Source organism: Lissotriton helveticus, chromosome 4_1 (assembly GCF_964261635.1).
Source record: "Lissotriton helveticus chromosome 4_1, aLisHel1.1, whole genome shotgun sequence".
In the NCBI taxonomy this organism is placed as follows: domain Eukaryota; kingdom Metazoa; phylum Chordata; class Amphibia; order Caudata; family Salamandridae; genus Lissotriton; species Lissotriton helveticus.
The window spans coordinates 1,494,044,257-1,494,116,345 of NC_136063.1; positions in this window are offsets into that span (position 1 = coordinate 1,494,044,257).

Sequence of the window (72,089 nt, forward strand, 5' to 3'; positions counted from 1 at the left end):
TATTATTGATGCTTATGTTGTTCTTAGGGGAAGTAGTACCAGCTGCATTATTTCTACCACTGTTATCACAAAGCACTGTTGTGCTGTTGCAACACACTCAGAGTGGGAATGGTTGCTCAGTGAGTAGAACACTTGATTATGAAAGGGATTGACATTCTAAATTTTTCATTACATTATAATAATACAGATTGCATTATAATTATAGTATACAAACCACCACATAAATTAATGCTTTCGCTATTACAATCTATCACAAACATAACTAATTTTTACCTTAACTACAAATATATCATTATGGGAGATTGTAATATTAATTTAGCACAAACAAATTCAAACACTACAGAACTTATTAGTTTTTTTGAAACAGAATTACATTGCAAACAAATCATAAACAGTTACACAACTAACTACCAATCGATTTTAGATCATATATACACAAATGAAGTATTGCAAAACTATGGTACATTAGAATGCTATTATAGCGATCATAAAGCTTTATGGGTTTCTATTTAGCATCGCATTAACTGTTCTTTCATTTCAGAGGCTGACTATTAAATAAATCATTAACAATACCGCATATGAAAACAAACCTAATCAAAAACCAATAAGATTCAACGTCTTCAAGTGTTCCGGTAAAACAAACTACAAAAATGCTAAACAAGAAAACAAAGTAGTATTTCATTTAGCTTTAGCAGATGCAACTGGGACAAATAAAGCTACTTGCTATCAAGAAGAATTATACCATCAAACCAAAGACAACTGTGGACTACTCATTCGCAATTTCCTTATCAAAAACAAATCAATACTCATAACAAAACAAACAAAAGTCACTACATGTCCAGCTATGCCATTGTTAGATTTGTTAGTCAAAGAAGCTGAAAATAGGGGGGAAGAGCTATGCGCGCATCCAAGATGGTCGCGTGAGCACAGAGCTCCCGAGACCCTCGCCGCATCCCGCATATATCCTGCCTCTAATCCGGCCACAGATGACGGGTTATTGAAGATATGGCCCTGCTGACCTAAATGTTCTTTTCCGTATTTGATTTGGACGCCGGGAACCGGACTTACTCCGTTTGAAAGTTGACGGCCTACACCGTGGAGCAGCCTGGACCTCTGGTTTCTGAAGTACCCGGGTGGTAATTGAACAACAACGGCCAGTGGAGCTTGTCTTGTGCCCTTGAGGTACTTTCGGTTTCGTTTTTGGACTCTCTGGGCTGAACCCAGTCTCTGTCTCGCTTCAGTCGCCCAAGGTCTGCGCTTGGCTTGTACGCCGACCCGCCCTTCTTCGTGTTGTAGACTTTTCTGTGATTGACCTGAAAAGACGCCATTCATACCAGGTCTCAAAGAGCCCTCAGGGGCGGGTTGCACACTATGGCGGGCAGGCCTGACAGCAATAAGCGGACGACCAAGGTCACACACCGAGGGGGTGCCACTCAATCGAACAACATGGACCGCTACCCCCGACCTAAAGGTTCCCCCGGTGGTGCGGACAAAGCGCCGGATGAGACCGGAGATGGTTCTGCGTCGACGGAGGAGCTGACCTTGCGAGACATCATGGGCGCCATTCCAGGGATTAAGACTTCCATGGGCCAGCAGTATGAGACTCTAGCCTTGAAGTTGGACACAGTGGCGATCGACGTTAACTTGATCAGGACCGACCTGGCGAAGACCAATGAATGGGTCAAATCTTTGGACAATAAGACCGCCAGTCATACAACCGACGTGTCTGATCTTCAGGCCGAGGTCCGTCATCTACACTCCACCAACGACTTGTTCGCCCGCCGGCTGGAGGACTCCGAGAGTCGTTCACGGGGCAACAATGTCCGCATTATCGGGGTTCCAGAGACGTCCTCTGAGATGACCACAGACCTCCTCGTGGAAGACTTGATGCTGAACCATCTGACTCCCAAAGGCCTCAGTAACTTTTTTGCAGTTGAGCGCGCCCATCGTGTTCCAGGTGGTGCTGATAAGCCAGGCACTCCGCCGAGACCCATAATAGCCAGGATTTTCAACTTCAGGGACAGGGACGCCATTTTACAGGCATCGCGGACTGGAGGTCCCACGAAATTTGAAAATGTCACCATCAGCTTTTACCCAGACTTTACCCAAGCTGTTCAGAAGCAGAGAATGGGATGTATGGGGGTCAAGCGGAGGATGCGTGACATGGGAGTGAAGTATTCTTTGCTCTTTCCTGCCCGACTTCGTGTCGAACACAATGAACAAACGTTTTTCTTTGATCGACCTGAGGTTATCAGTGACTGGCTAGACGCTTTACCAACGCGTCGGGACCATTCGGAGGGCGCAGAAAGTGGCCTGCAGGAACAGGAGTGAGAGGTGACGACCGGTGCACAAAATGAATGGACTTCACAGCAGTGGTTTGATGACTTTATATGTTCATACATATATATCTTAGCCCGGAGGTGGCGGGGGGTACGGAACTCTTCCTCCTTCTGGGTTTTTTTTCTTCTTGTAGACTAGTTTCTTGTACGGGCAACAGGCACACTGCAAGTTAGGGGGTTCTTTGAACTAGCGCAGGGGTGCAGGGTGGGGGGGTATGTTGTGGGGTTTTCTGGGGGGTGGGATGGGGAACTTTGTTGGTTTTGTTGGGTTTAGAGGCAATGTTTTCCGATTTACTCTGATTCTGATGTCCGCTTCGATGGAGGGGGGAGTCGATCCTTACTGTTGGGATGGGGGGTAGGGGGCTGAGGGTTATCAGTTGGAATGTCAATGGCCTTGGGGATAGGATCAAGCGGGGTATAGTGTCGCAGTTCCTGAAACGTCAGGAACTCCCTCCCCCTGGCAATAGACAGGACCACTCTAGATGATAGAGGTAGATATGCGGTAGTCACAGGCAGATGGGAGGGGAAGACTATCTCTATACTCTCTGTCTATGTCCCACCTGGCTTACAAACGACGACATTTGCGGACCTGGGGGAGATTGTACTGGGACTCCCGGAGGGTATTCTAATTGTGGGCGGGGACTTTAACTCGGTGGTCTGTGGTGAAGTGGATCATAGCCCCCCTAGAACCCTCGCGAGATCGCAGTCTTGGTTGTGTGACTTCCTGGAAACACTGGGTCTTGTGGATTGCTGGAGGTTGATGCACCCTGGACAGGCACAGTACACCTTTCATTCTGGAGCACACGGGATTCTTGCCAGACTTGACTACATACTTGTGCCGGCGGCGCAGGCCGTCTTGGTGAGGGAGGTTAGACACTTGGCCAGGGGCATATCTGATCACTCTCCAGTATGGCTCTCCCTTGATGCTCAGTTTGGGGTGGAGGGTCGAGTGGCCCGATTAATCCCTGGCACTTTCGTAATCCTAAAACCAGGGCGGGTATAGTCAAGTCCATTGATCAGTATTTCACTGAGAATGTGGGGTCAGTATCCTCCTCCGTTTCATTGTGGGAGGCCTTCAAGACTGTGGTCCGTGGTCAAGTTCTCTCTCTGATTGCTGACGCTAAGAAAAGAAAGAATGAGGAGGTGGTAAGACTGAAAGCTGAGCTCAGTGACTTGGAGAGAGAGTTGGAGTCTGGTGCTACACAAGGGAAACGGCATGCTCTGCACCTTAAACAATCGGATTACCGCGCTCTGGTGACAGACGCTGCCGAGGCTATGAGCCAGGAGCAGCGGGGACGGCTGTATGATGTGGGGGACAAAGTGGGGAAGTTGATTGCTTGGCTGGATAAGAATGAGAGGGCGAGTCGTGTTGTGCCTGTGGTAGAAAATGCTGATGGAGTGCGAGTGGTTGACCCAGTGGAAATTGTGGAGAGTTTTGCGTGTCACTTTCGGGAGGTGTATGCACCGGTCTCAGACAGGTCGGAGGAGGACTCGCATTTGTTGCTTAGGGATATCGCCTTGCCCTGTCTGTCCGATTCGGACAAAGAGCTCATGGAGTCGGAATTTTCCAATGATGAAGTGGCGCTCGCTATCCGTTCCATTCGCTCGGGTAAGGCCATGGGCCCGAATGGTATCCCCATCGAGCTTTACAAGTTACGTCCGGACAAAATGGCGCCTTATCTCCGCGAGATGTTCCTGGAGTCGCGTGATGTTGGATCACTCCCCCGAGATCAGCGACTCGCGTCCATTGTTGTGATCCACAAGGAGGGTAAACCCCGAGATTCATGTGCCTCATATAGACCGATCTCCCTTTTAAACGCCGAACCCAAAATCTTGGCAAAGCTACAGGCCAATCGACTGATAAAGGTGATCGGCGACCTGATACACCCGGATCAGTCTGGATTCATTCCGCACCGCAACACCGCGCTCAACTTGCGTCGTCTTCATGGCGTCCTGGCGAGGGCGGGGTCCTTACGTGAACCCGCCACCTTGGTGTCCCTAGATGCCACGATGGCCTTTGACACCGTGGAGTGGCCGTATCTGTGGGACGCCCTCGCGAAGTTTGGGTTCGGCCCCGGATTTATCGGTTGGGTTAGACTTCTGTATGAGGAGCCGCTTGCCCAGGTCGTGGTTAATGGTAGGGTCTCGAGGTCCTTTGTTCTTGGGAGGGGTACACGGCAGGGATGCCCACTATCTCCTTTGCTGTTCGCGCTTGCCCTGGAACCCCTGGCTGCTTGGCTACGGTGGGAACCGTCACTTAAGGGAATCAGGTGGACCCCTGACTTTGAAGATCGCATATCGCTATATGCGGACGATATTTTGCTGTACCTCACTTCCCCACGGAAATCGCTGGGAGTGCTGTTTGATGTCCTCAGCTCATTTGGCAAAAACTCCGGCCTGGTGATTAATTGGGCTAAATCTAGCGTCTACGCACTTACCGGTGATGTGCCCCTTCTGCCGCGCACGTGCCCGATACAAATAACGCAGATCGGGTTTAAGTACTTAGGGATTTTTATATCATTGGACCCCGCGGTACGTTATGAACGCAACCTGCTTCCCCCGTTGCTCCGGCTTAAATCTGATGTGGCGGCCTGGAGGGGCCTGCCATTGTCCCCGCTCGGAAGGGTTGCTCTTTTTAAGATGATGTCCTTGCCCCGCTTCCTATACACCCTTCAGAACACACTCGATCTCGTACCAGCCCGATACTTTCGCGAAATAGAGAGTCTGCAGAGGCAATTAGTTTGGGGCGGGCGTCCTCGTATCGCCTTAGCAAAATTGACTCTGCCTTGGTACGACGGGGGCATTGCATTGCCGGACATCAGGCGCTACTACTGGGCGTCCCAATTGAGTGCCATCAACCATGCCATGTATGGCCCTACGCCGAATTCAGCATTTGACATGGATAAATGGCAGTTACCAGGAGGGAATTATACCAGGGCACTTTATTCTAAATCGGCCTGCAAGGTACTGTCAGGGCCCACCGGGGTGGCCGTGCGGGTGTGGAGAAGTGCAAACACGGCCATGGGATGGTCAGACAGATTGACCAGGGCGACCCCGCTCTATGCGGCGAAAAGACTGGGGAGCCTATGGACGACGAAGGGTTTTGAGAGGTGGGACCTTATCGGTATCAGTACGGTTGGAGATCTGTGGGTCAAAGATAGGGTTAAGACCTTCGAGGAGTTGCAGTCGGAATATGCGCTCAGTAATAGGGAGCATTTTCGCTATATACAGATCCGACACGCGCTCCACTCGGTCTTCCCGGCCGGAACTGTCATTACGGAATTCTCCCCCCTTGAGGATAGGGTGCTTGATGGCCATGTTCCTGATAGCACCATATCTCTAATATACGAAAAGCTGATTAACGACCGAACGGATCTGCTCCTGCCGCTCCATGAGGCGTGGACCGGCGATGGGTTGGAATTGGACAATGAAGATTGGCAGGCAGCGGTATCCTCTCCGAAACAGGTCGCGATCCCGGCTCGTCTCCTGCTGGTGCAACTTAAGATCCTTCACCGTATCTATGTAACTGGTCCCCGTCTGATTCATATGGGTCTCTCGGTTGATGGAGTGTGTAGGCGTGGATGTGGTGCGCTGGGTACCTTCCTACATATCATATGGGAATGCCCGGCTGTAGCCAAGTTCTGGAACCGTGTGCATGTGATTATGGAAGAAGTCACGGGAGTTGCTTTACGGCCTGAGGCCCGCCGTTGTCTGTTGAATGTATGGGAGCCAAATGACTACACTGTGGCACAGACACAATGGGCTACTCTTGGGAACATGGTGGCTAAGAGAGACATAGCACAGCTATGGGGGTCTCAGAGGGCACCTACGACTTCAGCATGGGAAGACAATATGGACTGGTGCATGTTCAGGGAAAAAAACTGTATATGTTGCACGTGGCAAACCCAAGAAGTGGGGTAGGGTCTGGAACCAGTGGAATTCGTATCGCGGGGAGATTTGTGCTCCCCCGTTCGTGGGGGGTCCCGGTGACACCACAATCCCCGTGACCCGACGTTCCTACATTATCCAGATTTTCGTGCTACATGCTTGGTTGCCCTGGGGGCCCCCCCCACTCCCACTTTTCGTTTCATCCTTATTACTATATATCGGTTTACTAGGACTCCCCCCCCATGAGACGGACGTATGCCGCATTGCCTCTTGTTTAGTTCGTTATTGTTGTCGTTTTTATGTTTATATACATAATTAAAATAGTAAAACCTTCATCTTCTCCTACACCACTATTCTGCTCTGTCGCTACGATATGCTGAACCGCTGCCGGGCCCCCGGGCTGTCGGCTGAAAGCTATGTAAATATGCATTGTCAACTGTTTTCCATTGTTTTAGCGATGGCCGGCCCCTGTGGTTGTAGGCCCGCAACTGTAACACTGCAATTAAAATAAAGGTTTAAAAAAAAAAAAAAAAAGAAGAAGAAGCTGAAAATATATTACAACCGCCAGCACCACCAGCTTCACCAATCAAGGAGATTAAGCATGCAACATTGAAAACTCTTATGACAGTGTGCGGGACCATTTCTGAAGTAAGTTACAACTAACCACTCACTCTCTATCTATCCCTCTATCACTACACACATCTCTTTCTCTTTCATTAAATAAATCTCTATATCTCTCAACACAGCTCTCTCTCTTTCTCTATACACACCTCTACCTCTCTCTATCTCTCTCATCTCGTTCAATCGCTCACCACACAACTCTCGCAATCTATCTATATACGCACCTCACTCTCTTGCTATATCTACACTCATCACTCTCACTCTGTACACACCTCTCTCTCTCTCTCTATACATGTGTATATATATGCAGATACGAGGATGGACATCTATAGATTCACCGGCAAGTTAAAATTAAGCAACTTCTTCCAAGGACAACCGAAAAAGAAAAATCAATTTGAAGTCATATAATGCAGCAATGCCCTCGCACACAACAAACACGGAACGTTAATAGTCGTTATAGCATAAACAACAATCAATGTATAGAGATAATCGTTAAGACAGTTGCAATATCATCTGTGAAGATGGAGTATAGGTTTATTAAATCCACAACCAGCCGACACGTGTTTCGTCGTGTGACAACAACTCACTACGACTCCTCAGGGCTGGGAAAGAAAACATAAAAGGATAGGTATGGTACATTTGGTCATATTTAGTGCATATATATACATTATCGACACTTGCATGCACTGACGAACTGGAATGAGTATATCTAGTGATCCAGAAGTTTTGCTGGATAACACAGAGACCAGAAACCCACTAGCCATGAATAAAAACATCTAAAGTACATGTGATCAAGTTGGCATTGTGGAGAAAAGATATAGGTGGTGAAAGCAGAGGCTTGTGTCAAGACGTTATTTTCTCCAATAGAGACACAGTGATCATCATAAATAGTGTGGGATGCTGGAAAGATATCTATTGTTGTTGATAACAACATCTACTACAACAGCGAGAGCGAAACACCACAAGAAGGCCTCGTCATATGGCGTGACATGCACCTAATCCACAACTTCATATTTGTATTGTAGAGAGCATGCGTGCAAACCCCATGTGCATAAACCATGGTGTATGTATAGTTATCACATACGAGAAGGCTCGCATACCTTTGGACAAAACCTACAGTCGTGTAGATCTGGAGTAATATTGGTGCTAAGACTGATCGCTGTAGTAGGGAAGAAGGGATGATGATCAGTTGACAATAAAAAATGTGCAATCCACACATTTGCTTCTTTCCTTGGCAGATCGGGAAGAGAGTCCGTATGACATGGAGAGGCTCCTTGAGGAGCTTGATGTTGAGACTGATTATGGGTTGGCCAGTGGTTTGAAATCTAAATCCAAATGGACCCCCACGCTATCCGGGGGTAATGTTATTGAAAACTTCTATAGACACATCCTTGAGGATCTCAACAAAATCAATACGAAAAATCTAGATGCAACTTTCAAACATAAAGATAACCTCACCAAGGGTGAGCATGTAGCACTTTCAGTTCTGAGCAACAACACCAATATTATCATTAGAGAAGCAGACAAGGGGGGCAACATCGTGGTGATGAATCTCATAGACTACAATAATGAGATTCTGAATCAGTTGAGCAATGATTCTTGTTACAAACAATTATCTCAGAACCCCATGGGTCCTTTGAAACTTTTAATCAAAGAGTCAATATTAAATTGGAAACAATCTGACCTTTTGAATAATGAAGAATACCTTTACCTCAAAGTATAGAGACCAACTTTTCCCTGGTTATACACACTACCCAAGATACATAAAGATCTCCCCTTCCCTCCTGGTAGACCCAGTCTCAGGAATAGGGGGACCCACAGAAAGGTTAGCAGAATATGTGGACCTTTTCTTGGGTCCACTTGTGAAGAATTTGCCCTCTTACATACAAGACTCCAAACATATACTAAACATAATGACAGACAGAGTGGCAACAGGGAACCACATTAGTAACAATGGATGTGGTGTCCTCATACACTAGTTTCAACCCCAAGTTGGGTATGGAAGCTATGAACAAAATACTATCTAACAGACCAGCCTCTCTGTGGGCGCATACGACTATGCTGCTATTCATGATGGACCTCATCCTCACCAATAACTTTTTCTTATTTGACCGCAAATGGTACCAGCAGAAAAGAGGGGTGGCCATGGGTTCGAAATTCTCCCCCTCTTTTGCTAACCTCTTCATGGGAGCACTGGAGGCTGACCTTATCTGGGGTACTAAGGGATCACAATTTATCGACTCCATCATCTTTTGGGGACGATATATTGACGATTGTATACTACTGTGGTCTGGTTCTGAAGAATTATTACAACACTTTTTCAACTACCTCAATAGCAATACTTGGGAGATTAGATTTACGATGCAACATAGCAAGAGCAATTTCTAGACTTAGAATTTTATGTGAAAGATGACACACTGCACAGCAAACTCTACAGAAAACCGACTGCGTGCAATGCCATTCTACACGCGACTAGCTCGCATCCACTACACCAAATACAAACTATACCTTATGGTGAATTTCTTAGAGCTAGACGCAATTGTAGCGAACAAACTGAGTTCAACAACTGCATCGGGAACATGAATGACAGGTTCTCTAAAAGAGGATATTCTGAGGTAACCATAAAAAGAGCTGAAAAGAGAATAAGAAAAACAAAGAGACCAGATAGTCTCAAGATACGCACAGAGCCTAAGTCCTCCAGGAATTCAGTGAGACTCATTACAGGATATAACGCATTACATCACACTGTGAGAAAGAGTTTTAATAAACACTGGAACCTTTTGAAAACAGATTCCACAATAAAAGAATGTATTCCATACATTCCAGCAATAACAAACAAAATAGGACAAACTATAAGGAGTAGACTTAGTCCTACTGTCCCCGCAACACCACTGTCCAAAATTAGATGACGAAACATAGCACAGGTTTTTTCAAATGTGTTTTTTGCTCAATGTGCAGATGGGGTAAACATGGGACGAAAACCTTTACAGGATTTGACAAAGTGTCATATAACATAAAACAGAATATCACATGTACGACAAAATTTGTTGTCTACATTATAGAATGCCGTTGCGGCAAATATTATGTGGGCAGTACTATTAGGGCGCTCAAAGATAGAATGGCAGAACACATGAGAGCCATACAAAAAAGAGACCCGAAATATCCAGTGGCACTACACATGGTGGAATGCCAACCGTTGGAGGATGATGTCAAAGTGTGTTTCTGTGGTATTGATGTGATTCCACTGAATATCAGAGGTGGTAATCGTGAACTCACACTAAGGCGGAAGGAAGCAATGTAGATTATGCGCCTTCATTGCATAGAACACAGGCTCAATTTTGACCCTGAACTACAAGTTTTTTCTGGGTGACTGAAGGACCTTGTAACGTATGATTAAGGGTATCCATGGTTTTCAGTGATGATTATGTCTGACAATAATTATGCTCCGTACAGGACCGTACTGTTGACTTAAGATAAAATATCCATTAAAGGAAACCGGTTCTCCAAATAGGTCTCATTTTAAAATTACGATACTGAATTTGTTTCACACTGTTCCAAATTGTACAGTATGATCTTTGCCTTGTATAAGCATTTACCACCATATTCTGTACTGTTGCACGCTAAAAACTGTTCTTTTTGCATATCATGAAGCTTCATAAGAATTGCATATTATTTGAATGTAATTTTGTCACAAAATTACTTGGAGGTGGGGGCTTCCGCTTTTTCGATTACACACTTGGTGCATTACAATAGTACTTATTCACTAGCAATTCTGTCACAAGACATGCGCAAGCCCAATTGGGTAGACCTGCGCTGAGGTTATGCTAACTTTCTTTATCACCACATACTCATTAGATTTACTACTCAGAGAGAATTTTAGTATCTTTTTCATGATTATATATAAAAAAAAAATCTTGACGGTCAGGGGATTCGATACGATGCAACTTGGCTTCCAAGACATGGCGGTTTGTGGCCATAGGAATGTACGGTCTAGTCTTTTCTGTCACAAACGTACTTATTCCCCGCCTCCTTCCGGTCACGTGTCCGTATTCTGGAAAACGGCGACCGGGAACATTACAGGAGGAGGGATGCTACGATTTTGGTGAGTGCCTCAATAGAGTTAGGGTAATGATAACCCGACATTATGATCGCATTAGTATTAATTCATAAGATTGTTACTGATGTGACTTTTTCGTCGGCCCCCTTTTCCGGCAGATACTTTCCTGACTCGAGGTGTACCCACGCGAGTCGGAACCTGTCGATGGATCCCCTCCCGGTTTGGGCTTAATCCACACACGCATTAAGGTACCAGAGTATTTTTCTTTCTGTTTGGGACACAGATACGGTTGCACTATCTGTTATATCTCATAACATTATGAATATCTTAACACACGGTTACTTATGTACAATTGCAATCCTTTCCTCGTAGCACGGCTGATACAGTACCCTGATTCCCTGTGCTGTGGATCGCGTATCACGCGAAAATACCACTACGTGAAGACTGTAACTATCCGTCTTCAAGTACTACTCTTATTGACGGTGAGTGGCGTCTTGCAGGCATGTCATTGCCTATAAAAGAATAGGGTGTACCACACAATAATAGATCTTTCTGAAACATTTATGCCCTATTTTCGTATCTTACATAGGAAGTTGCCACTACACCTGGAACCTCCTTAGAACCTTTCAGGAGCATTGGTTCTTCTCCTTTCCTCTATATACACGCTCAGCATTAACGGACAAGAATATTAATCTCTTACGGTGAGATTACATTGGTTTATTACATGTTTACATGAACCTGTTATACATCTAAAGCGTTTTCAAAACGGTCGATGATTCAACAGATAGATGTGAACCAGAGAATACATGTTTTTTCTCAGTGACTGGGGAAATGTGTTTTTCCCCGTCTTTTGTGCCTCCCCTCTTTTTGACCTTTGCCCTCCCCTTTTTCTTCCCTTCTTCCCTACTACAGCGATCAGTCTTAGCACCAATATTACTCCAGATCTACACGACTGTAGGTTTTGTCCAAAGGTATGCGAGCCTTCTCGTATGTGATAACTATACATACACCATGGTTTATGCACATGGGGTTTGCACGCATGCTCTCTACAATACAAATATGAAGTTGTGGATTAGGTGCATGTCACGCCATCTGACGAGGCCTTCTTGTGGTGTTTCTCTCTCGCTGTTGTATTAGATGTTGTTATCAACAACAATAGATATCTTTCCAGCATCCCACACTATTTATGATGATCACTGTGTCTCTATTGGAGAAAATAACGTCTTGACACAAGCCTCTGCTTTCACCACCTATATCTTTTCTCCACAATGCCAACTTGATCACATGTACTTTAGATGTTTTTATTCATGGCTAGTGGGTTTCTGGTCTCTCTGTTATCCAGCAAAACTTCTGGATCACTAGATATACTCATTCCAGTTCGTCAGTGCATGCAAGTGTCGATAATGTATATATATGCACTAAATATGACCAAATGTACCATGCCTATCCTTTTATGTTTTCTTTCCCAGCCCTGAGGAGTCGTAGTGAGTTGTTGTCACACGACGAAACACGTGTCGGCTGGTTGTGGATTTAATAAACCTATACTCCATCTTCACAGATGATATTGCAACTGTCTTAACGATTATCTCTATACATTGATTGTTGTTTATGCTATAACGACTATTAACATACCGTGTTTGTTGTGTGCGTTGGCATTGCTGCATTATATTGTTTCGTAGGTTTGTTTCAGACCTATTTTTGAACGGTTAAGGGGTCTTATCCGCTCGCCCTTCCGCACCACGTCATATACATAGCCATTGAGACACACTAGACGTCAACACTAGGCAGAGCGCCTGCTCTTTTTTGAAACTTTAAAAAACCCGACTGCTATTTTGACAAATTTATTCAGTTGGGGCGCCTCCACGTCTGTTCTATTCTTGAAACTAAATTACCCAACAATTAGAACTTTATACAAATTACCCATGGATAGAGTTAAGGCAGCTGCAGAACTTTTTGAGAATTTGGCCAAAGGCAAGCCCACTCAGAAAGCATCGGCGAGTACGGGTCCGCCACGTAAAGAAGGCCTTAAAGACAAGTTTATTAAGCTTGATAAACTGAAAAAACAAGAAAATTCCCGTTGGTGGGATGGAACCACCTTAAAACAATATATACGGTTAAAACAAATACCTAGGGGACTACGTTCCCAAGTCTTCCCGACTTATGACGACTTAGATACAGACCTCATGATTAAATGGGAAGACTCTCTGAATAACAACTCCATGGTACTGATGGACATTTTAATTGAAAGTGTGGAACGGAAAACTACCAAACTACAGACTGAAATTTCCACTTTGGAACAAGAAATTAAAGACCTCAATCTACCTGAGGTTACAGTCAAAAATGACACCCTATTAGATGAGATCCTTATGAAACATGAAGCAGAGATTAAAAATAGAAAGGCACGCCAACTAAAAAGAGATGAGGCGGACTACAGGGACGGCAGAGTCTTTACTTACGCCCGCAAATATGACTCCATGATCCCTGGTAATAAACAAGGAGCGCAAGCGGGCAGATCCACTACCAATAGTTCGACCACATCCAGTACCATATCCTTAAGTACAGCAGGACTTAGTGAACCAGAAACAGAACTAACAGACAATCCAGGCACTACTAGTTCTGCTTTTTTAGTAGAAATGCAACGCATCAGGAAAGGCAACAGGATACCACCATTAAGAAACACACAAGACCCAAAACCCACAGGGGCAAGCGGAGGAGGCAACGAAGACTACCGGAAAATATTGAGGTCAGGGGCAATGAGGAATTGAGTATAGCCAACCAAGAAGTACAAGTTATAAACCTTTCCTCTTTTCCATTAACTACAGACATGATCTCCCTGCTTAGCAAGGGTCTTGGTTTCAATCCTTACTCTACTGGTGATGTGTGTCAAACTAAAATTGATGTGTTTAAATTTGTTCGCAATCTGAAATTAAAAAAACATTTTGCGGGACACAAAGAAATCAGTAGACAATCTAAGAATATTCCCACTGTTTTTGATGATGATCAGTTGACAATAAAAGATGTGGAATCAACACATTTGCTTGTTTTCTTGGTAGATCGGGAAGAGAGTCCGTATGACATGGAGAGGCTCCTTGAGGAGCTTGATGTTGAGACTGATTATGGGTTGGCCAGTGGTCTGAAATCTAAATCCAAATGGACCCCCACGCTATCCGGGTGTAATGTTATTGACAACTTCTATAGACACATCCTTGAGGATCTCAACAAAATCAATACGAAAAATCTAGATGTAACTTTCAAACACAAAGATAACCTCACCAAGGGTGAGCGCGTAACACTTGCAGTTCTGAGCAACAACCCCAATATTATCATTAGAGAAGCAGACAAGGGGGGCAACATCGTTGTGATGAATCTCATAGACTACAATAATGAGATTCTGAATCAGTTGAGCGATGATTCTTGTTACAAACAATTATCTCAGAACCCCATGGGTCATTTGACACTTTTAATCAACGAGAAATTATTAAATTGGAAACAATCTGGCCTTTTGAATAATGAAGAATACCTTTACCTCAAAGTATCCAGACCAACTTTTCCCTGGTTATACACACTACCCAAGATACATAAAGATCTCTCCTTCCCTCCTGGTAGACCCATAGTCTCAGGAATAGGGGGACCCACAGAAAGGTTAGCAGAATATGTGGACCTTTTCTTGGGTCCACTTGTGAAGAATTTTCCCTCGTACATACAAGACTCCAAACATATACTAAACATAATGACAGACAGAGTGGCAACAGGGCACCACATTAGTAACAATGGATGTGGTGTCCTTATACACTAGTATCAAAACAAGTTGGACATGGAAGCTATGAACAAAATACTATCTAACAGACCAGCCTCTCTGTGGGCACATACGACTATGCTGCTATCGATGATGGACCTCATCCTCACCAATAACTTTTTCTTATTTGACCGCAAATGGTACCAGCAGAAAAGAGGGGTGGCCATGGGTTCGAAATTCTCCCCTTATTTTTTGCTAACCTCTTCATGGGAGCACTGGAGGCTGACCTTATCTGGGGTACTAAGGGATCACAATTTATCGACTCCATCATCTTTTGGGGACGATATATTGACGATTGTATACTACTGTGGTCTGGTTCTGAAGAATTATTACAACACTTTTTCAACTACCTCAATAGCAATACTTGGGAGATTAGATTTAGGATGCAACATAGCAAGAGCAACATAGAATTTCTAGACTTAGAATTTTATGTGAAAGATGACACACTGCACAGCAAACTCTACAGAAAACCGACTGCGTGCAATGCCATTCTACACGCGACTAGCTCGCATCCACTACACCAAATACAATCTATACCTTATGGTGAATTTCTTAGAGCTAGACGCAATTGTAGCGAACAAACTGCATCGGGAACATGAATGACAGGTTCTCTAAAAGAGGATATTCTGAGGTAACCATAAAAAGAGCTGAAAAGAGAATAAGAAAAACAAAGAGACCAGATAGTCTCAAGATACGCACAGAGCCTAAGTCCTCCAGCAATTCAGTGAGACTCATTACAGAATATAACGCATTACATCACACTGTGAGAAAGAGTTTTAATAAACACTGGAACCTTTTGAAAACAGATTCCACAATAAAAGAATTTATTCCAGACATACCAGCAATAACATACAAAAAAGGACAAACTTTAAGGAGTAGACCTAGTCCTACTGTTCCCCGCAACACCACTGTCCAAAATTGGATGACGAAACATAGCACAGGTTTTTTCAAATGTGGTTTTTGCTCAATGTGCAGATGGGGTAAACATGGGACGAAAACCTTTACAGGATTTGACAAAGTGTCATATAACATAAAACAGAATATCACCTGTACGACAAAATTTGTTGTCTACATTATAGAATGCCGTTGCGGCAAATATTATGTGGGAAGTACTATTAGGGCGCTCAAAGATAGAATGGCAGAACACATGAGAGCCATACAAAAAAGAGACCCGAAATATCCAGTGGCACTACACATGGCGGAATGCCAACCGTTGGAGTATGATGCCAAAGTGCGTTTCTATGGTATTGATGTGATTCCACTGAATATCAGAGGTGGTAATCGTAAACTCACACTAAGGCGGAAGGAAGCAATGTGGATTATGCGCCTTCGTTGCATAGAACACGGGCTCAATTTTGACCCTGAACTACAATTTTTTCTGGGTGACTGAAGGACCTTGTAACGTATGATTAAGGGTATCCATGGTTTTCAGTGATGATTATGTCTGACAATAATTATGCACCGTACGGGACCGTACTGTTGACTTTTTAAGATAAAATATCCATTAAAGGAAACCGGTTCTCCAAATAGGTCTCATTTTAAAATTACGATACTGAATTTGTTTCACACTGTTCCAAATTGTACAGTATGATCTTTGCCTTGTATAAGCATTTACCACCATATACTGTACTGTTGCACGCTAAAAACTGTTCTTTTTGCATATCATGAAGCTTCATAAGAATTGCATATTATTTGAATGTAATTTTGTCACAAAATTACTTGGAGGTGGGGGCTTCCGCTTTTTCGATTACACACTTGGTGCATTAACAATAGTACTTATTCACTAGCAATTCTGTCACAAGACATGCGCAAGCCCAATTGGGTAGACCTGCGCTGAGGTTATGCTAACTTTCTTTATCACCACATACTCATTAGATTTACTACTCAGAGAGAATTTTAGTATCTTTTTCATGATTATATATAAAAAAATGAAAACTTGACGGTCAGGGGATTCGATACGATGCAACTTGGCTTCCAAGACATGGCGGTTTGTGGCCATAGGAATGTACGGTCTAGTCTTTTCTGTCACAAACGTACTTATTTCCCGCCTCCTTCCGGTCACGTGTCCGTATTCTGGAAAACGGCGACCGGGAACATTACAGGAGGAGGGATGCTACGATTTTGGTGAGTGCCTCAATAGAGTTAGGGTAATGATAACCCGACATTATGATCGCATTAGTATTAATTAATAAGATTGTTACTGATGTGACTTTTTCGTCGGCCCCCTTTTCCGGCAGATACTTTCCTGACTCGAGGTGTACCCACGCGAGTCGGAACCTGTCGATGGATCCCCTCCCGGTTTGGGCTTAATCCACACACGCATTAAGGTACCAGAGTATTTTTCTTCCTGTTTGGGACACAGATACGGTTGCACTATCTGTTATATCTCATAACATTATGAATATCTTAACACACGGTTACTTATGTACAATTGCAATCCTTTCCTCGTAGCACGGCTGATACAGTACCCTGATTCCCTGTGCTGTGGATCGCGTATCACGCGAAAATACCACTACGTGAAGACTGTAACTATCCGTCTTCAAGTACTACTCTTATTGACAGTGAGTGGCGTCTTGCAGGCATGTCATTGCCTATAAAAGAATAGGGTGTACCACACAATAATAGATCTTTCTGAAACATTTATGCCCTATTTTCGTATCTTACATAGGAAGTTGCCACTACACCTGGAACCTCCTTAGAACCTTTCAGGAGCATTGGTTCTTCTCCTTTCCTCTATATACACGCTCAGCATTAACGGACAAGAATATTAATCTCTTACGGTGAGATTACATTGGTTTATTACATGTTTACATGAACCTGTTATACATCTAATGCGTTTTCAAAACGGTCGATGATTCAACAGATAGATGTGAACCAGAGAATATATGTTTTTTCTCAGTGACTGGGGAAATGTGTTTTTCCCCGTCTTTTGCGCCTCCCCTCTTTTTGACCTTTTCCCTCCTCCTTTTTCTTCCCTTCTTCCCTACTACAGCGATCAGTCTTAGCACCAATATTACTCCAGATCTACACGACTGTAGGTTTTATCCAAAGGTATGCGAGCCTTCTCGTATGTGATAACTATACATACACCATGGTTTATGCACATGGGGTTTGCACGCATGCTCTCTACAATACAAATATGAAGTTGTGGATTAGGTGCATGTCACGCCATCTGACGAGGCCTTCTTGTGGTGTTTCTCTCTCGCTGTTGTATTAGATGTTGTTATCAACAACAATAGATATCTTTCCAGCATCCCACACTATTTATGATGATCACTGTGTCTCTATTGGAGAAAATAACGTCTTGACACAAGCCTCTGCTTTCACCACCTATATCTTTTCTCCACAATGCCAACTTGATCACATGTACTTTAGATGTTTTTATTCATGGCTAGTGGGTTTCTGGTCTCTCTGTTATCCAGCAAAACTTCTGGATCACTAGATATACTCATTCCAGTTCGTCAGTGCACGCAAGTGTCGATAATGTATATATATGCACTAAATATGACCAAATGTACCATACCTATCCTTTTATGTTTTCTTTCCCAGCCCTGAGGAGTCGTAGTGAGTTGTTGTCACACGACGAAACACGTGTCGGCTGGTTGTGGATTTAATAAACCTATACTCCATCTTCACAGATGATATTGCAACTGTCTTAACGATTATCTCTATACATTGATTGTTGTTTATGCTATAACGACTATTAACATACCGTGTTTGTTGTGTGCGTTGGCATTGCTGCATTATATTGTTTCGTAGGTTTGTTTCAGACCTATTTTTGAACGGTTAAGGGGTCTTATCCGCTCGCCCTTCCGCACCACGTCATATACATAGCCATTGAGACACACTAGACGTCAACACTAGGCAGAGCGCCTGCCCTTTTTTGAAACTTTAAAAAACCCGACTGCTATTTTGACAAATTTATTCAGTTGGGGCGCCTCCACGTCTGTTCTATTCTTGAAACTAAATTACCCAACAATTAGAACTTTATACAAATTACCCATGGATAGAGTTAAGGCAGCTGCAGAACTTTTTGAGAATTTGGCCAAAGGCAAGCCCACTCAGAAAGCATCGGCGAGTACGGGTCCGCCACGTAAATAAGGCCTTAAAGGCAAGTTTATTAAGCTTGATAAACTGAAAAAACAAGAACATTCCCGTTGGTGGGATGGAACCACCTTAAAACAATATATACGGTTAAAACAAATACCTAGGGGACTACGTTCCCAAGTCTTCCCGACTTATGACGACTTAGATACAGACCTCATGATTAAATGGGAAGACTCTCTGAATAACAACTCCATGGTACTGATGGACATTTTAATTGAAAGTGTGGAACGGAAAACTACCAAACTACAGACTGAAATTTCCACTTTGGAACAAGAAATTAAAGACCTCAATCTACCTGAGGTTACAGTCAAAAATTACACCCTATTAGATGAGATCCTTATGAAACATGAAGCAGAGATTAAAAATAGAAAGGCACGCCAACTAAAAAGAGATGAGGCGGACTACAGGGACGGCAGAGTCTTTACTTACGCCCGCAAATATGACTCCATGATCCCTGGTAATAAACAAGAAGCGCAAGCGGGCAGATCCACTACCAATAGTTCGACCACATCCAGTACCATATCCTTAAGTACAGCAGGACTTAGTGAACCAGAAACAGAACTAACAGACAATCCAGGCACTACTAGTTCGGCTTTTTTAGTAGAAATGCAACGCATCAGGAAAGGCAACAGGATACCACCATTAAGAAACACACAAGACCCAAAACCCACAGGTTACAGTCAAAAATGACACCCTATTAGATGAGATCCTTATGAAACATGAAGCAGAGATTAAAAATAGAAAGGCACGCCAACTAAAAAGAGATGAGGCGGACTACAGGGACGGCAGAGTCTTTACTTACGCCCGCAAATATGACTCCATGATCCCTGGTAATAAACAAGGAGCGCAAGCGGGCAGATCCACTACCAATAGTTCGACCACATCCAGTACCATATCCTTAAGTACAGCAGGACTTAGTGAACCAGAAACAGAACTAACAGACAATCCAGGCACTACTAGTTCTGCTTTTTTAGTAGAAATGCAACGCATCAGGAAAGGCAACAGGATACCACCATTAAGAAACACACAAGACCCAAAACCCACAGGGGCAAGCGGAGGAGGCAACGAAGACTACCGGAAAATATTGAGGTCAGGGGCAATGAGGAATTGAGTATAGCCAACCAAGAAGTACAAGTTATAAACCTTTCCTCTTTTCCATTAACTACAGACATGATCTCCCTGCTTAGCAAGGGTCTTGGTTTCAATCCTTACTCTACTGGTGATGTGTGTCAAACTAAAATTGATGTGTTTAAATTTGTTCGCAATCTGAAATTAAAAAAACATTTTGCGGGACACAAAGAAATCAGTAGACAATCTAAGAATATTCCCACTGTTTTCGATGATGATCAGTTGACAATAAAAGATGTGGAATCAACACATTTGCTTCTTTCCTTGGTAGATCGGGAAGAGAGTCCGTATGACATGGAGAGGCTCCTTGAGGAGCTTGATGTTGAGACTGATTATGGGTTGGCCAGTGGTCTGAAATCTAAATCCAAATGGACCCCCATGCTATCCGGGTGTAATGTTATTGACAACTTCTATAGACACATCCTTGAGGATCTCAACAAAATCAATACGAAAAATCTAGATGTAACTTTCAAACACAAAGATAACCTCACCAAGGGTGAGCGCGTAACACTTTCAGTTCTGAGCAACAACCCCAATATTATCATTAGAGAAGCAGACAAGGGGGGCAACATCGTGGTGATGAATCTCATAGACTACAATAATGAGATTCTGAATCAGTTGAGCGATGATTCTTGTTACAAGCAATTATCTCAGAACCCCATGGGTCATTTGACACTTTTAATCAACGAGAAAATATTAAATTGGAAACAATCTGGCCTTTTGAATAATGAAGAATACCTTTACCTCAAAGTATCCAGACCAACTTTTCCCTGGTTATACACACTACCCAAGATACATAAAGATCTCTCCTTCCCTCCTGGTAGACCCATAGTCTCAGGAATAGGGGGACCCACAGAAAGGTTAGCAGAATATGTGGACCTTTTCTTGGGTCCACTTGTGAAGAATTTGCCCTCTTACATACAAGACTCCAAACATATACTAAACATAATGACAGACAGAGTGGCAACAGGGCACCACATTAGTAACAATGGATGTGGTGTCCTTATACACTAGTATCAAAACAAGTTGGACATGGAAGCTATGAACAAAATACTATCTAACAGACCAGCCTCTCTGTGGGCACATACGACTATGCTGCTATCGATGATGGACCTCATCCTCACCAATAACTTTTTCTTATTTGACCGCAAATGGTACCAGCAGAAAAGAGGGGTGGCCATGGGTTCGAAATTCTCCCCCTCTTTTGCTAACCTCTTCATGGGAGCACTGGAGGCTGACCTTATCTGGGGTACTAAGGGATCACAATTTATCGACTCCATCATCTTTTGGGGACGATATATTGACGATTGTATACTACTGTGGTCTGGTTCTGAAGAATTATTACAACACTTTTTCAACTACCTCAATAGCAATACTTGGGAGATTAGATTTACGATGCAACATAGCAAGAGCAACATAGAATTTCTAGACTTAGAATTTTATGTGAAAGATGACACACTGCACAGCAAACTCTACAGAAAACCGACTGTGTGCAGTGCCATTCTACACACGACTAGCTCGCATCCACTACACCAAATACAATCTATACCTTATGGTGAATTTCTTAGAGCTAGACGCAATTGTAGCGAACAAACTGAGTTCAACAACTGCATCGGGAACATGAATGACAGGTTCTCTAAAAGAGGATATTCTGAGGTAACCTTAAAAAGAGCTGAAAAGAGAATAAGAAAAACAAAGAGACCAGATAGTCTCAAGATACGCACAGAGCCTAAGTCCTCCAGCAATTCAGTGAGACTCATTACAGAATATAACGCATTACATCACACTGTGAGAAAGAGTTTTAATAAACACTGGAACCTTTTGAAAACAGATTCCACAATAAAAGAATTTATTCCAGACATACCAGCAATAACATACAAAAAAGGACAAACTTTAAGGAGTACACCTAGTCCTACTGTTCCCCGCAACACCACTGTCCAAAATTGGATGACGAAACATAGCACAGGTTTTTTCAAATGTGGTTTTTGCTCAATGTGCAGATGGGGTAAACATGGGATGAAAACCTTTACAGGATTTGACAAAGTGTCATATAACATAAAACAGAATATCACCTGTACGACAAAATTTGTTGTCTACATTATAGAATGTCGTTGCGGAAATATTATGTGGGAAGTACTATTAGGGCGCTCAAAGATAGAATGGCAGAACACATGAGAGCCATACAAAAAAGAGACCCGAAATATCCAGTGGCACTACACATGGCGGAATGCCAACCGTTGGAGGATGATGCCAAAGTGCGTTTCTATGGTATTGATGTGATTCCACTGAATATCAGAGGTCGTAATCGTAAACTCACACTAAGGCGGAAGGAAGCAATGTGGATTATGCGCCTTCGTTGCATAGAACACGGGCTCAATTTTGACCCTGAACTACAAAAAATTTTTCTGGGTGACTGAAGGACCTTGTAACGTATGATTAAGGGTATCCATGGTTTTCAGTGATGATTATGTCTGACAATAATTATGCACCGTACGGGACCGTACTGTTGACTTTTTAAGATAAAATATCCATTAAAGGAAACCGGTTCTCCAAATAGGTCTCATTTTAAAATTACGTTACTGAATTTGTTTCACACTGTTCCAAATTGTACAGTATGATCTTTGCCTTGTATAAGCATTTACCACCATATACTGTACTGTTGCACGCTGAAAACTGTTCTTTTTGCATATCATGAAGCTTCATAAGAATTGCATATTATTTGAATGTAATTTTGTCACAAAATTACTTGGAGGTGGGGGCTTCCGCTTTTTCGATTACACACTTGGTGCATTACAATAGTACTTATTCACTAGCAATTCTGTCACAAGACATGCGCAAGCCCAATTGGGTAGACCTGCGCTGAGGTTATGCTAACTTTCTTTATCACCACATACTCATTAGATTTACTACTCAGAGAGAATTTTAGTATCTTTTTCATGATTATATATAAAAAAAAAAAATCTTGACGGTCAGGGGATTCGATACGATGCAACTTGGCTTCCAAGACATGGCGGTTTGTGGCCATAGGAATGTACGGTCTAGTCTTTTCTGTCACAAATGTACTTATTCCCCGCCTCCTTCCGGTCACGTGTCCGTATTCTGGAAAACGGCGACCGGGAACATTACAGGAGGAGGGATGCTACGATTTTGGTGAGTGCCTCAATAGAGTTAGGGTAATGATAACCCGACATTATGATCGCATTAGTATTAATTCATGAGATTGTTACTGATGTGACTTTTTCGTCGGCCCCCTTTTCCGGCAGATACTTTCCTGACTCGAGGTGTACCCACGCGAGTCGGAACCTGTCGATGGATCCCCTCCCGGTTTGGGCTTAATCCACACACGCATTAAGGTACCAGAGTATTTTTCTTTCTGTTTGGGACACAGATACGGTTGCACTATCTGTTATATCTCATAACATTATGAATATCTTAACACACGGTTAGTTATGTACAATTGCAATCCTTTCCTCGTAGCACGGCTGATACAGTACCCTGATTCCCTGTGCTGTGGATCGCGTATCACGCGAAAATACCACTACGTGAAGACTGTAACTATCCGTCTTCAAGTACTACTCTTATTGACGGTGAGTGGCGTCTTGCAGGCATGTCATTGCCTATAAAAGAATAGGGTGTACCACACAATAATAGATCTTTCTGAAACATTTATGCCCTATTTTCGTATCTTACATAGGAAGTTGCCACTACACCTGGAACCTCCTTAGAACCTTTCAGGAGCATTGGTTCTTCTCCTTTCCTCTATATACACGCTCAGCATTAACGGACAAGAATATTAATCTCTTACGGTGAGATTACATTGGTTTATTACATGTTTACATGAACCTGTTATACATCTAATGCGTTTTCAAAACGGTCGATGATTCAACAGATAGATGTGAACCAGAGAATACATGTTTTTTCTCAGTGACTGGGGAAATGTGTTTTTCCCCGTCTTTTGTGCCTCCCCTCTTTTTGACCTTTGCTCTCCCCCTTTTTCTTCCCTTCTTCCCTACTACAGCGATCAGTGTCAGCACCAATATTACTCCAGATCTACACGACTGTAGGTTTTGTCCAAAGGTATGCGAGCCTTTTCGTATGTGATAACTATACATACACCATGGTTTATGCACATGGGGTTTGCACGCATGCTCTCTACAATACAAATATGAAGTTGTAGATTAGGTGCATGTCACGCCATCTGACGAGGCCTTCTTGTGGTGTTTCTCTCTCGCTGTTGTATTAGATGTTGTTATCAACAACAATAGATATCTTTCCAGCATCCCACACTATTTATGATGATCACTGTGTCTCTATTGGAGAAAATAACGTCTTGACACAAGCCTCTGCTTTCAACACCTATATCTTTTCTCCACAATGCCAACTTGATCACATGTACTTTAGATGTTTTTATTCATGGCTAGTGGGTTTCTGGTCTCTCTGTTATCCAGCAAAACTTCTGGATCACTAGATATACTCATTCCAGTTCGTCAGTGCATGCAAGTGTCGATAATGTATATATATGCACTAAATATGACCAAATGTACCATACCTATCCTTTTATGTTTTCTTTCCCAGCCCTGAGGAGTCGTAGTGAGTTGTTGTCACACGACGAAACACGTGTCGGCTGGTTGTAGATTTAATAAACCTATACTCCATCTTCACAGATGATATTGCAACTGTCTTAACGATTATCTCTATACATTGATTGTTGTTTATGCTATAACGACTATTAACATACCGTGTTTGTTGTGTGCGAGGGCATTGATGCATTATATTGTTTCGTAGGTTTGTTTCAGACCTATTTTTGAATGGTTAAGGGGTCTTATCCGCTCGCCCTACCGCACCACGTCATATACATAGCCATTGAGACACACTAGACGTCAATACTAGGCAGAGCGCCTGCTCTTTTCTGAAACTTTAAAAACCCCGCCTGCTATTTTGTCAATTTGAAGTCATGCATAGTCCAGTGATGGCTAACAGTGAAGACCAGAATACCTTTGATGAAATCTGGGCACTACAAAATGAGCAAGTGTCCTGGCAAAGTGGGAGTAGTACGATCCATGTCCCAAGTAGTCAATGCAATACACCCTTTAAGCCCAAGTCCAAATTTCAGCCAGTTATGGTACATGACAACCTGGACACTTACCAGGAGATAGTAGTACAAGACTTAAAGAAATTATACACCACCACCAACAAAAAGAAATTTCACATCAGCAAACAAAACAGGTGCTACAAACAACTTATCAGCAAACTAGAAACAAATCATGATTTAATCGTGAAGCAGGCTGATAAAGGCGGCAACGTGGTCTTGTGGCCTCGTCAAATGTACCTGAATGAGGCAGAAGTTCATCTGGGTGATTCTACATGTTATCGTAGAAGTAACATTCAAAATGTCAAGATGGCATGGGTGGCTCAATATCAGAAACTACAAGCATGGAGAAGTGCGGGCCTGTTATCGGAGGACGAGTTTCGCTACTTGAAAAAGGAACATTCTGTGATCCCGTCCTTCTACTTAATCCCCAAGATACACAAGGGGGCCGACATACCACCTGGTCGGCCCATCATCTCTGCCATTGACAGTTTGATGGAAAATGTATCTAAGTACATTGACTTTTTTCTTCAGGATTCGGTCAAGTCTTTGAACTCTTATGTTAAGGATTCTTTTGATTTTTTGTGCAAAGTGGAGCGGTTCTCTTGGGGTCCAAATATGTTATTAATGACTCTCGATGTCTCGGCCCTCTATACCTCCATAAGACACTGCGACGGACTGAGATCCATGGTATTCTACCTCAATAAATGCCCCACCAGTTTAGTGGCTCATAACAAGATGCTACTGAATATGACACAGATGTGTCTGAAACAAAACTTTTTTATCTTCAACAATGCCATTTACCAGCAGGTCAGAGGTGTGGCGATGGGGGCCTGCTTCTCCCCCAGTTACTTGTGCTTGCACGTTGGGCTGTGGGAGGAGCAGGTCCTTTTTGGCCAACACCAGGAAATTGCTACTAACAATATTTTATTGTACCTGCGGTATATTGACGATTTGTTCCTTATTTGGAGGGGCTCTAAGGATAGTGCCATGGCTTTTGTAGAGGTACTTAACCAAAATAGCTTTAATCTGAATTTTACTTCTAATATCCGTCCCAGAGCATTTTGTTTTTTAGATGTAGAGGTATATGTAGAATATGATAATCTGGCAACCAGGTTATACAGGAAACCCAGTGCTGGCAATACAGTTTTGCATGCCACAAGCCACCACCCGGCACATCTGATCTGGAGCATCCCCTTTGGGGAGATGCTTCGGATCAGAAGAATCTGTAGCACTGAGGCAGAATGCGCAGTCGTGCAGGAGGCCAGTAGGCTGCGGTTTTTAGCCAGGGGGTATTCCAATGCTAGCCTATTGAAGACAATCCAACATACCCAGTCTATCACAAGAGAGGAGGCCATGATTCCCAAGGAAAGGACTGAGGTAGGGACTGATCTAACTGAAGACAAGGTTCCCGAAGTACCCTCGCGTTTTATATTGACTTATAATCGCCAATATGGGAAATTGAGAAAGATCTTATACAAAAATTGGAACCTTGTCCAGAGTGATCCAATTATTGGACATAAAGTGACAAGTAAACCACTACTCACTTTTCTCAGATCTCCCTCTATGGCAAAGGCTCTGGTTAGGAACACTCTGGAACCTCAAATGTCCACTACTTGGTTATCTTTGACCAAGGGTTTCAAAACATGCCCACAATGCAAGGCCTGCCGCTATCTGAGCAATAGGACACATTACAGCAGTCCCTTTCGTCAGAATCCCATTGCCATAAACAAGAGATTAACATGCAGGACAGAATATGCCGTGTATGTGTTGGAGTGTCCGTTTGGGTTGAGGTATGTTGGCAGTACCCCGACTGCCCACCCACAAACGGATACTCTAGCACATACGGGCAATTGTGGGACACGACCAGACCTATCCGGTTGCCAGGCATTTTGAAATCAAGCATTCAGGCAATCCTGGCCAGCTCCAGTATTATGTAATTGACACAGTAGTAGCTTCCAGGAGAGAATGGGATAGAGAGGCTAGGCTTCGTCTCCTAGAGACTACATATATACTGGAGCTGAACACAAAGAATCCTAATGGATTGAATGACAGGGAAGATCTCTATACCTGCATTTAGGATTCCCCAGGATTACACAGCCTGTCCGTTTAGTGATACACAACTGTATGCTTTTAGTTAGTTTTAATACAAATTTGTGGCTGATTGGCATGAAGTAACATTTGTAGAAAAAATGGTTTTAAAGATCTGTTTGTCTTCTACATTTTTCATGTATATTTATTTGCACTTTGCACATCACTATTGGCACTTTAACCTTTTGGGCAGACAATTTCTATGGGATGGCCCACTTGGGCATTATACACCTGTCGGAGTTATTTTATATGACAGTTGCATTTTCATAATGATACCATGGAGTTTTTATTCAATACTGAGTATTGCACTGAGCAGCAGTCCCTTTGTTTATTATAGAACAACACAGAGGGATTATGTCGTGGTAGTTTAGCCCTACATCAAATAGAGTAAGGGCAGGCTTGAAAATTCCTATTTGTGATGTCAGCCACTATGGCTTTTATGAATTTCTTACACACGCTGCTATCTTGAGTTTAATACAATTACATTTCTTGATTGTTCTATGTAAATGCTGCTATGTAAATATAGGCTATTTTTAGTACAATATTTATTCATTTATTTATTTGTTCCATTGCTGCAAGTTGCACAGTATTTCTTCCTTGTTTTTATGCACTGTCACTTTAAAAGTCTGCCTATCAGTTTGTAGTACGTCATGTGATCAAGCCTCATCCAGAAGCGAAACGCGTTATGGCGGACGCGCTGGCACGACTATATTAAAAAAGCACTTTGGCACCAGCAATTATTGGGTCTACTCTTCGTCATTTCAACTAATCGGCAGCTTGCAGTGTGGCGATTATATATATATATATATATATATATATATATTCACTGAAAAAACCATAGGTTATAGACCATATATAGTTAGGAATTTGCATTTAAAAAACCTTATTTTACTCACACAAAACCATTGAAATTCCATATATAGTTAGTTGCACTAACTATATATCGCGCACCCGCAATCCACTGCTGATGATGTCACATATTACATCATTCATGACATGGTCAGTGACATCACTGATGACATCACTGATGACAACATCCAGTGATTATGTGTTTCTGTAAAGTTTAAATATGTTTTACATATTGAAGAATGAGTGGATGTATAAGTGTCTGAATGAAGGTTTTAGTAGGTGCGTGATTGACTGTATGAGTGAGTGATTAAATGCGTCTTACTGAATGCACGGGTTAGTGACTAAACTGTCTGAAAGTGTGCATCAGTATGTCTGTTGTTGTGCAAGCTGCTGCATGTGTTGATCAGTAGCTATATAAGTAGCTATATGGGTTATTGATTGGTTGCACAAGTATTTGTATGGGAGACTGAGTGTGTGTATGGCTGGCTGGGAGGTGTGTGACTCTGTGCAGATCAATGTGTACTTGTATCAGTGATTCTATAAGAGAGTAACTATGTGTTAGTATATGTTTCAAAAATGTAAGGTGTTCTGTGTTTAACTGTATAGATGAGAAAATGGAAGTGTGATTGATTCTTTTCAGGACTGACTAGGTGTGTGAGTAACTCCATGGATGAGTGGCAGAGTGTGAGTGTCTGTATAGGTGTATGAGTGCATATGATAGTGTTGTAAAGATGAGTGATTGTATGTATGAATGATTGTATGAGTGAATGTGTGTGTAGACATAGGAATCAGTGAGTGCGTATGTAGTAACTAGTATTGGTGTGTCAATGGTTTCAAAAATGATACTCTCTAAACACTGGGTGTAACGGAGGTTATATTACAGTGTGAGGAGATGCATTGTATTATCACATGAATGATATCATCAGTGATGTGATCATTGATGTCAAGTGAGATGTCATCAGTGATGTCATTTGAGATGTCATCAGTGATGTCATCAGTGATGTCACTGACCATGTCATGAATGATGTAATATGTGACATCATCAGCAGTGGATTGCGGGTGCGCGATATATAGTTAGTGCAACTAACTATATATGGAATTTCAATGGTTTTGTGTGAGTAAAATAAGGTTTTTTAAATGCTAATTCCTAACTATATATGGTCTATAACCTATGGTTTTTTCAGTGAATTTTCAAGGTTTTGTAAATGCTAATTCCTAACTATATATGGTCTATAACCTATGGTTTTTTCAGTGAATTTCAATGGTTTTTTAATAGCAAATATCATAAGCTGTCGAATGTCAAGTACGTGGTAAGTAAAAACATTTTCGTGTTTATGCACACTGATCTGCTTTGAATGCTGCCCCCCACCCCTCATTTCTATTAGGAGTACTCTCTCTTTGCAGATAGTGAAGGGTAGTTAACGCAGCCCTTTGCCCCCTTTGTAATCCGTCGTGCCTGCTTCTCTCTCCATTTGATTGATTGTTCTCTTTGGTTCATTCTCTATTTACAAACAAGCACAGAGTCAAAATACTCTGTTTAGTCTTTGCAGATAGCGAAAAACCGTGTAAAAAAACCAAAAGGAATCGAGCAAAATCAGTAGGCCACTAATGGGATCTCTTTTTGACCTCGCTAAAATAGAAACATTAGGAACAACCTGTTGAAAATAGCAATGCGTATGTACATAAGCGGCGTTCATTTGTGTTCACAGTACCCCTTGTTGATTGTTTGAATCGAGCATTGAATTGTTCGAAGTTGGTTCTCTTAAGGATCTTCTCTGCCTGCAAACGAGGAAGAATAGGAATATTCTCTCTCCCTTTGCAGATAGTGAAGGGTAGGTAACGCAAGCCTTTAACACGTCGTACCTATTTCATTCCTCATTGATTGATTGATTGTCCGAACATTGACTGTTTGGGAATTAGTTCTTTTTGGAGGTATTCCCTGTTTGCAAATAAACGTAGGAAAATCTTTGCAAGTAGTGAAAGGGTACGTAATGCGGACCTTTCTCCCCCGTTGTAATCTGTCATGCCTATCTACTCCCCACTGATTGATGCACCTGTTTCACCCGGACCATTTACTAGACATACGTCATCTGGCCCGACCAGAGAGCACCCCTAGTGAAAAGGACATATGCAATAATAACGAAGTGATCACTGTATCCTGTTAACAGAAACTTTAGCATGAAACAACCTGGAAAGAAAAGAATAGGAAATCGAAAATCAGTAGGCCACTGATGAACATGAACTTTTATTAAACAACGAACAAAGAAACGATAACATAACGTAATGATAAAACCTATTAATGTCCTAGAAACAAGAAAACGTTAGAAATATGCCAGTGGTGAGAGACCAGAAAAACAGTAAGAGAAACCAAATCACCCCTCGCTGTCCCACCGCCTGCCACGCCAAAAAAATCGATAGACTAGGGAAAATGCAAGTCAGTAGAACATCCGCCCCCACTCTGGAAACTTCCAAGGTGGGGCAGGGTTCCGGCTACGCCCAGCCGGGAGCAGCCCATATAAGGCAGGTCCTGCTGCCACGCCTCGGCCAGGAGATCCTAACGTAGGGTGTAGCCGGAGGAGAGGCCGAGACCAGCGGGACCCGGCCAGGGGATTGCCTTTACAACGCTGAACAGTTGCAGGGGGGGGGAATGTCTCCTCGACCCTCCCCTCTCTCTCCCAGTCCGGCCGCGGTGGCCCTTGAGAGTTGCAGGTAGTCCCGCCACATGCTCTTCCGGTCCGGCCACCAACGGTCGGGGGGCCGAGGCCGACGGGATCCGGCTGCAGCCAATAAACCAAGAAACCCGTTCATGGGGCCAGAGCCAGGGGCGTCCGGCCGACATCTACCGGAAGCCCGGCCCGAAGACGGACGGGACACTTCTTCTTTCTTGTATAATTGCTGCAACAACCCTGGGGGGGGATGTCTTGCACATGCCTCCGACCCCCCCCCCCCTCGTCCTCATCGCCTGGTCCGGCCATAACAAATCTCAAGCGAGACGCCGTGGGGTGCACTGGGAGGGAGAGACGGTGCGAACAGGCCTCTCCCGCCTCCCCAGGTGGAGGCTTCCCAGCTGCACCCTCAGCGCTCCAGGCGCCCGGAAAAGGGTTCTTCCACTGTGGCCATGCTGCAACGTCTCGCCCGGCAGGGTGGAGCCCGTCCGCTCATTTGACCCCGCGATCGCCAGTAGCTACCGAACTCTCAAAATGGCGGTCGACCTGGCAAGAGCGGGCCCAGCATAAAGAAATGGCCCGGTCACTGGTTGACTCCACCACCGTAGTCCTCCACGACCTTGAAGATTCTAGAGGAGCCGCGGGAGTCTCCGACCCCCGATGGGGAATGACTGCCATGATCACCCGTGGAGTGACGAAACTGTATCCGCGGGACGTCGGCGCCAGCCTCACTTTGAATTACTAGAATCCTGCAGACCTCACTTCCGGTGAAAGCACAGTGTGACCCGGTAGGAAAAATTGTTGCACCCCCTCCCCTTTTTGACTGATAGTTCAAACCACCGATCCTTTCCTTTGCCCTTTTAACGGAACTTTGGACTGCCTCCCCCTCTTTTACATTTTCTAGAGAAAACAAAACATTAACCACTACAATAACATAGCAGTTGACACCAGAACTGTTTTCAAATTGAAAACCAACAACATCTTCAACAGAATCCTTTTTGTTTCTGCTGTGACCCTGCTACAGCACAGGCATTGTCCCCAGCAGTAATTCTGCAATGCCGGTAAGAATAGCTGTGGTGCCTACTGGACTCACTCACCCCCGCGGCGCCCCACGCCGTTATTTGCTGGGCGGCAACTTGCTAGACATCACTTTCGTGCCATCTAGATTTCAGCGCGTTCTGCTGCCTTGGAACTATTCGCACAACAGACCGCTACTGACAAGAATATTTCATTATTGGTGCTGTCAATTTCAATAAATCTATTGGATAATTCAAAAGAAATTGCCACGGTCTCTTCGTTGTTTAAATGTTTTTACTGTTTTTGTTTTGTTGTATATATTTATATGTTATTAAAGTTTTATATTCCTACTACTTTGTTGGAGTGCTATATATTTTTAATGTGACACATAATTGTAAAAACTTTGATGTACAAAGAGTGATTCCTGGAATCTTCCGCTTCAGGCTCGGTCCCCTCCCCAATCACAATACAGGATAGTTTTCAGATAGTAGGAACACGTGTGGTGTGACGGATCTCATCGGGTGTGGGCCTTGATCTACTATAACTCCTTTGAAGAGGGGTGATTCTTTACAGCTGGGGCCATAAACTACATCTGCAGGGCTAGCTGATAGCCTGGACAATCGGACACAGAGGAAGAGGAGTGTCAGAGGGTGCGGTAGTGAATAGGGCGAAAGGGAGGTGTCGGGCGGGCACAGTGTGATTCTCAGGGAAGAGCAGCGCAGATGGGGGGAGGTTTATTGCCCATGCATAAGACAGAGAGCGGGGGTGACCAGTGCCTGGGGAAGATGCTTGCGAGGGTGAGGAGCCATGCTACGAATCGACAGCGTGCAGAGAGTGGGTCTGGTCAAGACATCTAAAATGGCTGCCGTGCACGACAAAAGTGTGGCATTTCAAAAAAGGCAAGATGGCGCAGACAATGTTTTTCAACACTTCCTCATTTCCTTCGAATCGAACGTTAACAGACGTTGGGGCATATTACCAAAGTTAAGCGATATTTATCGCTAACGATGCTTACCAACGAATTTTTTACTGCTAAGCATCATCAGAAATTATCGAAGATAAACCTTGCTATTATCAAGGTTTATCACAAATGCGATAATAAACGGCCGCAATGCATGAATATCGCTAAAAACTCAGCGATATTCATACATTACCGAGCTAATGCTCTTAGCCATGTTATCCACCTCCCATTGGATAACATGGCTAAGAACTGCTCAGGGCAGGTGTTACTTTTTGGAGATATTCGCGCTTAGCGCGAATATCTCCAAAAGTTGGTAATAGGAGATAGATATCTTGCATGTTGTAATGCAAGTTATTGTGGTATATGGAACTCATACCATAATCTCTCAGGAAAGCAGAAACTGATCCTTTTGGGACCGCCTAAAAAGGCCTAGGGGGTGAGGAGTACTCTACTTTGCCCCCTTTTCACGTTCCGAACTATTTTATTTTACTCTCTTCTGTAATTACACAAAATAGCAGCGATAAGATGCATCGGAGACACACAGTGAGAGAAAGGAGGCCGGAGATGAAGAAGAGATGTCAAATACACATTGGAGATAATATAGTGGCAGAAGGGAAGTAAATATGAGTAAACTTACCATGTAACATAAAAATGTTGCACTCTATACTATAAGTCTCATTTTATACTACAATCACTTCGCTACAACCTCATAAATTAAAAATAAAAATGAATAATGTCTCAAACAATTTTTGATTTCTAAATATAAATTTATTCTTCAGAATTTTCTAAATTTGAAAGAACTAGTAACATGTCCTCATCAGCAATGTCCTCATGAAAAGTCTCCAATAATGATTCTTGTAACTCTATGGTCTCCAAACACTCGATAAATTCGCCATCAAGAGATTGATCAAAAAAATCATTCAAGTCATCTCCTCCTTCTGACAATATTTCATTATTGGTGCTGTCAATTTCAATCAATGTAGTGGAATCATTCAAGTCATCTCCTCGTGACAATATTTCATTATTGGTGCTCTCAATTTCAATCAATGTAGTGGAATCATTCAAGTCATCTCCTCCTTGTGACAATATTTCATTATTGGTGCTGTCCATTTCAATCAATCTAATGGAATCATACAAGTCATCTCCTCCTTGTGACAATATTTCATTATTGCTGCTCTCAATTTCAATCAACGTAGTGGAATCATTCAAGTCATCTCCTTGTGACAATATTTCATTCTTGGTGCTGTCCATTTCAATCAATCTAATGGAATCATACAAGTCATGTCCTCCTTGTGACAATATTTCATTATTGGTGCTCTCAATTTCAATCAATGTAGTGGACAATTCAAAAGAAATTGCCACGGTCTCTTCATTGTGAGCCATTTTATTTTGAAATTGCTTGCTGTAAATTGCAGAAAAAAAATAATCACTTTCATTTATCGTTTTTAGTAATACATAATATAAAACTAACTTTATCAAGTATTTAGTATAACAGAAGGACTGCAAATAAATAACAGAAAACATTTTTCAAATTATCTTCAAGTGTACAACATAGTTCCCCTTACAAATTAACAACTCACCTTTTTAAAAGTAGGAAAAGTGTTAGTACTGTGTAAATCAAACACCAGAAATTCACCACCAAAAATTCCTCACAAATGTACCTCAGACAGTAGTATCACAAAATGGCTGTGGTTTCCTCTCATTTGACATATATACATAACCAATTAACTTTCATCACACACAAATACAAAACCAAAGTAACATTTTAATTGGTTCTAAATTTCAACACTTTCAAATGTGTTTTCCCCATGCAATTTTCCATAGGACATTTACATACGTCTACAGCCTGAATGGCTGAACGGAATTACACCAAACTTGGCAAAATGGTACATCAAACCTAAGAGGTCAGGAAGGATCTACTATGCCCCCTTATGGTCATTTCCCCCTTCGCTTTGACCTCCTCTTGTCTCTCAATCCTACCGAGAGACAAGATAGTCCGCTACGGACTGTTTGGAATGTTGACAGACGCCGGAGAACCAATCAGCTTCGCAAAGCTCCGTAACGCGAAAAGTACGCGAAGCGGAGCGCTGTTACAGATATATATCTTTTTTTGAACGTTAATTTCTCAAAATCCACTGGAGCACATATATTGAGACCTAGCAAAGGCACATCGGGCTACCAGTCCCTAATATTTTACCAAGTTTCGTGCAAATCCATTCAGCCGTTCGATTATTATTATTATTTTTTTTTTTTGCCCCGCGGGGCCCTTTTAAAACCTCCACATCAAACCTAGGGGGTCAGCGAGGATCTACTATTCCCCCTTATGGTCATTTGCCCCTTCGCTTTGGCCTCCTCTTGTCTCTCGATCCTACCGAGAGACAAGATGGCGGCCGCTACGGACTGTTTGGAATGTTGACAGACGCCGGAGAACCAATCAGCTTCGCTTCACAAAGCTCCGTTGCGCGAAAAGTACGCGTCCTGGGCCGCTGCCCGGTCCGCTGTTACAGATATATATCTTTTTAAACGTTAATTTCTCAAAATCCACTGGAGCACATATATTGAGACCTACAAAAGGCACATCGGGCTACCAGTCCCTACAATTTTGCCAAGTTTCGTGCAAATCCATTCAGCCGTTCGGGCTAAAAGTGAGGCCAACCGCCCTATGGAAAACTCAATGTTAAAAACACGTTTTGGGACCCCCCTTTTTTCTCGGCCCCCACTGGACGAACCCCCCCCAAATTTTCAAGGGCTGCTCAGAAACAAAATGTGCCATTTTCCTGAAAATTTCAGCCAATTCCGTCCACAAACGCCAAAGTTATTAGACATAGAATTTTCAAAAAACCCATAGAGAAAAAATCCTAACTATATATACCTACTGGCGACCGCCAGTAGGTAATATTATATATATATATATATATATATATATATATATATATATATATATATATATATATATATATATATATATATATATATATATATATATATATATTTCACTGAAAAAACCATAGGTTTCACACCAGTTATAGTTAGGAATTAGCATAAAAAAACCTATTAAATTCACTGAAAAAAACATAGGTTTCACACCAGTTATAGTTTGCTGGAAGTTTTACTCGCATAAAACCATTGAAATTCCCACGTTATAGTTGGTTGGACTCACTATAACTTGCGCGTGCAATGCACTGCTGATGACGTCACATATTACATCACTCATGACATGGTCAGTGACATCACTCATGACATCACTGATGACACCATCGAGTGAATGTCTGTTTCTGAAAAATAAATATGTGTTATATATGTATATGTAAAAGTTGATATAAGAATAAATGTTTAAATTGATTGGTTAACTGGCTTATTAAGTTTATCTTAGTGAATACATATATTAGTGAGTAATGTTTAAATATTTAAATATATGTATTAGTGTTTCACTTTGTGTATAAGTGGCTGCATGGGTTGGTAAGTAGCTACATGTGTATGTATATGGGTTATTAGATTTTTTTTAGTTTCAGTATGAGTGTCTGTATGGATTGGTGGGGGTATTACTTAGCACATACATGCATGAATGACTGACTCTCTGTTTGTATGTGTTTTGAAGACAGCATATGTGCAGGACTGTATGGGTGGATGAGTGTGTATATGTGTGTGTTAGTGAGTGAATGACTGTCTCACTAGTGTCTTTATCAGTAAGTACATATGTTTTAATGTAGTATATGTCAATATTGATGTATATAAGTGAGTATATGTGAGAATAAGAGATTGTAAGAGTTCCTGTTTAACCCCTTCGACGCTCATGACGAGCTGGGCTCGTCATGAGGTAGCCTCCTGCTACGCTCATGACGAGCCCAGCTCGTCATGAAACATGCGTTTTTAAAAATCTCAGCACTCGAGCAGAATTCCGCTAGCGCGCATGCGGTTAAATAAGTATGTGTTTCTCTAATTTATTGTTTAAGAGAGTAAGTATGTGTAAGTTTCCTTAGAATTAAGGTGGTAGTGTGTGTATAGCTGTATATGCAAATAAATGGATGTTCAATAGTTTATTTGCATGTGTGAGTATGTGTGAGAGTATCTTTTGTATGACTGTCGGTGTGTAACAGAATGTATAGGTGTATCACTACATATGATGTGTTAGTATATGTATGAGTGACTATATATAACTGTTGGTGAATGAGTGGATGTGTACATAGATGGTGGAATTATTGAATTGGTTGTTGTAACTGGTATGGGTATCTCCTTTTTTTGAACATTTTAGTTTCTATTATTGAATATGTGTTTCAAGGGTTACATTACAGTGAAAGGAGGTCCGTCAGTCTGTCACAAGGATGGTGTTATCAGTGATGTCATGAGTGATGTCACTGACCATGTCATGAGTGATGTAATATGTGACATCATCAGCAGTGCATTGCACGCGCAAGTTATAGTGAGTCCAACTAACTATAACGTGGGAATTTCTTTTTTTTTTTTTTTTTTTTTTTTTTTTTTAAAAACCTTTATTTGAGTATGCAATAAAATACAAGGATGGGCTTACAACCACACGGGCCAGCCGCTAAAGAGGAGAAAATACACAATACACACTGCCGTAGCGGCAACGATCAATCGTCAATGCAATACTCCATATAATATGCAGGACAAAAACAGATTTTGTTTTATAAAGAACAGACACACAAAAAAGGCGAAAGTGTATTACTGAAGGTCAGCCCAAAGGACGGGAGGGGACAGCAACAGAATGGAATCAAAGCTATAGGCTCCAGAGAGCCCGGATGGTGGGGGGGGGACGGGGCACGAAGGAGAAAAAGAAGGGGGGGGGGGGAGCCGGAAAACCAGCACAACCCCTATATGCAAGGTTCCAAGAACGCCCGCCTAAGGAGACCGGGAAAGCTCAATGTCATCAACAAGGGGAGGAGTACAGATGGCACCACGATATTCATTCCATTGACCCCACACCCTAGTCCATGCCCTGGGTCTGCCCCTAGCCACGTATACAGTCTTCTCACGGAACATAGACCAATCCATGTTGTCTTCCCATTTCGATAATTCAGGGGGCTTGGAGGCCCCCCAAAGTTGAGCAATATCTCGCTTCGCAACCATATAACCCAGGGTGGCCCACCTAGTCTGGGCCACCGAGCAATCAGTGGGCTCCCAAACATTCAAAAGACAGCGACGAGGTTCCGGACACAAGGACACCCCGGTCACCTCAGCCATAACCTCAAGCACAGCCGTCCAGTAAGCAACCACCATCGGGCATTCCCAAAGAACATGTAGGAAAGTCGCACTCAAACCACATCCACGCTTACACAACCCATCGGAAGAAAAACCCATCACAAGCAAACGAGGTCCCGTAACATACACCCGATGAAGGATCTTCAATTGGACCAAACGGAGACGAGCCGGGATAGCCACCTCTTTAGGAGAAGAGAGGGCCGACTGCCAATCTTCGTCATCAAGCTCCAAACCATCACGAACCCACGCCTCCCGGAGTCGGACCAACAGATCAATCCGATTATAAATCAGCTTCTTATAAATCAGGGAGATAGTGCTATCAGGAAGATGTCCGTCAAGGACACGGTCCTCAAGGGGGGATGAATCAGGCGGAGTCTCACCAGGAGCAAATACAGCGGTCAAGGCGTGCCTAACCTGTAAATATCGAAAGAATTCCCGACCACTCAAGCCATATTCAGCCTGGAGGGCCTGAAATGTTCGCACAGAGCCCTTGGAGTACACATCTCCCACTTTAGAAATTCCAATCATGTCCCAGCGATCGAAACCCTTGGTAGACCAAAGACCGCCCAGACGTTCAGAAGCATAAAGCGGCGTGGCTAACGTCAAGCGATCCTCCCAGCCCAGGCTACGAGTCGCGGCCCGCCACACCGCCAAAGCAATCGACGTGGGACCCACAAGATGGCGCCCAGCAGGGCGAGAGTAAAGCACTCTGTTAAAGTCACCTCCTGGAAGCTGAAGTCTATCCATCTCAAACGCCGGATTACTACCCGGCGAGAACATGACGCGGTTGATAGCGGACAAGTGTGAGGCCCAATAATACCTCTTAATATCGGGGAGTGCAATGCCACCGTCATACCAAGGAATGGAAAGCTTAGCAAGAGCAATACGCGGGCGTCCATCCCAGACAAGTTGTCTCTGAAGGGTCTCAATCTCCCGAAAATAGGACTGAGGGACAGGATCATAATAATTCTGGAGAGCGTAAAGAAACCTCGGTAATGACATCATCTTAAACAGGGCTGCCCGACCAAGGGGAGACAAGGGAAGCTTGCGCCATCGAGCAACGTCCAGACGCAAACGAAGCAACGGAGGAAGGAGATTACGATCAAAGCGAAGAGACGAATCCAGAGTAACGAAAACTCCCAAGTATTTGAACCCATCCCGGGCCACCTGAAGAGGGAGCCTGCTCGGTAACGGAGGCAAGACACCAGACAAAACATACACACAGGACTTTGTCCAATTGATTACGAGGCCCGAGTTAGCACCAAAGGACACAAGAACATCAAATAGAACAGATAAAGACTTACGAGGGGAGGTAAGATATAAGAGGATATCGTCAGCATAGAGCGAGACTCGGTCCTCGAAGTCCGGGGCCCAACGGATCCCTTTAAGGGACGGTTCCCAGCGGAGCCAGGCCGCCAACGGCTCAAGGGCGAGCGCAAACAGTAGCGGGGACAAGGGGCAACCCTGGCGGGTGCCCCTGCCCAGGGGGAAGGGAGCAGACACCCTACCATTCACAACCACCTGCGCCAAAGGTTCCGCATACAGTAACTTAATCCAGTTAATAAACTCGCACCCGAAACCGAATTTCTCAAGAGTCGCCCATAGATAGGGCCACTCCACAGTATCAAAGGCCATGGAGGCATCCAGGGACGCCAAAATGGCCGGTTCAGTCAGTAGCCCCGCCCTCGCTATCACACCATGAAGACGACGTAGATTCAAAGCAGTGTTGCGATGCGGGATAAAACCAGATTGATCCGGATGAACTAAGTCCCCGAGAACCGATAGGAGTCGGGTCGCCAAAAGTTTCGCCAGAACCTTGGGTTCAACATTCAACAGGGAGATGGGTCTATATGAGGAACAAAGGTCGCGAGGTTTACCGTCCTTAGGGATGATAACTATCGTCGCCAAACGCTGATCATAGGGAAGGAGGTTACGTTCACGCGATTCCAAAAACATATCGCGAAGATATGGCGCCATTTTGTCGGGTCGCAACTTGTACAACTCAATAGGCAAACCATTTGGACCCAACGCCTTGCCCGAACGGAGCGAACGAATGGCAGTAGCTATTTCATCAACCGTAAAGGGGGAGTCCAAAGCGATACGGTCCAAATCGGAGACACAGGGCAATGCAATATCACGCAAAAGGAGGCGAGAGTCAGCCACATCCCTCACAGACACAGGAGCATACACAACACGGAAATGTTCCGCAAAACGATCCACAATGGCGATCGGATCAATCACATTCTCACCACTCGCAGACAGAATCACAGGCACCACACGGTTAGCTCTTTCTTTCTTGTCCAACCACGCCAGGAGTTTACCCGCCTTATCACCAACATCATACACTCGGCCTTGTTGCTCACGAAACATCACTTTTGCAGCGTCAGTAACTAGGGATTTATATGCAAACTGTTTTAGACCCAGGGCATGAAGTTTCTCAGGCGTGACACCAGATCCCAACTCGGCCTCCAAGGCAGAAATTTCCCCCTCGAGGTCCACTACCTCCCTCCTCCCGGCTTTCTTAGCTTCCGCAATCAAAGAAAGGGCCTGTCCACGAATCACAGTTTTGAAGGCTTCCCACAGGGACACAGCCGAAGGGACCGACCCCTCGTTTTCCAGGAAATAAGCATCTATGGACTTGAGCAAGAGGGCACGAGTCTCAGGGGAGGAGAGATACCATGGGTTAATGGGAGCCACTCGGCCCACTGCCTCTATCCCAACCTCAAAACGAAGCCAGAGCGGCGAGTGGTCAGAGATGCCCCTTGGCAAATGTATAATCTCACGGACCGCCGACGACTGGGCAGCGGGCATCAGGAAATAATCTAGCCGAGAAAGGCTACCATGGGCACCAGAGTGAAAAGTGTATTGGAGCTGAGTAGGATGTAACAAACGCCAGCAGTCCACAAGGCCAAAAGTATCCAAAAACCCACCCAACCAACGCTGGGCATGCGGGGTATCCCTGGGGGGATGGCGATCGTGAAGGCCAGAAAACACTGAATTAAAGTCACCGGCAAGAAAGAGTACACTATCAGGAAGATCCAACAAGACACGGCCTATATCAGTGAAAGTAGCAGTTTGCAAGCCTGGGGGGACATAAGCATTAAAGAGGGATAGGGTGCGGCCCTCATATCTACCCACCAGAACAATATATCTCCCACGATCATCCCGAATAACCTCATCTATCGCCAGAGAGAGGGAGTTACGAACAAGGATACCCACACCCCTGGATCCTGAAGTAAACCCCGAGTGTGCCACAAGGCTGTAGCCCCATCTATTCATTGCATTACATACATTCCCAATCAAATGGGTCTCTTGCAGGAAAACAATGTCCGGTGACAAACGTCTTATATATTTCAACACCACACTGCGCTTGATGCGATCTCCCAGGCCATTAACGTTCCAGGAAACAAATTTCAACCCCCTACCCCCCATCCCACTCACCCGAGCCAGGACCCCCCATCCAAGAGCTATACAACAGAAACATCAGTAAAGACAGAAGCAATTCGCCTTGAAAACAACACACAAAAAAATAAGAACTTCCCATCCCCCCTCCCCCAAGCTGAAAGGAAACACCCCCCACCCTGCACCCCTGCAAAAAGCTAAAGAGCCACCCCAACCTGCAGTGTGCCTGTCGCCCCATAACCCCTAGTCTACACAAAGACCCCGGAGGAGGAAAGGTCTCCGGGCCACCCGCCCCCAGACTACAGTAAGAGCAAGAAACAACACACAAAAAATAAATAATCACATTGCAGAGGTACGCCGGCCATCACTTCTGGGAACATATTCAAAACGAGACACCAGAGTCAAACAATCAGATCTCCACACCACCTTCGGCACCACCAGGGTGAGCGGCAGACTCAGTATCAGGAGGACAACCAGGCAAGGAGTCCAGCCAGTCATTAGCAGCATCCGGTCTATCAAAGAACAGAGTACGCTCATTATACTCGACACGAAGTCTGGTGGGGAAAAGCATAGCATAGCGTAGACCCCGATCTCGAAGACGTTTCTTAGCACCACGAAACTCCATCCGTTGTCTTTGAACCTGTTGGGAGAAGTCCGGGTAGAAGTTCACTGTGGCATTCTCAAAGGCCACCGGGCCCTTCACCCGCGAGGCCTGCAGGATAGCGTCCCGATCCCTATAATGAAACAGTTTAGCCACAATAGGCCTTGGCGGAGCACCCGGCTTAACTTTGCCCCCCGGGACACGATGTGCGCGTTCAACCGTGAAAAATTTGGTAAGCCCGGAGGGGGCAAGATGGTTCAAAATCAGACCCTCAACCAGGAGATCAACAGAGTGGGGTTCAGGGTTTTCCGGCACACCAACCAGGCGAACATTGCAGCGACGTGCCCTGTTTTCAAAATCCTCCAGGCGTCGGGACATGAAGTCGTTCACCCGACGAAGATTCCCAACCTCTGTCTGGAGCTCCGAGACGTCCTTCGTGAGGCTAGATGATTTAATATCCAGCGACTGGACCCTCTCATTCGTCTTGCCGAGATCAGCACGAATCAGGTTCACCTCAATGGCCACGGTGTCAAGTTTGTGGGCCAAGGCCTCGTACTGAAGGCCGGTGGATTCCTTCACTCCCGAGATGGCGCCCATGATATCCTGTAGGGAAGGCTCCGCCGACTCCTCCAAAATTCGTTCAGATGCCGTACTGTGGCCAGGCAGGGCAGCTCCGGGGGACCCCTTAGATTGAGTATAACGGTCCATGACGTTCGTCTGAACCGGCGCTCCGCGCAGAGGTGTTTTCGTCTTGCGCGTTTCTCTGTCCCCTCTGCCCGCCATTTTGAAGATGCGTCACGGGACAAGCCACCAGGGTCGACGGGCCAAACACCCAAAATTCAGGAACAAAAGTACACCAAAAGGAAGGGCGCACCTCGGGAGGAGGCCACCAAACCAGCAAATAGACAAGAGGAAAGCCCCGTGTCCGAACTGTCTCCAAGTCTCAGCCAAGCGCAATACGCGCACTCGTGGCACAGGTCGAGTCAGAATCGAAACCGAAACTCAGGAAGGGGGTCTCACAAGGCCAGATCTCCTGCCGTTGTTGTTCAATTCCAGGACGGCCACAGATCCGCACCCCGTCCCGGGCGCACCTCAAGGGCGGAGCCCAAAAGTTCAGACCACCATAGCTCAGGAGTACGAGATCCAAATCAAATTCCGGAAAGTGCCAGGGTGATCAGCCAAACGACCTCTACTTGAATTCTTACAGGAAATCAGGATCTAGTCAGGATAAATCGCCGGGAGCGGCGAAGGTCCGGAGAGCGCTGTGCTCAAGCGGCCATCACGGATGCCCGCCAAGCTCCTCCTAACGTGGGAATTTCAATGGTTTTATGCGAGTAAAACTTCCAGCAAACTATAACTGATGTAAAACCTATGTTTTTTTTCAGTGAATTTAATAGGTTTTCAAATGCTAATTCCTAACTATAACTGGTGTGAAACCTATGGTTTTTTCAGTGAATGTCATAGGTTTTTTTAATGCTAATTCCTAACTATAACTGGTGTGAAACCTATGGTTTTTTCAGTGAATTTCAATGGTTTTTTAATAGCAAATCTTTATAGGTATAGAAAGTGAAAATTTTTAAAACCAATTTTATATTGTATAAATATGTTATTTTTATTATGATTTTTTTTAAAAATTTTTAACCCGGGGGCGCTCCCGGGGCGCATACCGGTGAACACTCGGGTAAGCGCAATTTTACAGCGTGCCCCGGGGCGCGTCCCGGGAGCGCTATTGCCGCAAACGAAAACAACATCGTGACGTTTTACATACACGCGTGATGCGTCATATGACGCACAGCGTAATCGCAACCGAAAGCACGCGATCGCATACGATCGCGAAACGTCCTGACGCGCTTACGCTACGCACCCGCGGGCGCACCCCGGAGCGCGACTACGGGCGCGCCCCGGGGCGCGTAGCGTAAGCGTGTCGGGTCATGTGACTTGAAAATATCACTTTCTATTGGTGCAGAACAGTTTGTGTTTCTAAATGAGTAATGCCTGGGTCTTGTGACCACCCTGGGTCTTGTGACCTGAAAATAACACTTTCTATTGGTGCAGAACATTTTTGGTTTCCAAATGAGTAAAGCCTTGGTCTTGTGACCTGAAAATAACACTTTCTATTGGTGCAGAACATTTTTGGTTTCCAAATGAGTAAAGCCTTGGTCTTGTGACCTGAAAATAACACTTCTGATTGGTTCAGCACAGATTTTTTTTCCAAATGATAAAAAACCCCACCTTTCTTCCACACTCTGACTTTGTCTTTTGACTGAGGAAGACCTGTTTCATCTACAGAGACAATTCTTTTGTACTTTGAAATGGCTACTCTAGCAGCAACAGCTGGAGCATCTGCACCACCACCACCACCACCACAACCACCACAACCACCAAGAGGACCACCACAACAATACATTGGTGGTGAAGAAGAGGAGGAGGAGGAAGAGGAGGAGGAGGAGGGGAGCAGATGGCTGCGTGAAGAAATTACCCCATACAAGCCAAAAGAACACATTGTATGGGAGTTTTTTTCACTTCCAGAGGGCAAGAAAAAAGTTAATGCGGCTACGGTAACATGTCGAATCTGTGGTGCAGAACTCTCAAGGGGCAATCCAGATAAAAAATATTCATTTGGTAATAATACCATGATTAGGCATATGACCCGGAAGCATCCTGCTAACTATTCTCGTGCAGAGATCAGGGAACTGGCAAGTCACCTCCCCCAGTGTTCAAGGACCAGCTCCAAAAGAAAGCAATCCACTCAATCGGGACCAGAAACATCAGAGGTGATGCCTTGTATCCAGGAACGATTTGGTGATTTTAAAGTCACTTGTACTGGATGTGGCAAGCTTATGTCCTATGGGGAAAAGAGTGTAAAGCTCATCGTCATTGCTGGTGACAATCACGATTGCCCCAAAAAAAAGAAGTAATTTTTTCAGTTTTTTGTTTTTTGCTCCAGTTGAGCCATTTTCAATTCCCTTTCTCTTTGTTTCTTCCCATAAAAAACAATAAAAAAATATAAAACTGTTTTGAAAAGCCAAAAAAAGTACAAAATGTTCAAAAAACAATAAAAAAATATAAAACAACAAAAAGAAGAAAAAAAAAAGTTCTTTTTAGAACTACCTTTCATACATAAAATTAAACCTATATTTTTAAAGGATCCCAGTCAATTTTTTGTCCTTAGGGAATGCGTACCGGGGCGCACCCCCCAAAAAAATAAAACATTTTTTTAATGAAGCAGTTAGCATGAGACAAGAACACAAAGAGTGTTATGTTAAGATAAAAAGAGCTACAGGATGAACACAGAGGGATTGTTTATTACATAGTAAAAAATAGAGAAGGTGTAATTGGATGAAAGTGAGAAAAGTAAAATGACTAAAGGAGCAAAAGAAAGGAAGAGAGAGGAAGAACACTAAAGTAGAGATAGTGGGAGAATGTGACTGGCTGTTAAAAGAAAAAGAAAGGACAGTAAAAAATGGGGAATGAAGGGTAGTGGCGGAACCGGGATAAATGAAGAACGATGAAGGAAAGTGAGAAAAGACCAGGTAGTATAAGTAAAGAGGGGTGAAAGAGGGGGAAAAATTGAATTAGGATAAGACATGGGGAGTGAGAAAGAGAAAGGACAAAGAGAGTAAAGGAACCAGTACCTGAATGGGCATGAGTAAAACAGCAAAGAAAGATAAGTAATGCAGTGTGTGTGACTTATAGGGAGTCATTGGGTGTAGGTCGGGGTGTGGGTGTGTAAGGTGTGTCTGTGGGTGTGGCTGTTTCGGTGTGGGTGGAGGTGAGGGTGTGTGAAATATGTGTGAACAGTGTATGAGTGTAGGGTGTATATGTGTTCGATGTATGTCTGTGTATGGAATGTGTGTGTGTGTTTGAGGTGTGTGTGTGGGAGTATTTTTTGTGTGTATGAGGTGTGTGTGTGTGGTGTGTGTGTGTGTGTGTGTGGGGTGTATGTTAGAGGTGTGTGTATGTGTTGAGAGGGGGATGAGGTGTGTGTGTAGGAGTAAGGTAAATAATTAAGAAAAAGAAAATGAGTGAAGAAGCAAAGGAAGGGAACAGAGGGTAAGTGAAGTAAAGAATAGGGATTGAAAGAAGTTGAATATGAGAGGGAAAATAGGGAAAGGGGAGTAAACATGTAGAATAAGAATAAGCAAGGGAAGTAGAGTAAAGACACAGGAGTGAGGTTGATTGAGAAAATGTTAGTGAGCTTAAAGCAAAGGGTGATGACAAACTACATTTTTTTAGTCATACTTACCATATAATAAATGTAACTTTAATTAATTTTTTTTACTACAGTTTGTATCTGTGAAAGAGAGAAGAAAAAATAAGTTATAATTAATGAAATATGTATTTTAAATTAAAAGATACAAATGAAGAGGTTAAAAATCATAACACTCTATTTAGAAATAAAGTAAGAGTGAAGGACACAGAAAGGGAAATAAAGTAAGGTAGAAGCACAAAAAGAGAGAAAAAGAAATAGAAGGAGAGCAAATTACAAAGAGTAAGGCATATAGATTCACTGACAAAGAGAGAGAGAAGAACAGAGAAATGAACTGAAGGTAACAAAGATACTAAAACAATGTGAGTTAGCAAAACTAAATCAGGAAACAGAAGTAAGTAAAAAGATAATGACTGAGACAGAAAACAGTCTAATTAAGGATGCATTTAGAAAAATGAAGAATAGAAGATAACTGAGAGTAAGTGAAGAACAGTCAGAGTGAAAGGATGAAGGGAGAGAGGATATTATACAACGATTGAGGGAAATGGACTGAGGAAGTTAGTAGGCAGACACACTAGAGAAAAACTGAGTGAGGTGGAGTACAATGAGTGAGAAAAGGAAATGAGTAAGAGCAAAAAAAGGAAAGAGAGGAGAAGACGACTAAAACAATGGTACTGAAAGAAAATAACTTGGAGATGAAAGTAAAGAGAAGGACATTGAAAGAAAGGAAATGAGGGATAGTAATGGAACCAGAGTAAAAGAAATGGGATGAAAAACGATGAGAGAGGAGCAGTGAAGTTATTGTAAAAGAAGTGATAGAAGGTAGATAAACACAACTGAACATAACACAAGGAGAGTGAGGCACTGAGGAGTGTGGCTCACTGATTAGAGCGGCAGACCCTGAGTCAGAGGTCTGGCCCGGGCCAGGGTTCAATTCCCGCACAGCAGGGTCCTAAGCCCAAAATGTCCACGGACTCGATATTTCTCGCCTCGGTGCCTATTCTAATCATGGGGTCCCACGCTGCAACTCTGGGCAATAGTTGCTTAATCTCCACTATGGCGGCCCACCCGCTGCGGGATGCCTGGCTTTCACCCTGGGGATACCCAGTAGGGGTTATCTCACAGGGAAAAGCCAGGACGGGTTCCCAAGGCAAGCGCCTTGATGCCTTCGGGTGATACGTGCGCTATATAAGTCGCATTACATTTACATAGAAGTAGTGAACGAAAAATAGAGAGAAGAGGTCAAAAGTAAGGAGCAAACAAAGATAAGCGAGGGAGAGTGGGTGATATATAGTGATAGAGTGCAATAATACTGCTGAGTGAGTAAACAGGAATTACTAAAAGAGCAAAGGAGGAAAATACGGAAAAGGGAAGTAAAGCAGAGAGACTGAAAGCTGAAAAGTTATGCAAGGGAGAGAGGGGATGCACACAGTTGAAATGAGAATGAGGGGTTGTCAAAGAAGTGGAGTAAAGGAACGGGGGTTACAGAGAATGACAGAAAGACATTATAAGTGAGTAAAAAGAGCTGAAAGACGATGGAAAAAGGAAAGTGAGTGTCAGAGAATGGGAATACAATTTAATTTACACAATCCAAAGTATAAAATAACTTGTACAACATGTTACATAGTTTATTTTTGCTGTTCTCAGAATATATTGAATTTCACTTAAAACAGTGAGTTCAAATTACTCATCATATGACAGCGGGAAAAAAAACACAATCTAAAAGATTGTGTTTTAAAAAAAAACTTAGATACTGACAAATGACAAATGTACGCTAATCTTTGATTGACTTACCTTTCCTTGAGGCCAAATACTGTATAATGGAGGTCTTTTTCTTGTTGGAAAGTACTTTGCTGTTCACTTAAAAATCAATTTCATCGACTTTCTACAAGAAAAGCTCCAAAAACATCTGAAATATTTTCATATACTCCTTTTTTTCAGTCATGACTCTTTACTCATTCCTGCACCTTTCCATTTGGCCAAATAGTGTCAGATGTATGAGTATATTTTCAAATTAATTCTAAGGCACTCTGAAATGACCTTTTTCCCAATGTTCTGAAAGAAAGGCTCTACAACATTTTCACAATATTTCAGTATTTGTTAAACCATCTCTGACTCAGTCATGTTCATCATTTTGTATAATACTAATATCACTTACTATGAGATCCACTTACAGTACCTATATGACAAGTCAATTTTTTATATTGCCTGGATCACTTTTACTCAGAATATATTTTTAAACAGCAAAATAACCTTTATTAACTACTCCCGTCTTCATAGGCCAATTACTTTTACCTAAATTTTGGCTGTAAAAACACTAGGTATGAATTTATAAAGCCAAAAGGCAAACGTTGTTTGAAAGTCAAATCAGTGTCGTTACATTGGGTCCAACCTTTAGAAGTTTTTAAATAGCATGTGTAATGCCCTGATGTTGTAGAAAGACCGTCATGAAAAATAATAGCTACAGTTGCAAAGGTTCTTCCTGATATTGATAACTGAGAACCAACGAAATTTTTAATAGAAGTTGTCAATTTAGTTCCATCAGGTCTACATCGTTGGAACATTAAAATGACATACTGACCATAACTTTGTAGAAATAATGTGGACAGCATTGTAGACTTACATTGGGTACACACCATATTGTGATCCGCTGCTTTAACTAGATTATTAAAAGACACTGATTTGCAGTCTGGTAAAGTCAAATATATAAATCTTTCAGAGTCTATTCTAGTAGTACTTGATGAAGCACAGTTATCACAGTCATGTTGCCATTGATAAGAAAGGTTAAAAAGATTTTTTATATCTACTCCTTCATCTTCCAATACATCAAACATATACATTAAAAATTCCTGACAATCCTGCTGAATTATCTGTGAAAATTGATTTTGACCTGAACATATGTCTAGAAGATTTCTAATTTCTGAAACACTTTCTATTTTTGCTCTATCACTACTACATTTCTCTAACACAGAATTCAATAAACAGCACAATGTTTGTTCCCGATTTTCGACAATCTGTTTTTGTACATTTTGAAGAAAAACAACATTAACTACTACATTAGCATAGCAGTTGACACCAGAACTGTTTTCAAACTGAAATCCAACAACATCTTCAACAGAATCCTTTTTCTTTCTCTTTACAATTACACTTTTATCTACTTTTTGCCTTTTTGCCAATACCTCACTGCAATTAATCTCATTTCTTCTTTTTCGGCCTACCACACGTTTTTCAAACAGAGGATATTGAGGCAAATGTGGAGCATACTCTCTTCTTAACCTATTGTATTCTTTAACACAATCTAGATCAGCACAAATCTTTGTTTCATCACACTCAATCAAGTACAATCCTGATAAAGTTCTGTCTCGTGATAATGCCACATATGCCATACCCTCTTTAAACACAGAACTTCCAATGTTCACCAAAGCACTATCTACACTTAAACCTTGAGATTTATGAATTGTCACTGCATATGCCAAACAAATAGGAAACTGTTTTTGGCGAACATATAAGTCTTTCACGAGCAAAAATCTAGCTGAACAACGACAAATTTGTTCAATTTCATCAATGCCATCAAATTTAATTTTTTAAATTTCAATTTCATCTCTATTTTTGTAATTCACAAAACCAACAACATGACCCAATGTTCCATTTACCAGACATCTTTCAACATTTAAATTCCTTCTCAAAATGATACGACAATTCAAACACACATTCATAGTCTTTTCAAAACCAGCAGTTTTAGATATAGTCTTCTCTAATGAATCCAATTTTGAATTCAAATTTTCAGACAAAACAATTGTTGCTCCCATATGCTCTATTTTATCTGTAGCTTCCAGTTTCACTATCTCTTCATTTTCTAAATTTAACATTTTGTTGTTGAACATGGAACATTCTTTCAGAGTTGGCATCAAACATATGCCAGATTTCTTCTCGTTCATTTTCTTAAAAATATTCTCTGGAAGAATGTTTTCATTTGGGTACAAATTTGAAATTAACCGTCCACGTAAAGCTTCTTTCCCTTGCTGACTTATTTTTCCGACTCTTACATCTTGTAAAATATTTTTATAATCTTCATCCTTTGCCTGCCGCATATTTTGAAGCAGTTCTGCATATTTGAAATTTAACCATATATTAACGTTTCCAATGCTTCCTAGGCACTTCCTAGTATCTTCATGCGTGATCATTTTGAACACAGGTTGTCCTTTCACTGGAGTCAACTGCAGACGATCTCCAAAAACAATAATATGTTTTCCTCCAAATAAAACATCATAGTCTGTTCTAAGAATTTCTTGCATTCTCAAATGCACAAAAGCAAGCATTATATTTGACACCATGCTTACTTCATCAATGATAAGAAGTTTCATTTTCTTCAGGACTCTCGAAACTTCAGAACACGCATCTCCAGATAGCTTGTGGTATTGCAATTTGTTATCATGCTCCACTGGCAGCATCAGTAAACGATGTAAAGTAATCCCTTTAATGTTATGTGCTGCCAGCCCAGTTGGAGCGGTAACAACACAAGACAGTGGTGATTCAGTCCTTTTCTGCAGATAAGTTGCAATTGCTTTAATCAGAAAACTTTTTCCAGTTCCCGCTTTTCCACTCACGTACAGTTGCACAGGCTTAAATGATGTACATGAGCACTCTTTCTTCTCATGACTGAATCCATGTTCAACCTGTTCTGTGACTTCGTCATATATCTGTTTCTGCTCAAGGTTTAATTGTTTCACCAAATCTTCAAAATTAATTACATCCTCTTGAGCTTGCTCCATAGCTCTTTCCACCTCATCCATGGCAGTGGCAGCTGCATTTTGGATAATTGGTCCTCCTAGTGGATCCTGACTCAATGAAGCAGAACTCTGACTGTCTTGAGAACTGTCTCTCGCAATCTCTGCAGCAATTGTTGCTTCTTGTTCTATTTCTTCATTCAACATTTGCAGATAATTTGGAAAAACAGGACATTCTATGGTATCCTTCGTTGCATTAAAAGATCCTTCGTAACAAAGAAAATCTCCAAGTAGTTCCTCTTCTGTACGCCATGGTTTAAAGAGTTGCAAAAGAGCTAAATAGTAAAATTCCCTTTTCTCTGGATTATCGCAACTCAATTTTCGATGATTAATCAAATGGCCTTTTTTCTGCTTCACTAGACATCCTTCACACCCAATGATAGCATATATTCCATTGTTGATATCTTCTCTGATGGTCCTCTTATAAATATAGTTTTGCAGAACTTCATACAAACAACTGTTCTCAAGATGACTACTTCTATTTGGATAGTATGTATCCAACATGTTTGTCTTCAAAATAGCTGTGCTTTCTGGTTCTTTCTCCGCCAAATACTCTATCTCCTGTACAGATTTCAAAACTCGGTTTCGCGTTGCAGCAAGACCTAGACTCACCCAAATGATGGTTCTAGATTTGGCATAGAGACTTGCTGATGACAATCGATCAGAACATTCATATGCTCCAATTTCTCGATGCGACAACATCTTCAAACTGAAACTGTATAATTTCTTGCTTATACTCTTTTCATGTGAAATGTCCTCCCACATTTCCTTCAGTTCTGTCTTTTCCTTTTTTGTGATGTAAGACTTCACATATCGAGCCACAGCAATAGAGTTGTCAGCAACAAATTGAATATCCATGTTAGCATTCCACATGGACAAAATCACTGGGTTGTAGTCGTTGATGTACTTGGACTCTTCGTTTCTTTTTAAATTGTATGTATTTTTTGGTGACTTCCTCGTCACAGTATGTCGTAGAGAAGACATTAAATTATTTACTCTTCCTTTAGAAATCACTGGTCGTGGAAAGCTGAAACAACATTTTGTGTAGAACTTGTCCTTGTTTCTGAATTTTCGGCGACAGTACTTTGCACAACGATGGGATTGAAAGCGTAAAACTTGTTGCCTTAAACTGTTTTCTTCGGTAGTTTTTGGAACAGCACATGTAGAATACTCTTCAATGAAGCTCATTACTGTCTCATCAGAATCTGTTCCAAATTTGGGTGCATCTTTAATCCACAACAACATATGTATGTGAGGAGCACCTTTTGCTTGATAATCCTTTCTCCAAAAGAAATCCAAAACCTCTCCAAGGGGAGGATTTTTTTTGTTGGTAATAAAAGACATCATAGCTTGAAATCTATGATTAAAATATCTGCATACATTCACTGGATCCAAAGAACACAGTTCTCCAGCAGTTTTGAATCCTATATTTTGTATATTTGCTTTTGCCTCTCGTAGAAATTGAAGTAAGTCGTCCCATGCATACTCGGCACAGCTAAGAGTGAGGAACCATGTAGGAGTTCCTAAGTTTCTTAGCATACATTTCAATTCCCCATGACGACGGTACCAATACTCATTTGTACCACGCTGACATGCCATGAGATTGATTAGATGAGATTCTAAAATATTATCTTGCAGATTCACTTTCTCCATAAAGTCCCTCGCCGAAACATTTTGCAGATGTGCTCCACTTTTCAGTATATGGTTTACTGCATAAGAAAGCCCAGACAAGTCACTTTCATACAGTAGATGAAACAAATAGGGAATGCATTGACGAAACCTTGGATCTTCAGCATATAATCTTACAGTTCGATATTCAGATGCAGGAATTTGAAGTGGACGATCGTCATATCGTGCACCTCGACCTGTTGGAAATAGTTGTGGAAAACAACGAGCTTCCAAACTTTCTTCCCATACACTAATGGGACTTCCTTTTGCTGCTTTCATTTGAAACAATTCAAATGCATTCCCCATTACTTCTTTGGAATGCAAAGGATGAACAGTATAATGTTCATATATTTCTTCACTTCTAGACACATCAACTTTTTGAATTTGGCCGCCAGAACAATCACTGTCTTCATCTGCAGCTGTTTCCTCTGCTGCAACACATACATCTTTATAATACTCATTGTTTTTGACTAAATACAACGCTGCCTTTTTGACTTTCCTAACATCCACTAAATCTTGCCAGATTTTCTTACTCTTTGTCGGAACCCCATTAACTAGAATAACTAAAGGTTCCTCTTCTACTTTTTCTATACCAATTGTATCAATATTTTTTTTTAAATCAAGAGGCAAATAAACAACTCTTCCCTTTAATCCTCTCTGCAAATCTGTAGGAGGCAATGTCCCTATTTTAGGCTCCATGCGAGCAATAGCTTGAAAAGGGTTGACACATTGAATCAAAATAGACTCATATGTATTTAAATCCATCAATTCACGGGGAATGTCTAGCAACTCCAGATTATTATGAACAGCTCTAGCAGGCATTCTGTTTTGATTTAATTTATCATAACAATATTTACAAATATGCTGATCAGAACTCAAATCAAAACAATTCTCCACCCACAAATAAGTTGCAAAATCCTTCCACTCATAATTATTCACCTTTTCACTTTTTACGTATAAATCAACTAATCTAGTTTGAAGCTTATAATGACTTCGTCGACAACACACACAAGTAAAATTCGGCCTTTCACTTGATTTCACCTTAAACCTGGTAATTTCCTGCTCAAACTTTTCTGTACTTGAAATCTGTACATTGTCTTCCACATTACCTTGAATTGCTGTGTCAATTTCTACACTATCCTCTTTTTCACCAAAATAACAAATCTCAATTTCTTCACAAATCTTCTTCACATCTAATTCAGTTCCATGCAAAAGAGCACTGTTTAATTGTTTAAGCTTAAGTGCTGGACTTTTTGCATAATACAACATTCTCACTAATTTCCTCATTTTGGTATGATGCACTGCTAACATCCTAAAATGATGAAAAACACTCTGCAGACTTTTCTAGAAAGACAAGCCAGTGAATGGCCTTGCAAACCTGTGTTTTCTCTCACTCTGCAAGGATCTAAGTCTTGCAACAACTTCACTTTCTGCTTTAGACTTTTCTTACTATATGTACGTAAGAAATTACAAAACAAATCAATTGATTCCTATCGCACACTACAAATACGACTACACTTCCAAGTGTACACTGGACCCTTAGTACGTCTCCCTAAAACTTCATCAGTTAACACATCTTCTGGTTCTCTAGGCACAAGTTTCTCTTTTTCAATCGGATAACCGTCTTTCACTTCATACGCTGGACCACTGGTGTCAACTGCATGCACTAAATCATTCTCCTGGAAGTAACTCTCCTCATTAAAAAATGGCTCACAACTTGAACTGTGCATCCATTCTCCAGAAAAAAGTTTACAAAAATTAGTCCGATTAATTACTCTTTTCCATCTACTGTTTGATTTGAAAACATCAATTGTCTTGTTAAGTGTCCTAATTCTATTGATTATTAAAATAAATAATTTGTTTTAACTTCAAAAGCCTGATCAACAATCTTCTCTACACTTTTCTTTTTCTTATAAAAAGCAGTTCTCTGTTTACCTTTCCTAATGTTTTTTAACAAATTTAAAACCACCCTATTGCGAAACATTCGTTTACGAATATCTCTAAACTGATTCTGCCTTCTATTCCTATACATTTTATTCTCTCCTGCTCCAGTTGTAGAATTCTTTGAGGTTCTCTCCTTCCTTTTCAAATTTACTCTCTCATTCTCTTTTTCTACATGCTGCCCATCATTTTTTTGGGATGTAAATATGTTACGTAAGAAAGACTTAGTTTTCTTACCAGTAGCTTTGTTCCTGTGTTTTGAAGTATTTGTTGTGGAAGAGTGCTGTAATTCCGTTGCTGTTTTTGTTTTTTACCGGTTATGTTGTTTTCTTCTCCTTTCCCTTGAGGGCATCTTTGCTTACTCTTCAAATCTTTATTTCAATCTGTGTTAAAAAAAATAGCACATTATAGACCACTATTACCAAACAACAAAGCAATGACAAAAAGCAAACAATCTATTCACGGTTACAGATCAGGTGAGGATTCTCCATGGATGCACAAAAGGTGAGGCCTGTATTGAAGAGTATAGTGGAAGACAGCTCTCTCCACAGGTACAAAGAAGATGAGACCTGTGTCTAAGAGTCCAGTATGGGATAGACTTAATAAAGTCTAGTCCACTGCACTCTTATACACAGGCTTCACCACCTATGCTTCCCGGGAAAGGCCTCTCTCCCACTACAGTCCTGCGTCAGTTTTGCGCTACTGATGCGTCACTTTTTGTGACGCATTGGCGGCATAAAACATGTGCCTTGTTGCACCATATTTAAAAAGTGACGCATGTAGGTAGATGCATCATTTTTTAAACCTCTGCACCACATTATACCTCTGTCAAGTGTATGTACACAGAGGGGTCATTTCTCCGCAAAAAGCCTCGTAATAATGACGCAGTGAAATCTATGAGATTTCACTGCGTCACTTTTAGGACACTGCTACATCAAAATCTTGCACCTGCCTCACAGCAGAGATAAGACTGAGGCAAACAGTTTCACATGCAGCTTTCCACATGTGATAGGATTCTAACACCTAATCAGGAGTGCAGATGAGATAAAGACTGTCCAGGGGAGCACAAAAAGTGAGGCTTGTGTCCAAGAGTGCAGTGGACAGGACTAAACTGGAGTAGTGTGCAAAAAAAAAAGAAACTCATTTATGAGGCCCTGCATCAGTTTTGCACTGCTGATGCGTCACTTTTTGTGACGCATCGGCGGCATAAAACATGTACCTTTTTGCGCCATATTTAAAAAATGACGCATGTAGGTATATGCGTCACTTTTTAAACCTCTGCGCCACATTATACTCAAAAATGTAAAAGCCATTCATTTTCCCCAAAATCGTTTTTGACATCACATTTAGGAAACACAGCACAGGTCCTATGTACAAGCATTCCATGTCATTACTGAAACCTCACTATTTTTCAAAATACAATTCCTCTATGCAAACAAACTCAATATGCTTCCTACACTGAGTTAACACAGGTAACAGCATAGTAAAGAGTCAAATCGACGCCTGTGTCTGAGAGTGCAGTCGGGGATAGGCTTCATGAATTCTAGTCCACTGCACTCTTAGACACAAGCCTCACCACCTACGCTCCCCAGGAAAGCCCAAACATGTACCTTTTTCCGCCATATTTAGAAAGTGACGCATGTAGGTAGATGCGTCACTTTTTAAACCTCTGTGCCACATTATACTCAAAAATTTAAAAGCCATTCATTTTCCCCAAAATCGTTTTTGACATCACATTTAGGAAACACAGCAGAGGTCCTATGTACAAGCATTCCATGTCATTACTGAAAGCTCACTATTTTACAAAATACAATTCCTCTATGCAAACAAACTCAATATGCTTCCTACACTGAATTAACACAGGTAACATCATTGTAAAGAGTCAAATTTATTTCTTTAAACATGCACACATTCTTTATTCCTTTAAAAAAATGTAAAAGCCATTAATTTTTCCCAAAATCGTTTTTGACATCACATTTAAGAAACACAGCACAGGTCCTATGTACAAGCATTCCATGTCACTACTAAAACTTCACAATTTTACAAAATACAATTTCTCTATGCAGTAAAAACTTTTTACCAAGCATTATCAAAAAGCATGACACAAAGCAACATTAAAAAACCACAATTTGCTTCCAAATCTTCTCCATAGAGTATACAAGTCTCTATGTATATTAAATGAATCATAACTCACCTTTACAAATGCTCTAGGAGATTCACAACAGTGTCAGATACACACACCAATATTTCTTTAGCAGAGCAAATGGTATGTTCTCCAGGCACTGCAACCATTAATGGCACTGAAAACCTCTAATTGTACACACATATTCCTCATGGTAACCAATCAAAACTCTTCCCTCTCTATTTTCAAATCAACACCCTTCCCCCCTCAGCCCTTTCTACCTGTTACCATAGCAACTCCCTCCTCACTGAGCTACCAGGGTTAAAAGTTTATTCTACAATGTTGCAAATCAAATGAGCAAGGGTGTTTGACCTCTCAATACACCAGCTTATCTGGTGCAATGTTTCTTTAAATGACTTTTTTAACCATTCAAATTACTTTTTACAGAGAACACAACCATGCACCCTAACTTTCAGTTTTCAACTATCTCAATCTACCAATCATTGCTTGTGATTCAAGAGCACTGAAACTCCACAGGTTTTTTTTGCAACCTCCTACTGTTCCAACTGCCATTTTATTCCTACACTTCATCTGACTGCACCAGAACCTCCTCTACCATGTATTCTGTCTGGATTATTGGACATAGCTATATCCACTGGGCTCAAAGGTATGCAGCTACCAGAAATTTTCACAACCTTGATTTACCAAATGTGAACATTAAATGGATTGGCCAGAGAGGATTGAGATGTCACCAATTGATACCATTGGTGAAAACCTTTTTGTATTTGCCACACCCTAACCTCATAATTCTGCACTGTGGTGGAAATGACTTAGACACTTTGACTGGGGTAGGTCTGGAAATGCTTTTAAAGGACACCTTTGAACAATTGATGGCACTTTTTCCTCAAACTGCCTTAGTATTTTCCAATATATGCCAAAGGCAGAAATGGAACTGGTCCAACCAATTTTGTCCACAATTTGAGAAAGCACGGAAACATGTGAATAAATCTGTTTCTGCTTACATGAGAGACTATGGAATGGGTTCAATATGCAACAACAACTTGCGTTACAACATGCAAGATATCTACAGAGGAGATGGTGTGCACTTTTCAGATGAGGGGAATAGAATATTCCTCCTGAATTTAAGACTGTGCATTGGTACCTACTTGTAGGTACCAAAATCAGCCACAGAACCCAAAAGCTCTTTTCAGAGCTACCCTGCCTCTGATCACTCCAAATGATTATCTTTTTCTAACTTTTTTCACTATTTTTCACCAAAGTACGCTCCCCGGTACGCTTCCCGGTGCGCGTACCGGGCGCTACCCCCGCGAAAATTTAAAAATAATTTTATTTTTTTGGGCCTATATGGGCCTCCTAAGACCCCCTCAGAAAACCTAGAGGGTCAGGGAGTGCCTACCGTGCCCCCTTATACCCATTCCCAACGTTGTTTGTCCACCATTTTCTGATTCAAATCTACCGAAACACAAAATGGAGGACTCCCGTTGCGCTGCCGGTACACGTACCGTGGCGCGCACAGGGAAGCGCTCCAAAAAAAATAATAAAAGTTAATTTACATAAAAACCACTGGAGACACTTTCACCAAATATAGAATAGGCCATACTACATACCAGTCCCTACCATTTTCCCAAATTTGGTGGAATTCCATTAAGCCATTTAGCCTGTAGACCTCTCTAAATATCCTGAGGTAAATTACTTCACAAAAACACATCTGAAGTGTTAGAATTGACAACCAATTAAAATGTTACTTTCATTTTCTACTATTATTTCATGACATTTGATTGGTTATGTACCTGAATATATATAAAGAAAGAGAGGGAAACACAGCCATTTTGACTACTACTTCCTGAAGTACATTTCAAGAGCAGTTTCACTGACAACTTCAACTGCTTTCTCAAAGGTAAGTTATTATTTTGAAAACTGAAGTATGTTGTGCACTTTAAGTTAATTTGGAAAACTTTTTCTGATAATTATATACTATCCCTCTGTAATAGTTATAGATTGAGATAGACTTCTCTATTATAGTTATGGATGGAGTTAGGCTTGTCTTGTATAATTATGAATTTACTTAGGCTTCATCACATACACTTTTTTTATATTTCTACTTCTAGTCTGATACCATACACTGCCCAAAGATAAATTCACTGTTAAAAAATCCAAACTACCTGTCTGAACCTAAACCCAACAGTGCCCTATCCCTACTGATATATTTATTTTTTATGCAAATTACAGCACGAAAATGGAAGGAGAGCAAAACATTTCCTTTGAAATTGTTCTGGAGAGCAACAATGAAGAAATTATTGTACCCAATGATAACTTGGAATTCATGGATGAATCACGGGACTATGAACTACTTCAATGTGTAGAATCAGTAGATTTGCTGATTCAAAATGAGGACATTTCTGACAGTCAAATATTAGAAGTTCTATCAAATTTTGAAAAATAATCTGAAAAATAAATTTATATTTAAGAATTCTAAAATTGTTTGAGACATTATTCATTTGTATATCTAATTCTTAAACTAGTACCAAATTGATTATAATGTAAAGTCAGACTTATAGTATACTGTGCAACTTTTTTATGTTACATAGTAATTTTGCTCATAGATACTTCCTTTCTCCCAATATATTATCTCCAATGTGTATTTGACATCTCTTTTTCATCTCCTACCTCCATGTTGTTTCTGCTTTCCTGACAGACTATGACATGGATTCCATATACCACAATAACTTCTGTAACAACATGCAAGATATCTACAGAGGAAACAGTGTACATTAAATTTAAGACTCAGCATTGGTACCTACATGTTGGTACTTAAAACACCCAAACAACACAACAACTCTATTCAGAGCTACCCTACCTCTAAGCACTTTAAAATATTATTTTAGTGTTTCACTGAGTTTTCCCCATGTGTGAGGCGGGGAGGTGTGTGTGGGGGATGTGTGGGGTGTGTGTGGGGGATGTGTGGGGTGTGTCTGTGAGGTGTGTGTGTGTGTGTCTGAGGGGGGATGAGGTGTATAGGAGTGTGTAAGTGTGTGGGGTATGTGGGTGTGGGTGGGGATGTGGATGTGTAAGGTGTGTGTGGGTGTGGGTGTGTGGGGTGTTTGGGTATAGGTGGTGGTGTGGGGGTGTGAGGTGGGTGTGAGGTGTGTGTGGGTGTGGGGGGTATGTGTGTAGGATGTGTGTGTATGTGTGGGTGTGTCTGTGAGGTGTGCGTGTGTGTGTGTGTGTGGGGGGAGGTGTGTGTGTGAGATGTGTGAGGTGTGTCTGTGAGGTATCTGTGTGTGTTGAGGGGGGGTGAGGTGTGTGTGTGAGTATGTGTGTGTGGGATGTGTGGATGTGTAAGGTGTCACTGTGGGGTGTTTGGATGTGGGTGGAGGTGTACGTGTGTGAGGTGTGTGTGGGGAGTGTGTGGGTGTGGGGTTGTGTGCGTGTGGGTGTGTGTGGGACGGACTTGTAGGTACCTAAAAAAGCCATAGAACCCAAAAGCTCTTTTCAAAGCTACCCTACCTCCGATCCCTCAAAATGATTATTTTATTATTTATTATTATGATTATATAATTTTTTTCACTATTTTTCCCCATGGTACGCACCCCGGTATGCTCCCCGGTACGCGTACCGGGCGCTCCCCCCGCGAAAATCGAAAAACTACTTTAATTTAAGTTTTATAGTTTGTCTCCATGTTAAACAATGAGAAGTTGGACATTTCAAAATGGCTGCCAATGGTGTTTATGTTTCAGACTGGGTATGTGCACACGATGTAATTGACGGGCTTTTAAAAATGGTGGAGTGTACGAAATCAGCGAGCGCGAACAAGCCGTAAAGGTGAAACGCGTCGTTTTTCCACTTGCCGATTAAATTTTCACTGCAAGTATCTTGGGTGTCCGAGCATTTTCCTGATGATGTATGGAAAGTTTGTGTGTGTGTGTATATATATATATATATATATATATATATATATATATATATATTACCTACTGGCGGTCGCCAGTAGGTATATATAGTTAGGATTTTTTCTCTATGGGATTTTTGAAAATTCTATGTCTAATAACTTTGGCGTTTGTGGACGGAATTGGCTGAAATTTTCAGGAAAATGGCACATTTTGTTTCTGAGCAGCCCTTGAAAATTTGAAGGGGGTTCGTCAAGGGGGGGCCGAGAAAAAAGGGGGGTCCCAAAACGTGTTTTTAACATTGAGTTTTCCATAGGGCGGTTGGCCTCACTTTTAGCCCGAACGGCTGAATGGATTTGCACGAAACTTGGCAAAATTGTAGGGACTGGTAGCCCGATGTGCCTTTTGTAGGTCTCAATATATGTGCTCCAGTGGATTTTGAGAAATTAACGTTTAAAAAAAGATATATATCTGTAACAGCGGACCGGGCAGCGCTCCAGTACGCGTACTTTTCGCGCAACGGAGCTTTGTGAAGCGAAGCTGATTGGTTCTCCGGCGTCTGTAAACATTCCAAACAGTCCGTAGCGGCCGCCATCTTGTCTCTCGGTAGGATCGAGAGACAAGAGGAGGCCAAAGCGAAGGGGCAAATGACCATAAGGGGGAATAGTAGATCCTCGCTGACCCCCTACGTTTGATGTGGAGGTTTTAAAAGGGTCCCGCGGGGCAAAAAATAATAATAATAATAATAATAATAAAACGGCTGAATGGATTTGCACGAAACTTGGCAAAATATTAGGGACTGGTAGCCCGATGTGCCTTTGCTAGGTCTCAATATATGTGCTCCAGTGGATTTAGAGAAATTAACGTTCAAAAAAAGATATATATCTGTAACAGCGCTCCGCTTCGCGTACTTTTCGCGTTACGGAGCTTTGCGAAGCTGATTGGTTCTCCGGCGTCTGTCAACATTCCAAACAGTCCGTAGCGGCCGCCATCTTGTCTCTCGGTAGGATTGAGAGACAAGAGGAGGCCAAAGCGAAGGGGGAAATGACCATAAGGGGGCATAGTAGATCCTTCCTGACCTCTTAGGTTTGATGTACCATTTTGCCAAGTTTGGTGTAATTCCGTTCAGCCATTCAGGCTGTAGACGTATGTAAATGTCCTATGGAAAATTGCATGGGGAAAACACATTTGAAAGTGTTGAAATTTAGAACCAATTAAAATGTTAGTTTGGTTTTGTATTTGTGTGTGATGAAAGTTAATTGGTTATGTATATATCTAAAATGAGAGGAAACCACAGCCATTTTGTGATACTACTGTCTGAGGTACATTTGTGAGGAATTTTTGGTGGTGAATTTCTGGTGTTTGATTTACACAGTACTAACACTTCTCCTACTTTTAAAAAGGTGAGTTGTTAATTTGTAAGGGGAACTATGTTGTACACTTGAAGATCATTTGAAAAATGTTTTCTGTTATTTATTTGCAGTCCTTCTGTTATACTAAATACTTGATAAAGTTAGTTTTATATTATGTATTACTAAAAACGATAAATGAAAGTGATTATTTTTTTCTGCAATTTACAGCAAGCAATTTCAAAATAAAATGGCTCACAATGAAGAGACCGTGGCAATTTCTTTTGAATTGTCCACTACATTGATTGAAATTGAGAGCACCAATAATGAAATATTGTCACAAGGAGGAGATGACTTGTATGATTCCATTAGATTGATTGAAATGGACAGCACCAATAATGAAATATTGTCACAAGGAGATGACTTGAATGATTCCACTACATTGATTGAAATTGAGAGCACCAATAATGAAATATTGTCACAAGGAGGAGATGACTTGTATGATTCCATTAGATTGATTGAAATGGACAGCACCAATAATGAAATATTGTCACAAGGAGGAGATGACTTGAATGATTCCACTACATTGATTAAAATTGAGAGCACCAATAATGAAATATTGTCACGAGGAGATGAATTGAATGATTCCACTACATTGATTGAAATTGACAGCACCAATAATGAAATATTGTCACAAGGAGGAGATGACTTGAATGATTTTTTTGATCAATCTGTTGATGGCGAATTTATCGAATGTTTGGAGACCATAGAGTTAGAAGAATCATCATTGCAGACTTTTCATGACGAAATTGCTGATGAGGACATGTTACTAGTTCTTTCAAATTTAGAAAATTCTGAAGAATAAATTTATATTTAGAAATCAAAAATTTTTGAGACATTATTCATTTTTATTTTTAATTTATGAGGTTGTAGCGAAGTGATTGTAGTATAATATGAGACTTATAGTATAGAGTGCAACATTTTTATGTTACATGGTAAGTTTACTCATATTTACTTCCCTTCTGCCACTATATTATCTCCAATGTGTATTTGACATCTCTTCTTCATCTCCGGCCTCCTTTCTCTCACTGTGTGTCTCCGATGCATCTTATCGCTGCTATTTTGTGTAATTACAGAAGAGAGTAAAATAAAACAGTTCGGAACGTGAAAAGGGGGCAAAGTAGAGTACTCCTCACCCCCTAGGCCTTTTTAGGCGGTCCCAAAAGGATCAGTTTCTGCTTTCCTGAGAGATTATGGTATGAGTTCCATATACCACAATAACTTGCATTACAACATGCAAGATATCTATCTCCTATTACCAACTTTTGGAGATATTCGCGCTAAGCGCGAATATCTCCAAAAAGTAACACCTGCCCTGAGCAGTTCTTAGCCATGTTATCCAATGGGAGGTGGATAACATGGCTAAGAGCATTAGCTCGGTAATGCATGAATATCGCTGAGTTTTTAGCGATATTCATGCATTGCGGCCGTTTATTATCGCATTTGCGATAAACCTTGATAATAGCAAGGTTTATCTTCGATAATTTCTGACGATGCTTAGCGGTAAAAAATTCGTTGGTAAGCATCGTTAGCGATAAATATCGCTTAACTTTGGTAATATGCCCCAACGTCTGTTAACGTTCGATTCGAAGGAAATGAGGAAGTGTTGAAAAACATTGTCTGCGCCATCTTGCCTTTTTTGAAATGCCACACTTTTGTCGTGCACGGCAGCCATTTTAGATGCCTTGACCAGACCCACTCTCTGCACGCTGTCGATTCGTAGCATGGCTCCTCAACCTCGCAAGCATCTTCCCCAGGCACTGGTCACCCCCGCTCTCTGTCTTATGCATGGGCAATAAACCTCCCCCCATCTGCGCTGCTCTTCCCTGAGAATCACACTCTGTGCCCGTCCGACACCTCCCTTTCGCCCTATTCACTACCGCACCCTCTGACACTCCTCTTCCTCTGTGTCCGATTGTCCAGGCTATCACCTAGCCCTGCAGATGTAGTTTATGGCCCCAGCTGTAAAGAATCACCCCTCTTCAAAGGAGTTATAGTAGATCAAGACCCACACCCGATGAGATCCGTCACACCACACGTGTTCCTACTATCTGAAAACCATCCTGTATTGTGATTGGGGAGGGGACCGAGCCTGAAGCGGAAGATTCCAGGGATGACTCTTTGTACATCAAAGTTTTTACAATTATGTGTCACATTAAAAATATATAGCACTCCAACAAAGTAGTAGGAATATAAAACTTTAATAACATATAAATATATACAACAAAACAAAAACAGTAAAAACATTTAAACAACGAAGAGACCGTGGCAATTTCTTTTGAATTATCCAATAGATTTATTGAAATTGACAGCACCAATAATGAAATATTCTTGTCAGTAGCGGTCTGTTGTGCGAATAGTTCCAAGGCAGCAGAACGCGCTGAAATCTAGATGGCACGAAAGTGATGTCTAGTAAGTTGCCGCCCAGCAAATAACGGCGTGGGGCGCCGCGGGGGTGAGTGAGTCCAGTAGGCACCACAGCTATTCTTACCGGCATTGCACAATTACTGCTGGGGACAATGCCTGTGCTGTAGCAGGGTCACAGCAGAAACAAAAAGGATTCTGTTGAAGATGTTGTTGGTTTTAAATTTGAAAACAGTTCTGGTGTCAACTGCTATGCTAATGTAGTGGTTAATGTTTTGTTTTCTCTAGAAAATGTAAAAGAGGGGGAGGCAGTCCAAAGTTCCGTTAAAAGGGCAAAGGAAAGGATCGGTGGTTTGAACTATCAGTCAAAAAGGGGAGGGGGTGCAACAATTTTTCCTACCGGGTCACACTGTGCTTTCACCGGAACTGAGGTCTGCAGGATTCTAGTAATTCAAAGTGAAGCTGGCGCCAGCATGGGAGCGCCGACGTCCCGCGGATACAGTTTCGGCACTCCACGGGCGATCATGGCAGTCATTCCCCATCGGGGGTCGGAGACTCCCGCGGCTCCTCTAGAATCTTCAAGGTCGTGGAGGACTACGGTGGTGGAGTCAACCAGTGACCGGGCCATTTCTTTATGCTGGGCCCGCTCTTGCCAGGTCGACCGCCATTTTGAGAGTTCGGTAGCTACTGGCGATCGCGGGGTCAAATGAGCGGACGGGCTCCACCCTGCCGGGCGAGACGTTGCAGCATGGCCACAGTGGAAGAACCCTTTTCCGGGCGCCTGGAGCGCTGAGGGTGCAGCTGGGAAGCCTCCACCTGGGGAGGCGGGAGAGGCCTGTTCGCACCGTCTCTCCCTCCCAGTGCACCCCACGGCGTCTCGCTTGAGATTTGTTATGGCCGGACCAGGCGATGAGGACGAGGGGGGGGGGGTCGGAGGCATGTGCAAGACATCCCCCCCAGTGTTGTCGCAGCCATTATTCATGAAAGAAGAAGTGTCCCGTCCGTCTTCGGGCCGGGCTTCCGGTAGATGTCGGCCGGACGCCCCTGGCTCTGGCCCCATGAACGGGTTTCTTGGTTTATCGGCTGCAGCCGGATCCCGTCGGCCTCGGCCCCCCGACCGTTGGTGGCCGGACCGGAAGAGCATGTGGCGGGAGTACCTGCAACTCTCAAGGGCCACCGCGGCCGGACTGGGAGAGAGAGGGGAGGGTCGAGGAGACATTCCCCCCCCTGCAACTGTTCAGTGTTGTAAGGCCAAATCCCCTGGCCGGGTCCTGCTGGCCTCGGCCTCTCCTCCGGCTACACCCTACGTTAGGATCTCCTGGCCGAGGCGTGGCAGCAGGACCTGCCTTATATGGGCTGCTCCCGGCTGGGCGTAGCCGCAACCCTGCCCCACCTTGGAAGTTTCCAGAGTGGGGGCGGATGTTCTACTGACTTGCATTTTCCCTAGTCTATCGATTTTTTTGGCGTGGCAGGCGGTGGGACAGCGAGGGGTGATTTGGTTTCTCTTACTGTTTTTCTGGTCTCTCACCACTGGCATATTTTAACGTTTTCTTGTTTCTAGGACATTAATAGGTTTTATCATTACGTTATGTTATCGTTTCTTTGTTCGTTGTTTAATAAAAGTTCATGTTCATCAGTGGCCTACTGATTTTCGTTTTCCTATTCTTTTCTTTCCAGGTTGTTTCATGCTAAAGTTTCTGTTAACAGGATACAGTGATCACTTCGTTATTATTGCATATGTCCTTTTCACTAGGGGTGCTCTCTGGTCGGGCCAGATGACGTATCTCTAGTAAATGGTCCGGGTGAAACAGGTGCATCAATCAGTGGGGAGTAGATAGGCATGACAGATTACAACGGGGGAGAAAGGTCCGCATTACGTACCCTTTCACTACTTGCAAAGATTTTCCTACGTTTATTTGCAAACAGGGAATACCTCCAAAAAGAACTAATTCCCAAACAGTCAATGTTCGGACAATCAATCAATGAATGAGGAATGAAATAGGTACGACGTGTTAAAGGCTTGCGTTACCTACCCTTCACTATCTGCAAAGGGAGAGAGAATATTCCTATTCTTCCTCGTTTGCAGGCAGAGAAGATCCTTAAGAGAACCAACTTCGAACAATTCAATGCTCGATTCAAACAATCAACAAGGGGTACTGTGAACACAAATGAACGCCGCTTATGTACATACGCATTGCTATTTTCAACAGGTTGTTCCTAATGTTTCTATTTTAGCGAGGTCAAAAAGAGATCCCATTAGTGGCCTACTGATTTTGCTCGATTCCTTTTGTTTTTTTACACGATTTTTCGCTATCTGCAAAGACTAAACAGAGTATTGCGACTCTGTGCTTGTTTGTAAATAGAGAATGAACCAAAGAGAACAATCAATCAAATGGAGAGAGAAGCAGGCACGACGGATTACAAAGGGGGCAAAGGGCTGCGTTAACTACCCTTCACTATCTGCAAAGAGAGAGTACTCCTAATAGAAATGAGGGGTGGGGGGCAGCATTCAAAGCAGATCAGTGTGCATAAACACGAAAATGTTTTTACTTACCACGTACTTGACATTCGACAGCTTATGATATTTGCTATTAAAAAACCATTGAAATTCACTGAAAAAACCATAGGTTATAGACCATATATAGTTAGGAATTAGCATTTACAAAACCTTGAAAATTCACTGAAAAAACCATAGGTTATAGACCATATATAGTTAGGAATTAGCATTTACAAAACCTTGAAAATTCACTGCAAAAACCATAGGTTAGAGACCATATATAGTTAGCTGGACATTTTATTGACATAAAACCAATGAAATTCCATATATAGTTAGTTGCACTAACTATATATCGCGCACCCGCAATCCACTGCTGATGATGTCACATATTACATCATTCATGACATGGTCAGTGACATCACTGATGACATCACTGATGACATCTCAAATGACATCACTGATGACATCACTGATGACATCTCATTTGACATCAATGACCACATCACTGATGATATCATTCATGTGACAATACAATGCATCTCCTCACATTTTAATATAACCTCTGTTTCACCCAGTGTTAAAAAGAGAGTATAATTTTTGAAACCATTGACACACCAATACTAGTTACTACATACGCACTCACTGATTGCTACGTCTACACACACCTTCACTCATTCACCCATACAATCATTCATACATACAATCACTCATCTTTACAACACTATCATATGCACTCATACACCTATACAGACACTCACAGTCTGCCACTCATCCATGGAGTTACTCACACACCTAGTCAGTCCTGTAAAGAATCAATGACACTGCCATTTTCTTGTCTATACAGTTAAACATAGAGCACCTTACATTTTCAAACATATACTAACACATACTTACCTTCTTATACAATCATTGATACAAGTACAGATTGATCTGCACAGAGTCACACACCTCCCAGCTAGCCACACACACACTCAGTCTCCCATACAAATACTTGGGCAATCAATCAATAACCCATATAGTTACTCATATAGCTACTGATCAACACATGCAGCAGTTTACAGAACAACAGACATAATGATGCACAAATTAAGACAGTTTAGTCACTAACCCATGCACTCAGTGAGACACATTTAATCACTCAGTCATACAGTCAGTCATGCACCTACTAAATCCTTCGTCCAGACACTTACACATCCACTCATTCTTCAATATGTAAGACATATTTAAACTTTACAGAAACAAAAAAATCACTGGATGTTGTTATCAGTCAAGTCATCAGTGATGTCATTTGAGATGTCATCAGTGATGTCATCAGTGATGTCACTGACCATGTCATGAATGATGTAATATGTGACATCATCAGCAGTGGATTGCGGGTGCGCGATATATAGTTAGTGCAACTAACTATATATGGAATTTCATTGGTTTTATGTCAATAAAATGTCCAGCTAACTATATATGGTCTCTAACCTATGGTTTTTGCAGTGAATTTTCAAGGTTTTGTAAATGCTAATTCCTAACTATATATGGTCTATAACCTATGTTTTTTTCAGTGAATTTTCAAGGTTTTGTAAATGCTAATTCCTAACTATATATGGTCTATAACCTATGGTTTTTTCAGTGAATATATATATATATATATATATATATATATATATATATATATATATATATATATATATACATATATATACATATACATCCACATATACATATATATATCCCAACGAAAGTTGCTTGTCAATTAAGAAAGCCTCACAAAAGGATATGAATTTTGCCGTATTTTATTCAGGAGGCAAGCAGCATAGGGAAATTCACAGCATGCAGCAGAGTGTCAGTCCTGCCTGACGCGTTTCGTGTACAAAGCACTTTCTCTCAGAGGCACAGGACTTAATGGGAAATGGCACGTAGATTTTTGGGACCGCTTTACCCATGATGTAATCCCGCCCATAAGGGCGCGGCCACCCCGTGGCCTGATGGTACTTGTGTGTCCATATTTCACTTGTGTGATCTTCGTGCAAGATCCCATATTTCAAATAATGCCCTAGTGGGTTGTGCAGCCGTGTTCTCACATACGCTGCTTTAATTGTTCCACCCAAACCGGCATCCTCTACCATTGGCAAAAGCGTTGCTTAGCGTCCTTGCTGGAGGGCTGACAGCACGGGGCTTCTTCGTAGCTCAGGCAAGCCGCCAAACATCCCAGCGAAAGTTGCCACTGGGGTAAGACATCATAGGCAGGTTTGGGGACACATGCCCTGTTTAACCCCCCAAATCGAATCAACCTCCATGGCACAGGCTTACACGAGAGCCTTGTTATAATCAGACATGCGCTAAATGCAGGGAACACTCACAGGCATGTTACAGGAGTACCGCCGTACATACCCACTAGGGGCAAGCCACACACCACTTAGCCATGGCTGAGTCTCGATCTTGCAGTAGGGGTCTATCTAACAGGTATAACTGTGGGAGACACGACTGAGCGCGCACGCTAACAGGAGAGTTTTATAACACAAAGTTTATTCTTCTTTTTTAATTTAACTTTAATTCTTATTATTTTGTATTTATGTTCAGCATACACCTTATATTTTGTGTAAATGTATTCAATGCATGGATTAGTAGTTGAATTTTCACAATTTCATTACAGCCTCATTTGGGTGTAATGTGAAGTAACATTGACACAGACTTGACATAGTGTATATGTATATATAACTTTGCCATGTACCACGTTAAGTCATAGAAGAACTCTTCTATGTTGTTTGTGACATGACTCGTTGCCATAACAACATGCTGAACCAGTTGAAACTTGTCAAACTCAACAGTATTTTAACAGTGGATTATGTAAATGACAGATGTAGTGAGCAAGGCGGCCGCCGAAACGCGTCCATGCTGTAATCGGAATAAAGAGACATCACTTTGGAACTTATTCATGGAGTCAGCGCCTTCTTGATATACAAAGTTTGGACTGGTGTGCAATATTTAGGATTTAACGTCCTGGGAATCCTCCCGCTGACCCTCCTCGATTTGGTGCTCTGTGTAGCCGGGATACGTCTGGTATTGCTTTCAAGGAGAAAGAGACACAGCGCCCCCTCGAAACCACCAGCACATGTGACCTGAAGTTTCGAACAAACATGCACGGAGCTGTTCTGCCTGGACTCAGCGATCGCTGGAGGGCAATCAGAGTAGCAGGAAAGACGGCGAGTGTATCTGTTTGACAGCAACTAGGCCACGCAGGGGTTTATGGGAGAGGTAGTCCCGAGAGCTACTCAGCAAAACGGGTAGTGAATAGCAAAGTGAGAGTGAAGATTCCGATTATGGCAGAGGAATGTGTCAAAGAAAGGGAAGAGGCAGCATTGGACATATTCAGTGATGCTGACACAAATGCATCTACCGCATCGAAACCAACTACCCAAAATACTGAACCTGCACAGAGTGATGTGAAGAAATTAACACATGAATTAGAAAAACTCTGCAAAAGTGAGGTCTCAAAATGGTGGGAATACAAATCATTAAAACGGTATCTTGATGTGGGCCGAGTCCCGAGGGGCCTAAGAGTACTGGTAGCCCCCACATATGAAAATCCTGACCCTGCAATGCTTCAGGATTGGGCAGACAACAGTGGCCAATCCTCACAAAACATGATGACCTTTTTAGTAAAATACGCAGTGAGCGACAGGGAAAGAATCCTAGATCGGATATCAGAAATTTGCAAAGAATTCGAGTCTCGCGAAAATCAGGATAAAATACAAAAGATACTCAAAGAAATCCAAGTTAGAGTAATCAAACACGAGGATGGAATAAAAGAAAGAAAAACAGTAAAATTCGAGAGAGACCGTAATGATTATTTAAATGGAAGAATTGACACTTTCTCCAGGAAGTTTGATAACATAAGACGCCAACAATAATCTGCGGCAGCGGAAAACCCTGGCACGAGCGTGGGACAAAGCGAATCGGAATGGAGTTCTGAAATAGAGTCAGACGTAGAGAGTAATTTGAGTGGAAACATGAGGCAAAACACCCACACCAGTGCAGGAGTTTGCTTTTTACGATTAGAACGCATGACGAGCCTTCGCCCACGGCCGCTGCGCAAAGAGTGGGGCAAGGGCATACAACAAAACCTAAAACAAAAAGCAGACGAAGAAAGCACAGACGCTGGGGCAACAGCAGAACAAAAACAAACAAAAGGACAATACAGAAGGAACAATCGCAGATAAAACAAAACATAGACACAGACAACACAGTAATTAACTTAACCAATATGGATTTAACTGTGAGACAAAAGGAAATTCTAGCACTGGGCCTCATGTACAGCACCGAAACGAACTTCGACCATGCGCAAACCAGGCTAGATCTGTTCCAGTTCGTACGAAAATTGAAATTGCAAAAGTACTTTGTTAACTCAAACAAAAAGACAGTGACAACATCCTCTAACACTGAACCTGGAGAGACTCTAACGTCAGCAGACATCGGGTTACTAAGAGACCCAACGAGCTTAGAATAAGAGGAAATAACCAGCCAAATAACGCCCAGCAGAGCAACGGAAGCAGCAGGATGGGATATATACCAAGCAACACGCACACCATTCAAACCCAAGTCGGTCTTTATGCCCATGTTACCTAAGGATGGTCTGGATGTATTTGTTGAGAATGTGATCAAAGAATTAAAAACATTATCTTTGTTAAGCACAAAAGAGTTCACCACCAAGAAACACAACCAAAGAACTAAATACAATAATCTGATCACCAAAATCCAAACACGACCAGACATTGTGGTCAGGTGGTCAAACAAGGGAGGAAACGTAGTGCTGTGGCCACTCAACATGTACAATGATAAGGCTTTATCCCAACTACAGGATCAAGAGTGCTACAATTGAATCAGCCCAACACACATTGTGGGAATAAAAGAAAGGTACCACAATGAACTCTATCGCTGGAGAGGCTTGGGTCTAATCAGCAAACCAGAATTTGACTTTCTTAAAAACGACTATCCCATCACCCCCCAATTATACCTAATACCGAAAGTGCACAAGAACGCACAACAGCCACCGGGAAGACCAATAATTTCCGCCATAGGACGTTTGTTTGAAAACAAGAGTATTTTTATAGATCACTTTTTGCAACCCTATGTGTGCGAACGACCAGTGTTTATACAAGATACTGGGGATTTCCTGACTAAAATGTATGATGTTGATTGGAAAGAGGACTATGTATTTATGACACTAGATGTACAATCACTTTACACATACATCAGGCACGGGGATGGGTTAAGAGCACTGCAACATTACTTAGGTAAAAGACCGATAAGCCTTCACCAACACACTTGCATGTTACTAGAGATGACTGACTAGTGCCTCA